This window comes from Papaver somniferum, chromosome 5, assembly GCF_003573695.1.
Source record: "Papaver somniferum cultivar HN1 chromosome 5, ASM357369v1, whole genome shotgun sequence".
NCBI lineage: Eukaryota > Viridiplantae > Streptophyta > Magnoliopsida > Ranunculales > Papaveraceae > Papaver > Papaver somniferum.
This window is the reverse complement of record NC_039362.1, coordinates 78,253,216-78,325,304: the sequence shown is the minus strand read 5'-3', so window position 1 is coordinate 78,325,304 and position 72,089 is coordinate 78,253,216. Positions and strand designations below refer to the sequence as shown.

The following is a 72,089-nucleotide window of genomic DNA, read 5'->3' as shown; positions in this document are numbered from 1 at the left end:
TCTTAGCCTGAGAAACTATCTCTTGGTGATTAGTAGTCATAACATCCGATCTTTCTTTACACATGTGTAGATACACTTTACACTCTTATCACATGTCTTTATTTGTTATCAGTGCTAGGATTGTGCCTTCGATAGCTAGATTGACATCTCCATTTTGCTGTGAGCTTAACTGACTTGCACATGTCACATTTGATGGAATATGAGCTTATATTTTGACCTAGAACTTTGTAGGTACGTTCTAAGCAAACCTTCACGAGACTTCAACTCGTCCACTAGGGACACTTAGTGGTTTAAAAGGCTTAGTGCATACGCTAAATGCATTCGAGAGACCAGCGACAGTGGTATAGGTAGGATTTCCTTATTTTTGTTTTACTTGAGGACAAGTAAAATTCAGGTTTGGGGGTATTTGATGAGTGCTAAAAAGTGCATATTTCTATATATTTTTCTTGGCATTTAACTCATCTTTTGTGCATTAATTCTACATTTTATCCCATATTCTGTATTTTCATTGTTTTCAAGAATAAATATTTTTCTTACTTAATTTTGCATTTTTAGGTAATAAATAAAGTTTGGATGAATAGCAGAGCGGAAAAGAGCAGAAAAGTAGTGAAAAGCCGGGAGGAATTACACAAGGAAGCCGCGAAGAATGTTGTGCACAAGACCAAAAGGCTAGAAGTGGGCTTGAAGAAGAAGAATTGTCCTTAAAGAAGATATGGGCTTGGCATACCCAAGGCCCAAAACCCTTACTCAAACACATTTCCACTATCCAACCCCGTCTCGGATTTCAGCCGTCAGATCTAAGCATTTCAGCATCCTACGGTCGCTCCATCATCGGACATCAAACTCCGAATCCCCCGCTTTACATCGCAACGCCCATCTCCATCTTGGGTCGTCCGTTTTGCTACATCCCTTCATCCGACGGTCGCTCCACGCTTACCTCCGTATCGCCGTTGGATCCACCTACCATCTTCCCATCCATCGCTCCTTGTCGCAGATCATCAAACTCCTCTGCACCTGTTTCACACCCTAGCAACCGAACACCTACACCCCAAACAAACAGACCCTAATCCCATTTCCATCGAGTTCTTCCCCTTCTTCCCAAAAATTTGCAGAGCTCTGCAAATCCATCACCACCATCTCTTCCATCTCCACCTCGAACACCACCACTACCACCTTCCCCCGACAAACTCAGGAGTCAATCACCACCCTTGTCTCTCCCTTTCTCGTCTGTAGCATCGAGTCCTGATGCTGCAAACTCGACAGTGAGAGAAGCTAGGGTTCACAGAAGTCTAGGGCTAGGCCAACAGCGCAACAAGAGCTAGAGGAGGAGCAGTAGAACATCAACAGGGCATGGGTCGAGCAGAATTCACACATGGGTATGTCGAATTTGATTTTTCCCCAAAAGTTAGGGTTTACAAATTTAGGGTTTTGTGAAATTAGGGATTTTGTTGTAAGCTATAAAAGGGAAGCTGTAGAGAATGCAAAAAGTTGTGCTTGGGTTAGCCGAGTCTCCCCCAATTTGGGATAATTTTTAGTTTAACTTTAGTTTTCAATTTTAATTTCAATTTCAATTTATGCTTGTTACTGTTTTAATTTAATGTTAATTTCTTGTTTGCATGTTGTTTTAATCCCACTGATAATTCCATGTTAATGTCTAATTTCAATTTCTTTTGATTTTCAACTTCAATTTCTTTATCAATTTCACTGTCTTATATACACTGTCCATGTTTAGTCTAATTTCTAGTTTCATGTTTAATTTGATGTTAATGCACTGTCCATGCTAGGTTGTTTTGTATCTGTTAATCCTCATTGTTTTGTCATTGTTAGTGTTAATATAATCCCCTGTTTTGTCACTGTTTTGAATCTCTTGTTTTGTCAACTGTTAGCTTCTCAAATGTTAGGATTAGTTTACTGTTGTGTGTCAATGCTAGGTTAGAGCCTTAGATCATTGAGTTGATTGAGCAGTGGGGAGAAACTAGTGCTCATTAGTGACTGTGAGCAAGATGGTTCTCTTCCCACTCTAGATGAATGCCTAAAGCCATTGCCTTGGCTTTGCTTTTTTTCCTTTTTTTTTTACTTAATTGTCAGCTTATCTCCACACTCCTGCCCTTGGCTTGTAGCCTTGGTTTGCAACTATCTCTGTTTTGTTATTACTTGGCTTGCACTGTCACCATTGCTGCTTTCTTTCCTTTCCCTTGCTGTGCACCTGCTCCTGCTGTGCCAGCCACCACTGCTGCTGCTGCAACTGAGCTTGGCTCAGCTAAGATCACAGTTCAGGTTAAGGCCTAAGGCCCAGTTCACTGTTACCAAGCACAGATCCTCATACAAGCCAACTGATCCCAAAGCTCAGTTCACTACATTGAGCCCAAGCCTAAGTTTAAGGCCAAAGCCTAGTTCACAGTTCAGTCCAAAATCATTCAAAGGCCCAAGGCCTAAAGCACTTCATCATTACAACAAACCCATTAAGCCCAATTTACTCAAAGGGTATTCAAAGCCCAACAGTTCCAAAGGGTATTCATAACCCATTGGTACCACAACCCTTTGATACCTAAAGCCCAATAGCCAACTAGAACCCAAAATAGCTAAACACTACAAAACACTCCCAGTCTCTGTGGATCGACCCGTACTTGCACGAGCTACAACTGACGACCGTGCACTTGCGGTATTACTGTAGGCCCGTTTCATTTCGCTTCAATTTTATACGCTTTCCCGGGTCCACCATCTGTGTTATTTCATTTTCCGCATTATATTGTTTATCTTTATAATTGAAATAATATAGGTTGTGCGTTAAAGGTTAATAAATTGGAGATCCGACCTTGTGGTTGTCGATTTCATTGATTAACACTTGGACATTGGTCTTTCGTACCGTCCAAGTTATTCCTTGTATTTGATAAAGACTCGCTGTTGTTTTTAGCTTGAGTAAAAATCTAATTAAGAGAGAGATATTAACTCCTTGAGATACTTTTATCTAGATTGAGTCTGACTGGCTAATTGATTCTCTAGCAAAGTATTTCGGAGTTAGTCCATACAGATTGCTAAGCGAAATATTGGACCCCCGCTTTTTCAATTGGTATCAGAGCAGGCAAACACGTTAAAGACCTTATAAGTCTGTGTTTGTGGCAATCTGAGTCTGTGGACGGAATCTCATAAGCATACCAAAATGCCTCCTAAAGCTGTCAACTTTGTCAAGTGTCTCGAAAATACCTCACTCCTTAGCTGATTCTTCCGAATCCCGAGGTAGGAAGACTGTCTCATCTTGTGTCAGCCACTCTTCGTCCAATGAGACATTGGACATAATGGCTAAAGCTGAAATGGAGCTCACCAGAATTTCAAAATTTTCTACAGAGTTTGTTGATCTCAAGGATCATGTACAACTCTTTGATGAATTCGAGAAGTCTATTGATCGTGAACATGTACTCTACAACATTATAGGGTCATTCTCTAAGGAAATTGAGAAACTTCTTCAAGAAAACAATCAACAGTGTGAAAAGATTTGTGATCTTGAAAAGCTGGTTAAAGAAGGCTCAATTAGAGAAAAATGTTTGATCAAGACGCATTCATCTGATCTAGACAAACTTCGTGTTGAGAAAGAGAAACTTGAAGCATCACTTGCTCTATCCCATGGACGGTGTAAATCCCTGGAAAAGGAAAACTCTGTCTTAAGAAGAAATTCTTCTGCACAAACTAATTCTCACGAGTTACCGTACAGAATGAAATCTTCTCCAGATGAAGATTGTGTTAAAAAGGGTTTTAGTAACTTACAAACTTCTCTGACTGCTATGAAGTCTAAACAAGTGTCTGATGTTGCTTCTCCTCCACGAACCTGTACCTTCTGTGGAAAAGAAAATCACTATGCTATTCATTGTTTTGCCAGAAAGAAATAAGTCTTTAAACTTCACAAATTGCTTCTTTCTACTATCAATGGAGTAAATAGTCAGATGACTGTTGCAGTGAACCTCGCTTCCACACGGAACCAAGCATCTTAAAAAAGTGATCTCTCTCCTAGAAATCATTACAGGACAATGGTAAATCCTAGTGGTATAAATCGTACTACCTACGAAAGCATGTCATGTGCTTATAAGAACAACTCTGGTAAATTTAAGTCTAGTGTATGGAGACCATTTTCGGAAAATCCCTTAGAACCCATTTCTAGAGGTCCTAGACTTTGTTATTAGAAAGATTCCTCACATGTGATTCCCAGAGGGACTGTGAGACGTTCTCCCGTATCTGAAAACTGCCAAGGAAGGACAAGAAATGCTAAGTTCAGATATCCTGGAGGAAATAAATGTTATTCTCTCAGAACCTATGGTGAGACTGTGTCTCCCTCTGCTACCTAGTAGCCGAAAATCTATTCTTGTATCTAACTTGAGAGATACAAGAATGAGGATTTGTGAGATGCTCAAGTATTGTGCTGTTTTTCTCCAGTTTGTATATCTTATGATGTTATGTTTAGTACTTCTTTCCTTTGTCACTATGATCTTTTGGACATAGAGAATATTTGAAAGCATGGTATGCAGTTTTCCTAATTTGGGACATTTGTACTTTGGTTGGTCCACGAACGTCCGTGTCTCCTCAAGAAACTTTAGGGTTTCCAGCTAGGGTACTCACGAACATATATATAAGTCTTATATGTGTTTCTTTATTCTTCAGAAAGGAACTCTATGGAATCTGTTCCCAAAGAAGAAGTTAACCCTATGGTTGAGGATGATCTCAAAGGATATGTTTCTGGTCAAGATTTTATTTTGAAGAAGATGGTTGAAAGAAAAGAGTATAACTCTTGGATTGGAGAATCTGTCAAGGATATGATTCGTGTTCAAAATGAAATCAAGAACGAACTTGCTAACCTTCAACTGCAAATGAATCAACTTTTTGATGGACATGCAAAAATCTTCAGGAATCAAAAAATTTTTATCCTTGATTGCGCAAAGGATCGCCATTATGCTCGCACTATTGATCGAAAAGTCAACATTCTAACTTTTGAACATGGTGTTTCTACAGTCAACAGAATCAAGGATATTAGTGACTCCTATTTTGATGGACCATTTAAGAGGTATGAAATCATCAAGGAAAACTGAGGTTACCTAGTAAGTCTTCTTTTTGGATTAGTTGGAAGAATAACTAGTGTTTTCAATAGCGAAGATTGTGACTACACATAGCTATTTTGTTTTCATCTTCTTATGTTTATTTTTTAGGTTTATTGGTTTTAAATTCTAAAAATATTTGGAGGATGATGTTATTGCAGTATTAATCTTTATGATTTTGTGATATTGCAATATTTTTATGGAATATGTATTATTTGCGTCCGTGAACTTGAAGGTCCCATATGTTGTCAAAAGTAAAGTCGTTCATGAATTGGTTTTCGTATTGATGAAAGGACGAATGAACTTTTGACAAATACAAAAGTTATGCCTATGCAGTCATTTATTTGATGGAAAATAGGATAAAACCTTTTGTGTGACAAGGATAAAGTCTATTATGTCATTATGCATATAGTGATGGAAAGATAGAATAGATCCTTGTATGTATTCCACGATATTGATCTTCATTGATCCATTCTTTTTGTATTACCGTGAAGGCTCCATTGTGTGTCTTATGTTGAGCACGATTATTCTTATTGGTTATTCTTATTGGCTTTGTTGGTTGTTCCATAAGATGCTATATGTTGAGCATTATGAACTAAATTAATCATCTTGCTTGGTTATTTAGTTATTTGCTCCGAAAGTCTTCTTTTGTCGAGCAAAACTTTTGACAATTAAATTGATTACCTTCGTGATTAGTTTGGTTGTTTGTATTCCAACTAGATTAATTATGGGTTCTCTTGTAATTAGTCTAGTTTAGTTTTCATATATTCCACAAGTTCTTGTGTTGAGTATATGAACGGCTATGCTAACTATGTTCTATTGGTTGATGTAGTCGTATATTCCGTAAGGTTTTCCTTATGTTGAGTATGTGAACGATTGAGTTAGTCATCTCCGTATGATTACCTTAGTCGTAGCTCCGTAAGTTTACTTATGTTGAGCACAATCAATTAAATTGATCATTTTTGTAGTTTGATTTAGTTGCGTATTCCGATTAAATTAATCATGGGTTTACTTGTGATTAATTTGATTGAGTTTTGGATATAGAAAATAATTTTCCTATGGTTTTTGGTGTCCAATTAAAAATCCTTCTTTTCTTTCGAAATTAAGGTCGCTCTTGTTGTTCTCTCGGGAATGACATCAAATGGGGGAGAGATCTTTTGAACTTGTGCTTAATGGTAATATCTTGCGGGGTGTGCGGCTGTGGAATTTTACAGGGGTTATCTTGTATCTTAAAACTCCTTGATGAATGCATTTAGCTTCTGCTTTATGATTGCATCTAAATTAAGTTGATATGTATTTTTTCTTTTAGTCTATGAAACGTCTCTTCTCGGAAATTTCATTAGGAACCCGTTCTTGTACCTTTGCCAATTTTATTGAAAAAAAGGGGGAGAATTAATGTGTAGTTCTACTACATATACATATGGTTTTCGGATCATTGTGTAAGGGGGAGTGGTTTCCATGTGAGATGGAGTATTTACTAAGGGGGAGTGATACATATCACCGTAGTATTATTGTTAAAGTCGTGATGCAATTGGACTTTGATGTTACATAATAATACTATGTCACTGTATAATAATGATCGAGAATCTCGATTTCTCTCATTGTTATAGCTACGGATCTTCAACAACGGTGATGCTAAACTTACAACCTTTGGGATCATTAGAGTACTTGGAAGGACGAAGATTTCAGGGAACGTTGAAGATTAGACTATGGAATAGGAGCCACTAAAGTTTAACTTTTTTGTATTCCATATGTATTAATAGTTTTGTCACTAAAATTGACAAAGGGGGAGATCACATGCGTTGCTATCTCAAGCATGTTTGTCAATGTTAGTGATCAAAACTATGAGTCTTGTTTTCTAGTCTACATAGCTAAGTCTCAGACTATGATAAAAAAGTGTAGTTGAGCTCAAGGACTTCATGGCGATTCATCATACAACGACGAATATCTACTCAAGGAACCGTGGAACTTCATCAATAAAAAGGTATGTGGAAACTTGAACTTATCTATCACTCAAAAGTCTATCTCTTCTATCTCCTACTTCTTATGAGACAAAAGTCGTATGCTATATAGACTGGATCATACACATTTGATATTTTGATCCGAGTATATCTCGCCTATCTATATATCGAAATCATGTGTTGGTAAAGCGTTTCGCTTTGATCGGGTTTATCTTCACCTAATGACGAAATTCATAATGTTTCAATCACTTTGAAAATCGCTTTGACGAGAAATAGTGTAACAACTGTATAACGTCCTCTAAGAATGTTTCAATGGTTGGAATGAGAGTTTAGGTATATATAACCAATGATGGATATAAGCATTGTGTGGAAACACATATGTGCATAAGTCCTATTCCTTAATCCGAAGTTTGCGAACTTTGTTGATTGAGAGAAACCGGAGGAATTGGCTTTGCCAAGTCCGCGAACACAGTTTGCGAACTCAGTCCGCAAACTGACGGAAGTTCTCTTGCCGAGAATTTCTGTTGGGATTTTCCAAAAACTCGTTTGCGTGTTTAGTCCGCGAACTCAGACCGCGAACCTAGTCCGCGAACTGGCGGAAGTCTCCTTGCCGAGATTTTTTGCAGAGTTTGGAAAACTCTGCCGGTTGTCTTAAGTCCACGAACTTGTTTGCGTACTTGAGTGGGTTATGATCTAAAGATGTGCTCTAAACATGAAACTTAAATTACTAAGGAATGCAGTATGCAAACCGTGGCTATAAATTTCATGAGCCGATTCAATCGAATCAAATCATCTTTGTTTCAATTGTGTCTTGTGTAGTTACATAAGATCTCATAGCAATTGAACAACTCTATAACTAGTTCATTTGAGTCAATTGAACTATTTATGGTGAAGAAGAACAAGGTTAATATGAAATGCTCATATGGTTGACCTTTTGGGTTACTATGCTGAACCAACATACACGTACACGTTTGGGCACGGTTTTCACAAACCCAGTAAACGTATATCTCAAGTGTGTGTGACAAGCTAAGTTTTCGATCTAACGGTTGAGAAATATTAGCTTGAATCTAAATCAGGTTTTCATCTAAAGGTGAATATTGATTGCTTTGTAACTAAGGAAAAACCCTGATTTGAAGACTATATATAGGAGACATCTAGCATTGGGAAAAACTAATCCCCACACGTCTGTGTGATACTAATGCGCTCGCTAGAGTCGATTCTCCTCTAACCTTTGGTTATCTTCTCTAAAACCAGGTTAACGACTTAAAGACTTCATTGGGATTGTGAAGCCAGACCGATACTACTTTTATCGTAGTTGTGTGATCTGATCTTGCATCTTCTATCGTACGAGTACAATCTTTGATTGGCTTGAGATCGTGAGAGTTCTCTGATAGGCAAGATAAAGAAGTCACAAACATCTTCGTCTCACTGTTTGTGATTCCTCGACGTCCTCTTGTGTATTCAAGTAAGACTGTTGATAGGTGATTGATTAATCTAGGCTGTTCTTCGGGAATATAAGACCAGATTATCAATTGGTTCATGTTCACCTTGATTTCATATCTTAAGACGGAACAAAAACCTAGGGTTTTTCTGTGGGAGACAGATTTATCCTTTGATAGACTTTTCTGTGTGAGACAGATTTTTTTATTATCATGTCTGCGATTTTGGGTTGCAGCAACTCTTGGTTGTGGGTGAGATCAGCTAAGGGAATCAAGTGCGTAGTATCCTGCTGGGATCAGAGGCGTAGGAGTACAACTGTACCTTGAATTAGTGGTAGACTGATTGGGGTTCAACTATAGTCCAGTCCGAATTTAGCTTGGAGTAGGCTAGTGTCTGTAGCGTCTTAATACAGTGTGTATTCAATCTGGACTAGGTCCCGGGGTTTTTCTGCATTTGCTGTTTCCTCGTTAACAAAACTTCTGGTGTCTGTGTTATTTCTTTTCCGCATTATATTTTTTATATAATTGAAATAATACAGGTTGTGCGTTAAAGATCATCAATTGGAAATCCAACCTTTGGTTGTTGATTGATATTGATTGATCCTTGGACATTGGTCTTTGGTACCGTCCAAGTTATCTCTCTTTGATAAAGACTCGCAGATTTCCATTTTCTTGAATAAATATCAAATCGAGAGATTAAGATATAAACTCTTTGATATATGTTTTTATTGATTGAGTCTAACTGTCTAGTTGATTCTCATAAAAAGTATATTGGAGTTAGTCCATACAGATTGCTAAGCGAAATATTGGATGGTGTTGTTAGACCCCTGCTTTTTCAATATGTATCATGTTGTAATCGGTCACAAGCTATTTTGTGGAGCAAAATGTATCCGGTCACTAGCTACATTAGTAAGTTAGTTGTAATCGGTCATAAGCTACTTTTGGAAGCAATGTGTAACCGATCCCAAGCTATCTTCGGGAAGCATGGTGTAACCGATCATAACCTACTCTTGGAATCATGGTATAACCGGTCACAACCTAGTTTTGGAAGCATGGTATAACCGGTCACAACTTACATTGTGAGTCATGGTACAACCGATCCCAAGGAGCAAAACCGAGTTCCCAGTATCCACATATCTCTTTATGTTTTGTGTGGTATTGGAATTAGGGTTTTCTAAAAGAAACTCCTAGATGTCGACATCATTTGAACATGTACATAACTCTTATCATTAATTGTTCAAAGATATTCCTTGATGCTCAAGGTGATCCCACACCGAAATATTGAAAAGCATGTAATTGTGATTTTCATAATATATGTTTTAATTACCAGTAATTAAAACATATCCTCTGGAAAATATTTTTAGTTAATGTGCTACACTAATAATAAAAGTTTTCTATGAGAGATTTCGGAAATATGGTTTGGCATTTACGTGGAAATAGGAAAAACGAAATTAGGTACATTAATGTTAATATCTTAAGAATATTTTCGGTTTTGGAATTTCCTTGTTGTCCAAACAACCTTGGTCTATGAATACTTGGGTTTTCATTTCTTGCAGACTATCCTAAGAGCCATGCAAACTTCATCCTTTTTATTTCTGGTGGAACCATCTATCCATATAGGAAAGTACCTCAATTAGGCGAAGTCTCTTACGACCGCTCGTTTAAAGACTTCTGTGGGATCAATAAGATCTACGAGTACCGTTGGAGGGAAACTAGATATTTGCATTGTTATTTTAGTTTTCGATTATTTATTTGATTGGTAAACAATTGTTGAAACTTTGATTGCACCTAATTTGTTTATTCTTGAGAACTTTGTCTTCTGATATAAGGCTCGCTTATACTAGATCAAAGTATTGACGGGATCTTTAGAACCATTTTCGGATCTAAAGACATCTTGTGATAATCCATTGTTAACAGACTCCATTTTATGTGTGATTGATCACAAGAGGATTCAAGTTTTGTTGTGAAGGTTATTGAAGGCAATAGAAGATTTGTAGACGAATAAGAGTTTCTTATTAGTTTTCGTATCTTGTGGATTCAGTGTACAAACCTTGATTGTATGGGATCCAACTAAAACCGTTTTTTTCTTTGATAGACTTGATTGGCTAGTTATGTAAGATCAGAATCACTTTATAGTTACTCTTTGAGTTCTATATTGATTGATTGCAAATCTAAATATTGGTTATTTCGGTAATCAAAGTTTAGATTGATCTAATCAGACAAAGGAGTTTATTAGCTGAAACGGAAGAGCCTTTGTCAACAATTCACATATCTTTTAGCAAAGATTGATTAGAGTGGTTGCCAAACAGATTCTTCCTTTGATGTTTGTAATACGATCCAAAGGACTTGCTATTCACGTGCGTGACTCTAGAAGTCGAAGGCGCAGGGATACTGAGGAAACTAAGTATCTAGGGGTAGTTTACTTGGTCTCAACTATACAAAGTTGGTGTTAGATTTTTTTATAACGACTTAATTCTGAGAGTACTCAAAACTGGACTTGGTCCCGGGGTTTTTCTTCATTTGTGGTTTCCTCGTTAACAAAATATTGCTGTGTCATTTACTTTATTTCTGCATTATAATTGTTATTATAATTAAGTAAATTACATACGTACGCTAATCCTAGTCACTTGATATTGATCCTATAGTGTTTCGGTTTAACATCGTACCTATTATCAAGTGAGCACTTTGTCGTCGTATTGTCTCGATTTCATATCCATAAACGATCACACAAAGTGTATACCATAGTTGTCGTATTGTCTCGAATTTGTCCATAGACGATCACACTTGGTATCGGACTTATAAGTTGATATTTAAAATATTGTGGTGTATTTGGGTACCATCGTCTTTTCATTTATGCTACAACTTGTATAAACTAACTCATACAGTTCAACAAACACTTGTGATACAAAATACAAGAACATCTCTACTAATCTTATGGAATCAAACAAAGGACTAAAACACTCTCTCTAATCATCTATCCTCCCTGAAGCTTTACTAACACCTCTCTCTACCCTAACTATGATACCATGTTAAAAAAACAAGGTATATAAAGATAGCAACGAGGTAGAAAATGCATAAATACTTGGGTGATCTACATTATTAACAAATTTTCAATATCTCAAAATGATAATCGAACACCATTATATAGGTGAAGATCAGAGTAGTTCTACCTACTGACTACCAGATGAAATCACAATGTCATGTTTAAAACAATCTAAGATACTGACTATTATTTAGTTCCACTAACAGGTTTAATGATCAACTTCCCTAACAGGAATAATACTAATAACACTACTGCTAACAACTTACTAGTAATAAGGAAGTAAATGAAATACATGCAAGGAATTCAAACATGAATTCCTACTGAACAGGACTTGTACAGTTTGATTTTAATTAAAACTCTAATTAGTTTTTGTATTTCCTTCTTGCTCACTATGTAATTAACACATTCCGAAAAGGAATGTCATCTATTTTAATTCCGCTCTTTCTCATGGGCAATTTTATTTGTGTTTTTTTTATTCCGCTCATTCTCGTGGACAATTTAATTCACGTTCTCGTTGTCTCCTTTTATTTTACGGTTATCTTTTTTTTTTCGTTGTGATTAAATAATAAGTGGATTTCTTCACATACATTCTCTAATCATATCCCTCTCATAGCAACCATTCTGGTTACTTTGGAAATAGCGTTACTCAATCCATTTCGACGATACCAAACGATGTCCCACCTAATTAATTAATCATATCCGCTCATTTGTAAATTCCTCACCTTCGCATCCAGCTTCTTTCTCTAAACCAACTCTTCACTAGTCCCCCCTCCCCAATATATTTCAGGTTCTCATTGTCTACCAGATATTCAACATTGATGGCTCATTTAAACAGACTAACTATTCCATAAACTTTTCCATATTCCTCTTTTCGGTCGATGCAAAATCCTTTGTTGACTTTGATGGTTGATCGAGTTTTTATCGATTAACGCTTAATGGGGAAGCATATGCGCTACTCCATCTAACATTATCATCTACATTTTTTACAAACAATTATCAGTTTTCTCTAACATCCAAATCAGAAATACTCTATGACATGTAAAATAGACAATTGATTCATATAACTTGCTCTCGAAAGACCTCGCACAAGAGAAATACACCCACATTTCAATAAAGACATCTAACACAACCGCATACAAGGCGTAACCAGATCTATACAACATCACCCTGCATACTCGTTCTCTAAATAATAACAATTCTACGTAACCTCTAGATCATCTACTTTATGTTCCAGAGCAGCCGATCTCCCGACTTTCCCTATGTATACTTCTACATATACGTTTTTTCACAAGAAAAAAACTTGGTATATTTTATATTCACTACTCTTATTTTAACATAAAAAAGGATCATTTACGAATGTAGGTCCTTTATTATTTCACTTTTCAAATATAAACATGTTTTATGTAAAGTTAATAAGTGCTAGTGGAAGTTATCTCACCTATCAAAAGTTTTATTAATTCATAAACCACACCCCTTTTGTGGGGAGGGTAAATGATTCGACAATTCTGAAAGCGGTGTAACGACCTTGAACCGGGATCGACGAATCTGGAAGCTGTGTAATAATCCCGAACCAGTCTCGAGGAACCTAAAAATGTTGTAAAAGGTTGATTCCCTACCAACCAAAAGCTCAAAGACACCTGAGAATGATGAATCCTTTAAGAAAATTATGTAACAAACTTGAATCGAGATCCACAAACCTAAAAAATCATATAAAAGATCAGCGGCGCAACGAGAGTAAAGGGTAAATAAGTAAACTCTTGACTGACTTAATCAAGATGGACGAAGACATGGACTATTGGCCTATATAAGCAAAATGAAAAAAGACGTGCCTTTATTTGTCTATCAAGTTGGCAGGCAAAAATAAATAAGCATGAATCAGGCGCGAATCATGCTCCCAACCAAATCCCAGTTTTAGGCTCTAGAGGAGGCCAAATAGGATATTAGTTGTGCTTAAAGATTGCTGGTTTGACATTCCAAATGATGATTACAGTTGTTGGCCTTAAAAATATTAGTGGTACTTAAGGTATAAATAATCCCATAAGAGCAACTGAAATGGTGCGATCAAAACCAAAGGTCAAAGACCAAAAAAAAACGATCAAATTTTAGTTTAGTCCGTAGTGTCACGCTACAATAGCCGAATATATTTAGTGGAGCGGTTGTATAGGCTTCGTTTGTTGTGGAGCGGTTGTATAATCTTTATCCCACTGAGGCCTACGTATAGATTACACGGGTTGCGGAACGTTGATTAAAGATACGTCTGATGTGGAGCGTACATATAGTTTACGACGGGATAAGGGACAGAGATTTTACCCACGCCCGATGGGGAGAATGACTATATAAACGCCTGAAATCCGGCCTACATTATATCTCCGCTCACCACACACGTAACTCAGCTTGGCTAAAAAAAGTTCTCACTGTGGTGGGTTCACAAGGATTCTACTCCCTCTTTCACCCCTTTCTCTTGTTGTCACTCTCTTGAACTTCCACCTTTAAATTATATTCTCAAGGCTTGTCCAGTTTACCAGTAAAATACGCCAAATGTTAGCTAACACCTAAATTCCGAACCCGTTCAGTTTTTATGACACCTCAAAATGTGGAAACAATATTGGCGGCGAGTTAATTAATAAGCGAATAGGCCCAGTCAATTTAAGTCATTAGATACTACCACTACTGGTACTAACTGAGAGTTTATCATCAGGCGTGAACTTTATGCACGCCGGGTGTGGGACGGTAACTTTACGAACGCCTGATTGGGGCGTACGTATAGTCCACGCCATGAGGCGTACATTTCAGCAACGCCTAATCGGGCGTACATTTCACAACCGCTTCATTGAAGCGTATTTTATATACACGTCTCATCATGGAATGAGCACTATACATCCGCTTCATGTGAATCGCACTTTATAACTACGCCTAATGACAAACGTACATTATAGACTATATTTGGTTTTGGTCTTGGTCCCAGACCAAATATAGTATGGAATTTGGTTTTGGTCCAACTTTTCCTCTTTAGTCCGTCCCACTGTGTCTCGTTTTTGGATCATATTTATGGTCTTGATCTTCCACTGTGGTTGCTCTAACCTAATGTTATTGGAACCTAGATAACTTTGTACACCAGTAGTCAAACGTCAGTTGTATACTCTAGAGACTTCATTCTCCAATTACTCAAAACTTACAGTAATGGGATTGCAAAAATTTAACTTAAGCTGATTTTATTTCTTTTATGTAAATTTTAATTTGATTTAGTTTCTTTTATCTACTTACTAGTGCTAGATAGTTAATAAATTTCCAGGAAATCACCATCACACTAGTCCAATTGATTATTGGGGACGCTCGGAAGGCGCACCTTTTTATTTTAAGTTTCGTACAACATGTTGTTATCTTGTACACTCATGGACAAGATAACCCCCAATCATTGTATTGGGAAAGTGCAAAACCAATTAAAACAATAAGAGAGATTCTGTTACTTGCATTGAAGAATGCAAAACTTCACTCTCAATAAATGCATGTTTGGTAAATCTATGTTAATTTTGTATTCTTCAATGTAAGTTACACCATCTCTCTTATTTTTTTAATTGGTTTTGCATTTTTCCAATGTAACGATTGGTTGTTATCTTGTGCATGAGTGCACAAAATAACAAAACCCATTCAATATTTATTTTCTTTTATTTACATAGTCAAAGTGCAACCTAGTCCAACATTGAAAAATTCAAGAGGCTAATGAGCAATCTTGAGCATTCAGTTTTGCTGTCAACCATCCCAATTGCATGCTATTATAAAGTTAGTCATTACCTGATCTTTAGCTTGCAAGTAGTAGCAGATGATGGTGTGTCTAATTTCGTCAACGATGGTGAGATTTGACATCTTTGATCATGCTCGTTTTTGGTAGGAATGCTGAGTCTTATAAGATAAACGTATCATCAAAATATTAGATTTAAATTCATTGTCGTTTGAGTTTTGTGGAGAAAATGACACAAATCATGTATGATAGTGTGCATATGCGAGTGTCCACGGATCCCCTCCAACCATTATAAATTAGATTATGTTTATGTTCTCCTGTTTTAGTGGGAAAATCTATCGACATGATTATTCTCACACTATTTCACATTTTTTTTTATTAATTTTATTATAAATTATAAAATGACAATGGATTACAAGCGAAGTTTTTTGATAATATATTTTTTTTCTTTGTTTAATACGAAAATGAAATTTCGAATTATATTAAATATTAGATATGTCTAATTGGATATGCTCCTCTGAGGCTCTAACCATTATGGGAATTGAAAATTCCAAATTGCGCTACTAAATAAATCGGTAGAATGTTTGGCTAAAGACATGAGTTTGTATTATTAGTAATTCTTGGAGAGTGTAAGAAAATTTCCAAGACTCAAAACTACAAAGTAAGTAAATGATATTCCCAATAAGGTTGTTGTTTGTCCAATGCATGTGTAACACTTCTGCGATCTCCTTCCAAGTGTATACTCTTAATCCCCGACTCTTGAAATGATGAGGGTACCAAGTACACCACAATCTTTTCGAACTTAATGGCCTTCAAGCATACAAATAGAGAAATGCTTTTATAATTAAATAAATTTTAATGCGAAAAAAGTAAAAGCATACAAATACAACAATTTTGTTAACAAGGAAACCGCAAACGCAGAAAAAACCCGGGATCTAGTCCAATTTTGAATACTTCCAGAATTAAGCCGCTATACAAAGATCACTACCAACTTATGATAGTTGAGTCTAAGTAAACTAACCCTAGTTACCTAGTTTCCCCGGTACTCTCGCCTACACTCAATCTGGCCAAAGAACGTGAATCCTAATATACAATCCACCATCTTAAGTTGTTTCAGCCGTTGTGAAGACTTCAAGCACTCAACCCTTATGATCGTCTTCCAAACAGTAGATGACTAATCTGTTTGATAACCACTCTTCTTATCTCAAGAAGTTAATTAGAGATATTCTAGTTGAGTTCACAAAGGCTCTTCCGTTTAAAACAATTAAACTCCTTTGTCAGATAAGATCTACCAAGATCTAGATTAACAAGTTAACCAGATCAAGGTATACAGACAGATTCAGAAACTGAAGAATACCGCCAAATGATAGATTGCCAATCTAATACGACTACCAATAACAAGTCTATCAAAGATAAATAAGATCTAGTCGGATGCCAAGCAATCAAGTTTGTGCACAAAGCAGATCACAAAGATACAAAACCAATAAGAAATCTTCTTGTCTTCAAATCTTCAATCTTCTTCAGTACTTGTACAATAACAAGCTTGATTCCAACTCATGATCGATCACACACAGAACGAAGTTTGTGAAAAATGGATGATCACAAGTCAACGTCATACCTAAATCAGATATGAACTATCGCTAATCCCTTCCCCTGCAAGACAAAAAAAATAAAAAGCTAGACAACCTTTACTAGAGAAAGGTCTATAAGGACATTGCTGCACCCAACTACTGTGGATGAAACAGATGTTGCGTAATGACCTGAAAGCGGGCTCGACAATTCTGAAAGCGGTGTAACGACCTTGAACCGGGCTCGACGAATCTGGAAGCTGCGTAATAATCCCGAACCAGTCTCGAGGAACCTAAAAATGTTGTAAAAGGTTGATTCCCTACCAACCAAAAGCTCAAAGACACCTGAGAATGATGAATCCTTTAAGAAAATTATGTAACAAACCTGAATCGAGATCCACAAACCTAAAAAATGATATAAAACATCAGCGGCGCAATGAGAGTAAAGGGTAAATAAGTAAACTCTTGACTAACTTAATCAGATGGACGAAGACATGGACGATTGACCTATATAAGCAAAATGCAAAAAGACATGCCTTTATTTGTCTATCAAGTTGGCAGGCAAAAATAAATAAGCATGAATCAGGCGCGAATCATGCTCCCAACCAAAGCCCAATTCTAGGCTCTAGAGGAGGCCAGATAGGATATTAGTTGTGCTTAAAGATTGCTGGTTTGACATTCCAAATGATGATTACAGTTGGTTGGCCTTAAAAAAATTAGTGGTACTTAAGGTATAAATAATCCCATAAACCTAATGTTATTGGAACCTAGACAACTTTGTACACCAGTAGTCAAACGTCGGTTGTAGACTCCAGAGACTTCATTCTCCAATTACTCAAAACTTACAGTAATGGGATTGCAAAAATTTAACTTAATTTGATTTTATTTCTTTTATGTAAATTTTAACTTGATTTAATTTCTTTTATGTACTTACTAGTGCTATTAGCTAGGTAATACATTTCCATGAAATCACCATCACACTAGTCCAATTGATGCTTGGGGACGCTCGGAAGGCGCACCTTTTTATTTTAAGTTTCGTACAACATGTTGTTATCTTGTACACTCATGGACAAGATAACGCCCAATCATTATATTGGGAAAGTGCAAAACCAATTAAAACAATAAGAGAGATGCTGTTACTTGCATTGAAGAATGCAAAACTTCACTCTCAATATGGTTTGGCATTTACTTGGAAATAGGAAAACCGAAATTAGGTACATTAATGTTAATATCTTAAGAATATTTTCGGTTTTGCAATTTCCTTGTTGTCCAAACAACCCTGGTCTATGAATACTTGGGTTTTCATTTCTTGCAGACTATCCTAAGAGCCATGCAAACTTCATCCTTGTTATTTCTGGTGGAACCGTCTATCCATATAGGAAAGTACCTCAATTAGGCGAAGTCTCTTACGACCGCTCGTTTAAAGACTTTTGTGGGATCAAGAAGATCTACGAGTACCGTTGGAGGAAAACTAGATATTTGCATTGTTATATTAGTTTTCGATTATTGATTTGATTGGTAAACAATTGTTGAAACTCTGATTGCACCTAATTTGTTTATTCTTGAGAACTTTGTCTTCTGATATAAGGCTCGCTTATACTAGATCAAAGTATTGACGGGATCTTTAGAACCATTTTCGGATCTAAAGACATCTTGTGATAATCCATTGTTAACAGACTCCATTTTGTGTGTGATTGATCACAAGAGGATTCAAGTTTTGTTGTGAAGGTTATTGAAGACAATAGAAGATTTGTAGACGAATAAGAGCTTCTTATTAGTTTTCGTATCTTGTGGATTCAGTGTACAAACCTTGATTGTATGGGATCCAACTAAAACCGTTTTTTTCTTTGATAGACTTGATTGGCTAGTTATGTAAGATCAGAATTACTTTACAGTTACTCTTTGAGTTCTATATTGATTGATTGCAAATCTAAATATTGGTTATTTCGGTAATCAAAGTTTAGATTGATCTAACCAGACAAAGGAGTTTATTAGCTGAAACGGAAGAGCCTTTGTCAACAACTCACATATATTTTAGCAAAGATTGATTAGAGTGGTTGCCAAACAGATTCTTCCTTTGATGTTTGTAATACGATCCAAAGGACTTGCTATTCACGTGCGTGACTCTAGAAGTCGAAGGCGCAGGGATACTGAGGAAACTAAGTATCTAGGGGTAGTCTACTTGGTCTCAACTATACAAAGTTGGTGTTAGATTTTTTTATAGCGACTTAATTCTGAGAGTACTCAAAACTGGACTTGGTCCCGGGGTTTTTCTGCATTTGTGGTTTCCTCGTTAACAAAATATTGCTGTGTCATTTACTTTATTTCTGCATTATAATTGTTATTATAATTAATTAAATTACATACGTACGCTAATCCTAGTCACTTGATATTGATCCTATAGTGTTTCGGTTTAACACCGTACCTATTATCAAGTGAGCACTTTGTCGTCGTATTGTCTCGATTTCATATCCATAGACGATCACACAAAGTGTATACCATAGTTTTCGTATTGTCTCGAATTTTTCCATAGACGATCACACTTGGTATCGGACTTATAAGTTGATATTTAAAATATTGTGGTGTATTTGGGTACCATCGTCTTTTCATTTATGCTACAACTTGTATAAACTAACTCATACAGTTCAACAAACACTTGTGATACAAAATACAAGAACATCTCTACTAATCTTATGGAATCAAACAAAGGACTAAAACACTCTCTCTAATCATCTATCCTCCCTGAAGCTTTACTAACACCTCTCTCTACCCTAACTATGATACCATGTTAAAAAAAACAAGGTATATAGAGATAGCAACGAGGTAGAAAATGCATAAATACTTGGGTGAGCTACATTATTAACAAATTTTCAATATCTCAAAATGATAATCGAACACCATTATATAGGTGAAGATCAGAGTAGTTCTACCTACTGACTACCAGATGAAATCACAATGTCATGTTTAAAACAATCTAAGATACTGACTATTATTTAGTTCCACTAACAGGTTTAATGATCGACTTCCCTAACAGGAACAATACTAATAACACTACTGCTAACAACTTACTAGTAATAAGGAAGTAAATGAATGCAAGGAATTCAAACATGAATTCCTACTAAACAGGACTTGTACAGTTTGATTTTAATTAAAACTCTAATTAGCTTTTATATTTCCTTCTTGCTCACTATATAATTAACACATTCCGAAAAAGGAATGTCATCTATTTTAATTCCGATCTTTCTCATGAGCAATTTTATTTGTGTTTTTTTTTATTCCGCTCTTTCTCGTGGACAATTTAACTCACGTTCTCGTTGTCTACTTTTATTTTAGGATTATCTTTTCTTTTTCGTTGTGATTAAATAATAAGTGGATTTCTTCACATACATTCTCTAATCATATCCCTCTCATAGCAACCATTCTGGTTACTTTTGAATTAGCGTTACTCTATCCATTTCGACGATACCAACCGATGTCCCACCTAATTAATTAATCATATTCGCTCATTTGTAAATTCCTCACCTTCGCATCCAGCTTCATTCTCTAAACCAACTCTTCACTAGTCCCCCCTCCCCAATATATTTCAGGTTCTCATTGTTTACCAGATATTCAACATTGATGACTCATTTAAACAGACTAACTATTCCATAAACTTTTCCATATTCCTCTTTTCGGTCGATGCAAAATCCTTTGTTGACTTTGATGGTTGATCGAGTTTTTCTCGATTAACGCTTAATGGGGAAGCATATGCGCTACTCCATCTAACATCATCATCCACATTTGTTACAAACAATTATCAGTTTTCTCTAACATCCAAATCAGAAATACTCTATGACATGTAAAATAGACAATTGATTCATATAACTTGCTCTCGAAAGACCTCGCACAAGAGAAATACACCCACATTTCAATAAGGACATCTAACACAACCGCATACAAGGCGTAACCAGATCTATACAACATCACCCTGCAGACTCGTTCTCTAAATAATAACAATTCTACGTAACCTCTAGATCATCTAATTTATGTTCCACAGCAGCCGATCTCCCGACTTTCCCTATGTATACTTCTACATATACGTTTTTTCACAAGAAAAAAACTTGGTATATTTTATATTCACTACTCTTATTTTAACATAAAAAAGGATCATTTACGAATGTAGGTCCTTTATTATTTCACCTTTCAAATATAAACACGTTTTATGTAAAGTTAATAAGTGCTAGTGGAAGTTATCTCACCTATAAAAAGTTTTATTAATTCATAAACCACACCCCTTTTGTGGGGAGGGGGGTAAATGATCGACATTCTTGAAAGCGGTTGTGTTGTTTGTTATTTGTTTTTTGGGTTTGTGTGTTGTTGTTTGTGTTTTTTTGTTTGAACGACCTTGAACCGGGACGACGAATCTGGAAGCTGTGTAGGAAGCTGTGTAATAATCCCGAACCAGTCTTGAGGAACCTAAAATTTTTGTAAAAGGTTGATTCCCTACCAACCAAAAGCTCAAAGACACCTGAGAATGATGAATCCTTTAAGAAAATTATGTAACAAACCTGAATCGAGATCCACAAACCTAAAAAATGATATAAAAGATCAGCGGCGCAACGAGAGTAAAGGGTAAATAAGTAAACTCTTGACTGACTTAATCAAGATGGACGAAGACATGGACTATTGGCCTATATAAGCAAAATGCAAAAAGACGTGCCTTTATTTGTCAATCAAGTTGGCAGGCAAAAATAAATAAGTATGAATCAGGCGCGAATCATGCTCCCAACCAAAGCCCAGTTTTAGGCTCTAGAGGAGGCCAAATAGGATATTAGTTGTGCTTAAAGATTGCTGGTTTGACATTCCAAATGATGATTACAGTTGGTTGGCCTTAAAAATATTAGTGGTACTTAAGGTATAAATAATCCCATAAGAGCAACTGCAATGGTGCGATCAAAACCAAAGATCAAAGACCAAAAAAAACGATCAAATTTTAGTTTAGTCCGTAGTGTCACGCTACAGTAGCCGAATATATTTAGTGGAGCGGTTGTATAGGCTTCGTTTGTTGTGGAGCGGTTGTATAATCTTTATCCCACTGAGGTGTACGTATAGATTACACGGGTTGCGGGACGTTGATTAAAGATACGTCTGATGTGGGGCGTACATATAGTTTACGACGGGATAAGGGACAGAGGTATTACCCACGCCCGATGGGGTGAATGACTATATAAACGCCTGAAACCCGGCGTACATTATATCTCCGCTCACCACACACGTAACTCAGCTTGGCTAAAAAAAGTTCTCACTGTGGTGGGTTCACAAGGATTCTACTCCCTCTTTCGCCCCTTTCTCTTGTTGTCACTCTCTTGAACTTCCACCTTTAAATTATATTCTCAAGGCTTGTCCAGTTTACCAGTAAAATACGCAAAATGTTAGCTAACACCTAAATTCCGAACCCGTTCAGTTTTTATGACACCTCAAAATGTGGAAACAATATTGGCGGCGAGTTAATTAATAAGCGAATAGGCCCAGTCAATTTAAGTCATTAGATACTACCACTACTGGTACTAACTGAGAGTTTATCATCAGGCGTGAACTTTATGCACGCCGGGTGTGAGACGATAACTTTACGAACGCCTGATTGGGGCGTACGTATAGTCCACGCCATGAGGCGTACATTTCAGCAACGCCTAATCGGGCGTACATTTCACAACCGCTTCATTGAAGCGTAGTTTATATACACGTCTCATCATGGAACGAGGACTATACATCCGCTTCATGTGAGTCGCACTTTATAATTACGCCTAATAACAAACGTACATTATAGACTATATTTGGTTTTGGTCTTGGTCCCAGACCAAATATAGTATGGAATTTGGTTTTGGTCCAGCTTTTCCTCTTTAGTCCGTCCCACTGTATCTCGTTTTTGGATCATATTTATGGTCTTGATCGTCCACTGTGGTTGCTCTAACCTAATGTTATTGGAACCTAGACAACTTTGTACACCAGTAGTCAAACGTCAGTTGTATACTCTAGAGACTTCATTCTCCAATTACTCAAAACTTACAGTAATGGGATTGCAAAAATTTAGCTTAAGCTGATTTTATTTCTTTTATGTAAATTTTAAGGTTGATTCCCTACCAACCAAAAGCTCAAAGACACCTGAGAATGATGAATCCTTTAAGAAAATTATGTAACAAACCTAAATCGAGATCCACAAACCTAAAAAATGATATAAAACATCAGCGGCGCAACGAGAGTAAAGGGTATATAAGTAAACTCTTGACTAACTTAATCAGATGGACGAAGACATTGACGATTGACCTATATAAGCAAAATGCAAAAAGACATGCCTTTATTTGTCTATCAAGTTGGCAGGCAAAAATAAATAAGCATGAATCAGGCGCGAATCATGCTCCCAACCAAAGCCCAATTCTAGGCTCTAGAGGAGGCCAGATAGGATATTAGTTGTGCTTAAAGATTGCTGGTTTGACATTCCAAATGATGATTACAGTTGGTTGGCCTTAAAAATATTAGTGGTATTTAAGGTATAAATAATCCCATAAACCTAATGTTATTGGAACCTAGACAACTTTGTACACCAGTAGTCAAACGTCGGTTGTAGACTCCAGAGACTTCATTCTCTAATTACTCAAAACTTACAGTAATGGGATTGCAAAAATTTAACTTAATTTGATTTTATTTATTTTATGTAAATTTTAACTTGATTTAATTTCTTTTATGTACTTACTAGTGCTATTAGCTAGGTAATAAATTTCCATGAAATCACCACAACACTACTCCAATTGATGCTTGGGGACGCTCGGAAGGCGCACCTTTTTATTTTAAGTTTCGTACAACATGTTGTTATCTTGTACACTCATGGACAAGATAACGCCCAATCATTGTATTGGGAAAGTGCAAAACCAATTAAAACAATAAGAGAGATGTTGTTACTTGCATTGAAGAATGCAAAACTTCACTCTCAATAAATGCATGTTTGGTAAATCTACGTTAATTTTGTATTCTTCAATGTAAGTTACACCATCTTTCTTATTTTTTTAATTGGTTTTGCATTTTTCCAATGTAACGATTGGTTGTTATCTTGTGCATGAGTGCACAAAATAACAAAACCCATTCAATATTTATTTTCTTTTATTTACATAGTCACAGTGCAACCTAGTCCAACATTGAAAAATTCAAGAGGCTAATGAGCAATCTTGAGCGTTCAGTTTTGCTGTCAACCATCCCAATTGCATGCTATTATAAAGTTAGTCATTACCCGGTCTTTAGCTTGCAAGTAGTAGCAGATGATGGTGTGTCTAATTTCGTCAACGATTGAGGTTATCTTTACCCACGTCAGCGGTGCTGTCTGTTTAACTGATTATTCCACCACAGCACAGTGTAATGCACATTCAACACTTGACCAAAGTCACAGTTTTCTAAAACCACTTGTAAGTATACTTGCATTTACTAAACTAAACAAAACATTAGTTAATCACCTGTACCTATCCACTTGTATTTGTTTTCTTAAATCTGAGCCGTTTGATCGATTACTTACTCTTAAATTGACTATATCAGCGGCTACAGTTCAAGTGTAGACTAGCGCTCATCAAGTCAAGTTCAACTACCGGACACTACAGCTAGTTAAGTTAATTGTTCTAATCAACTTGCTAATTATGGCATAAAATAAAATGCGAAGGGTTGTCATTACTCACTATCTGGCCTTCCTTAATTTGGTATAAAGATATCAACTTGACAATGCTATCTAAGAGAGATCAATAAGGGAAGTTGCGGTTGTAGTAGCTAGCAGAAATTTTGTGTGAGAAGGAAAAATGGGAAATCCAGCAGATTTCGCAAATTCTTCTGACGACCTAAAGAAACCTGGTCATGTTGATGAGCAATCTGAGATGCCCGAAACTGATTATCCCACTGGCGATGAGACTTCTCATCCGCAGGCGGAGAACTATCCACCTTCTGCTCCTTCAGGCGCCGGTGGTTCTGTGTATTCGAGTACTCAAGGTGTACCAATTCATCAACAGCAAAATGCACAACCATATCCGCCAAAACAAGCATATGCACCACCACAGAACCAACAAATGAATAATCCTTTGTATCAGCCACACCCCCAGCAACAACAACAACCCTATCCTTCTCCTGTTCATAATTATAACCAAGGAGGAAAATCACCCATTCCTCAGCAACCAGCATATTCTCAACAGGCATATCCTCAAATGCACACACCTCCTCCCACTGGTCCTTATCAACAAGGACAGCCTAGTTATCCCGTGGCAGCAGGGGTTCCCATACAAAGCCAGCCGATGTATCCGAATAAACCAGCACCAGTACCTACTCCTAATTATGCTCCTAATCCTGCCCTTAGGCCTGGTACGAATGCTTGGACTACCGGCCTATTTGATTGCATGGAGGACCCTAATAACGGTATGCACATATAGATATACCTATCGTCCAAATCTCCTAGCTCACATGATATGGTTACTGATTTTTTTTTTTTTTTTTTTGATATGAATATTGATTGCAACAGTCATGTAATTCACTCACGTTTGCCGTTGTTTTTCTTTGTGGTGGTGGTGCAGCTCTTGTAACATTTGCCGCTCCATGCGTCACGTTTGGTCAGATTGCTGAAATCGTTGATGAGGGCCAAACCAGTGAGTACTGAGCTTCTCGATCTCCCTAATATAATGAAACTGCACATATATTGTACACAAAAGTAGCGTTAATAAATAATTATGTATTAACCTTACACCGTGTGATCGTGTATGCAGCCTGTTCAACCAGTGGGATAATATACTCTGCCATACTATTCTTTACGGCGGCACCTTGTTTAATATCGTGCGGGTATCGTTCAAAGTTGAGGAGCAAATATGATCTAGTAGAAGTTCCAGCAGCAGATTGGATGACTCATGTTTTTTTTGAATGGTGTGCTCTTTGCCAAGAATATAGAGAACTCAAAAACAGAGGCTATGATCCTGCAATTGGTAAGCTTCTTTTTTTTCTTACCCCAAATAAGTTATTTTGCTAAGTTTTAACTGCATCATGGTTTTTAATTCTGATTTCATCCTGGATATAAAAAGATCGTGCCTCTTTGAGTTAACCAGGATCAACTTGGTTAAACTTGAATTTTAGTAACAAAGTAAAAATTATCTTTTTCTGCTGCTATCATAAAATTTAGTTTTCCGGAAACATATACGTCAAAAATGCCATAACTTTCTCTATACGAATTTTCAGGAATGTTTTATGTATGCCCAATCATTTTTTTCCAGTAATTTTTTTTATTGGTCAAGAAAAAAAAAAGATTGCAATTTACAATAGGATGGGATAGGGATGAATTTTTGATGGGGGCGTTTTTATCTTACAAACCGTTGATCAAAAATCAAAAAAGAAGTTGGAAAATTAGATAGCACATAGATATTCAAGTCCATCTAAATAATTCATATGCTTCAAAACAAAAAATCTAAGTAATTCATCAACATTTATATTAAAAGTCCTTGTACTGTATCATTGACATCAAAAGTCTTGTGTCTGCAAACTGATCCGACGATTAAAACCGTTAGCGAGACTAAAGCGGTTTACCTTTCGTTGAGTAAAATATGCATGATGTAGTAAAAAGAAGGCTTCTGGTTGTGTAGTTTGCTATACTAATAACATGTGTGACTCATAATTGTTGGAGTATGTGCTCATATGATCAACCACAACTTTGGTGATCATATATACATAGAATTATGAATTCCTTTTCCTAATCCTATTACCTTATTACATGTTTTTCCTTTTCTTAGAATTAGATGACTTCTAATTTCCTTAGGATTACATCAATTTCCTAATCTTGTCCTAACCAGCTTGTTAGTGACTTCTATGTTGAAGTTAATCCAACATTCTCCCCCTTAAGCTTCAACTGTGCTTGTGAAAAATCTTGTACGTATGATGGTGCTCTCGTCTCCCATGGCTCGGTGTAGACAAGCTCTGATACCAATTAATGGCAACTGCAAGATGAAACTTAGCTTATATAAAGACAACTCTCTTTATTGATGTTTAGAAAATCTCTCAAAACTAAACACAAGCTCTAATCTTGCTCATATGATCAACCACAACTTTGGTGATCATATATATATAGAACTATGAATTCCTTATTAATGGCAACTGCAAGATGAAACTTAGCTTATATAAAGATAACTCTCTTTATTGATGTTTAGAAAACCTCTCAAAACTAAACACAAGCTCTAATGTTGCTCATATGATCAACCACAACTTTGGTAATCATATATATATAGAACTATGAATTCCTTTTCCTAGTCCTATTACCTTATTACATGTCTTTCCTTTTCTTAGAACTAGATGACTTCTAATTCCCTTAGGATTACATCAATTTCCTAATCTTGTCCTAACCAGCTTGTTAGTGACTTCTATGTTGAAGTTAATCCAACAATAATGTGGTTGAGAATTTTATCCTGCGTTGCCTTGTGCCCGGATACCAAACTACCAATTGCACACTTATGGAAATGTCAGTCTTATTGATTTCAACTTTATTTCCTAAAGGATGGCACGCAAATCAAATGAGGCTCCAGGCTATGCAGCAGCAGCAACTACAGCAAGTACAGATGGCCCCTCCAATGTATCAAACTATGAACGGATAAAGATGGCGGTTCAGGAAGCAATAAAAAGAAAAGATGATGACTGAGAATTATTCCAGCTGTTTAAGTTTGATTCACTGCAATTATTGTGATAAAATTATAAGTTTTTTCTTTTCGGCATCTTTTTTTGTTTGTAGTTTCAAACTTGATTTCGGTATTGATGTATCATTTGTATGATTTTTTTTATTTTTTTTTTGGTTTCCCTATCTTTTTATAGTAAAACTACACTAGTTTCTGCATGGTGTATAATGTATATGGATGGTGTTACGCTACAGTCAAGATTGATTACATGGAGAATAACATTTAGATGGCTGGTTATGCATCCATGCCAGGCTCGATCACAAATCTAGCCCACCAGTAAAACTTTTTACGATAAGAAACCTGAAAGATACTCCTTGTAACAAGGGACCAATGGCCAAACTTAACGTTGCTCTTCCCCGAAGGGAAGGCGATAAAAATCCCCTGTACTGCTAAGTGGTTCCTAGAAGAAGCCACAAATTACATGGTTAAGATCAGATACTTTTAACACAAATCTCATGGTTAAGGTTGTCTTTACCAACGTCAGCGGTGTAATACATTTTCAACTCATGACTAAAAGTCAGACTTTGCTGAAACCACTTGTAAGTATATTTAACTAAACAAAAACATTTTAATACTCATTTTTAATCACCAGTACATATTCACGTCTGATCAAGTCAAAGTTCTATCTATCATATGATTGATCAAAATTCTTAAATCTAATCCGTTTAATGAGATTACTTATTCTCAAGTTGACTTTATCAGCGGCTATACAGTTCATGCGTAGTGCTCATCATGCCAAGTTCAACTATCAAACAGTACAGCTACTTAAGTTAATTGTTCTAATGATCAACTTGTTAATTATGGCATAAAATAAATTCGATGGGTTGTCATTTACTCGTTAAACGGCCTTTAACTCAACGTGACGATCATCTCTTAGTTTCTGACTCAAAAAAGAGAGAATAAAAGAAGTTGTTGTAGTGGGAAGGAGTAACAGAAGTTTTATGTGAGAAAAAAGATGGGAAACCCAACAGATTCCGCGAAATCATCTGTAGACCGAAAGCAACCTGGTCATGATGAATCTGGAATGCCTCAAACTGAGCATCCCACTGGCAACGAGACGTCTCGTCCTCAAGCGGAAAACTACCCACCTTCTGCTCCTTCAGGCGCTGGTGGTTCTGCGGGTACTCAAGGTGTCCCACTTGGTCATCAGCAAAATGCACAGCCATATCCGCCACAACAGACATATCCACCAGCACAGAACCCACAAATGAATAATCCTGCATACCAGCAACACCCTCAGCAACATCCGCAACAACCAGGATATGCTCCAGCACAACCAGCATATCCTCAACAGACATATCCTCAAATGCAACCCCCCACTAGTCCTTATCTACAACAACAGCCTGGTTATCCCACGGCAGGGGTTCCAATGCAGCAAGCCCCGCCGATGTATAGACCACCACCTTATCAAGCTCCTAGGCCTCCTGGTTCCAATGCTTGGACTACCGGCCTATTTGATTGTATGGACGACCCTAATAACGGTATGCACATATATATACCTCACGTAATGGTTACTGATTATTTTTTTATTTTCTTTTGATAAGAATTATTATTGAGTGTACGATCATGTAATTCATATTGTGTTTGTCGTTGTTGTTGTTTGTGGTGGTGGTGCAGCTCTTATCACATTTTGTGTCCCATGCTTTACGTTTGGTCAGATTGCCGAAATCATCGATGAGGGGCAGACCAGTGAGTACCCAGCTTCTCGTTCAGCTCATCGCATCTCCCTAATTTAATGAAAGTAGCATAAATGAAGTATATGTATTAACCGCATGTCGTGTAATCGTGTATGCAGCCTGTTCTACCAGTGGGATAATGTACGCTGCCGTCAGTTTCTTTACAGCGTTACCTTGTTTAATATCGTGCGGGTATCGCTCAAAGTTGCGAAACAAATATGATCTGATAGAAGCTCCTGCAGCTGATTGGGTGACTCATGTCTTCTGTGAAGTGTGTGCTCTTTGTCAAGTGTACAGAGAACTCAAGAACAGAGGTTACGATCCTGCAATTGGTAAGATCCTTTTTCTAGACTTCAAACAAATTTTATGCTAAGTTCCAAATTTTTATTTTCTACAAAGATCGTGCCTCTTTGATGACTATGTACTCCGTCTGCGTAGGCCCACATTTATACATACTTCCTCAACTAAGGCTTCATATATTATGGGCTTTGATTAAATCACAAATATGGAGCCAGAAATTCTATATTTAAAAAAAAAAAAACAGTTAATTTGATCAAAATTGGTTAAACTTGAACTTCCGGTAATTGTGCAGTTTGATATAATAGCATCATTGTTGGGCACATTTATGGAAATGTTTGTCTTATTATTTTTTTTTAACTTTTTTTCCCTGAAGGATGGCATGGAAATCAAATGAGGCACCAAATGCAGCAACAACAAGTACAGATGGCCCCTCCAATGAATCAAAATATGAACGGATGAAGATGGTGTTCGAGGAGACTATGAAAATGGAAAGATGATGATCAAGAATTATTCCAGCTTTTTTAGTTTGATGATTGTGATTTGTGTTGATTCGTTGCAATTATTTTATCAAAATTATAAGTTTTTCTCTTTTTGGTGTTTTTTTCGTTTGTTTGTAATTTCAAACTTAATTTCGGTATTGATGCATCATTTCATTTGTATGATTTTTTTATTGTTTTGCCTTTCTTTTTCTTTTTCTGATAGTAATACTACACCAATTCCTCGTACAGAGAACCATGGTGCCCATGGGCATGATACTGAAGTGCTGCCTAGATTTTGAAATCCTCTATTTTGAAGGAATCCTACTTTTATTCCTCATGTATTCCTATTTATGCAAGATACCGTGATTCTATTCCTCCAAACAAACATGACCTCATGGTGATGAGACTGAGAATATATCCAATTCAAAGTCGGATTGAACATTTAGACGGCCGGTTATGCACCCCAATGAACCTTTTCTTCGAGGAAAAGAAAGGAAGAATAGCATACAATACCACCACACATGTATCAGCAGATACTAACCAAATAAGATAGAACCTTCGGGCTTCAGTTATAAGAGAAAGGAAATGAATAACTCATCAATTACATGTATTCTCTCTGAATTTCAGTCTATGTGGATCATCAAGGACAAGGGAGATACAATCTCTCCCTCTCTCTATCTAAGTTAGCTTTTCGATCAGGTTTTGTTGAGATTATTAGTCCCACATGGTTGGGTTATTTAAGATCCCGCGGTTTATAATCTATTAGGGCCTTTCCACTCATTGCCAATTGGTTTTGAATAGAATGTCTCAGACTTTAATATGGTATCAGAGCAGGCTATTTGTGTCGAGTCAGTTGACCGCACCTTTACTCCGCGTCATCCGATTTAATTGTCCACGTGTTTGTAAGACCCGCCGATACTACACGTGAAGGGGCGTGTTGAGATTATTAGTTCCACATGGTTGGATTGTTTAAGATCATGCGGTTAGACTTTAATAGGTTTGAATGGTTAAAAGTTCATGGTCAAATAAATAAAAGTAATATATATTCGAGAGCATGAGGTACTGATGTAGCACCGATGTGTATAGTTGAAAGGATATACAAATAAAATGCCTTGCATGCATGCATGGAAAGATAATATAGCTAGAGATTCCCCGATTCTAATAAGCGTAGCGTTTTTAGTGGCCAATAATAAAATAAAAAAGGTCACCCAATCCTAAATTGTGTTCATCCCTTATCTCCCATATTTCGTAATGACAAAATTACCCTTCAATATTCGGTAGTTTGAGCAGGATTCGGGTGATAAAAAAATTTGAGGGATTTTTTTTTTTTTTTGCTTTTTCGAACTTTGGTACAACCATAATCGGTAGTAAAGTGTGTTACTTTAACTTCCGAATGTATATTGGTCCCAAAATGAGATTTTTCCAAAATCCTTTAATTTTCGACTTTGGTACAACCATAATCGATAGTAAAGTGTGTTACTTTAACTTCCGAATGTATATTGCCCCAAAATGATATTTGCCAAAATCCTTAAATTTTCGAACTTTGGTACAACCATAATCGGTAGTAAATTGTGTTACTTTAGCCTCCGAATATATTCATTTTTTGAATCTTAGTACTACCATAATCGGTAGTAAATTTAACTTCTGAATGTATATTGTCCCCAAAATGAGATTTTGCCAAAATCCTAAAATTTTCGAACTTTGGTACTACCATAATCGGTAGTAAAGTGTGTTACTTTAACCTCCGAATATACTCAATTTTCGAATATTAGTACTACCATAATCGGTAGTAAATTTGATTTCCGAATGTATATTGGCCCCAAAATGTGATTTTGCCAAATCTTAAAATTTTCGAATTTTGGTACTACCATAATCGGTAGTATTAACCTCCGAATATATTCAATATTCGAATATTATTACTACCATAATCGGTAGTAAATTTGACTTCCGAATGTATATTGGCCCCAAAATATGATTTTGCCAAAATCCTAAAATTTTCGAACTTTGGTACTACCATAATCGGTAGTAAAGTGTGTTACTTTAACCTCCGAATATACTAAATTTTCGAATTTTAGTACTACCATAATCGGAAGTGAATTGTGTTAATAAGTGATGCTTATTATCTGCCGATTGTGTTCATGGCCTCAAATTCAAATTTTCAAAACTTAACAAAAGTTTCAAAATTTTCTACTTTCACAATCGGTAGTTAATGGTGTTCATTATCTATCGATTGTGCGTAACTTTTTGTACAGAGAAATTTAATTTTTAGAATCAAGAATAATCGGTAGATATCGATCGATTTACCTACCGATTATGGTTGATGTTCTTAAGAAACGAAGAACATCAACCATAATTGGTAGGTAAAGTAGATTATTATCTACCGATTATGTTTATGCTAGTGTAAATCCAAGAACATCAACCATAATCGGTAGGTAAAATAGATAGTTATCTACCGATTATGTTTCTGCTACTGTAAATCCAAGAAAATTTTCGGATCAAATTTTTGATTTCAAGTAATCAAATCCTAATTTTGAATCACAACTACTATCATCTATTCGTTTTGTTTGTTGAACTCCTTTTTTTTGATGTTCTAAGTTTCAACTTTGAGGTTAATGAATTTTGGGTTTTAATTTTAAACAATCAATCATAACATTTGTTTGATCGATGATCTTTGTTTTCAATCAAAATTAAAATGATGGAAAAAAATTTCAATGGGTGGAAAAGAGAAGAAGAAGTGGAATGATATGATTATGAAAATAAAGGATATAGGTTTAGATTTAGTATAAAGGTGAAGGACAATATAGATAATTTTTTATTTTTAAGACATCCCTTAACCTCCTTCAATAGATGGGAATAAAAAGATGGCCCCTAATTCCTTTTGAGTGGCCCCTAAAAACGCTAGGCTAATAAGATGACAGTTAAGTTACGAAAGATTCAAGTCCCTCCAGGAGAAAGAAAGAAAGGATAAGAAAAACCATGGGGACTACTGCTTCACTTAAAAAGTTTTCGAACTTTACAGTCCAGTCGTCTGATTCTCTGTCTCTTTCATCAAAGTACTGTAATGTTATGGGCCTATATATGGCGATGGTCAAGAAAAATAAAAAGGAAATCAAGGAAGATTTCTCTCGATCCTTTTCTGTGAAGAATAAGCATATAGATTATATGTATCATAACAAAAAACAGTGTTCTTACACTTGTGCCTAGCCTTCCATGTCATTCTTGAGATGAATGTGCCTAGCCTTACAAATGAAATGCACGTTTATTTAGGTTTGTGTAACCGTACCAGTACGGTTATATAAACCTAAATGAGGGTACATTTCATTTGTGTGTAACAAGCTAAGTTCGATCTAACGGTTGAAAGATATTAGCTTGGTTGAATCAGGTTTTTCATCTAACGGTGAATATTGAATGCTTTGTTACCAAGGTAACTTGGATTGCAAACCCTGATTTGAAAGTCTATACAAAGGAGAACTCTAGCAATAGGGAAATCTAATCCCCACACCTCCTGTGTGTTACTAGTTGCATAACTAGATTTGATTCTCCTTTAACCTTGGGTTTCTTCTCGAGACCCTGTAGGTTAACGACTTGAAGACTTCATTGGGATTGTAGAGCCAGACCCCACTATTATCTTTGTAGTTGCGTGATCCGATCTTGCTGTTTCTATCGCCTTGAGTGCAATTGAAATAATTGGCTCGAAATTTTATATCTCCGATAGGCAATATAGAAAAGTAATCACAAACATTTCGTCTCATCGTTTGTGATTCCACAATAACTTGTTTCGCTAGTCGATTGAGTTTATTGTGAGGTGATTGATAATTCTAGGTGTTCTTCGGGAATATAAGTCTGGGTTTTCAATTGGTTCCTGTTCACCTTGATTTATCAAAAGACGAAACAAAAACTCTTGGGTATTTCTGTGGGAGACAGATTTATTCAATCCTATAGGCTTTTTTGTGTGAGACAGATTCGTCTATCAAGTCTTCGACTTTGGGTCGTAGCAATTCTTAGTTGTGGGTGAGATCAGCTAAGGGAATCAAGTGCGTAATATCCTGCTGGGATCAGAGACGTAAGGAGCGCAACTGTACCTTGAATCAGTGTGAGATTGATTAGGGTTCAACTACAGTCCAGTCCGAAGTTAATTTTGTGGTAGGATAGTGTCTGCAGCGGCTTAATACAACGTAGTGTTCAATCTGGACTAGGTCCCGGGTTTTTTCTGCATTTGTGCTTTCCTCGTTAACAAAATTCTGGTGTCTGTGTTATTTCTTTCCCGCATTATATTTTGTTATATAATTGAAATATCACAGGTTGTGCGTTAATATCAATCAATTAGAATATCCAACCTTGGATTGTTGATTTACATTGATTGACACATTGAACATTGATCTTTGGTACCGTTCAAGTTACTCCTCTTATTCAATCGGGCTCGCAGATTTCTATTTGTTGATTGCGGATTGAATTAAGAGTTAGAGATATTAAACTCTTTGATATACTTTATTCTAGATTGAGTCTGACTGTCTAGTTGATTCTTTAGAAAGTGTATTGGATTAAGTCCTCTCACATTGCCAAATGAATTGTTGGGTGTGGTTGTTAGACCCCCGCATTTTCAGATTTGATATAGCACAGTATGTGTACTTGTACACTAACTGTTGCAAGTTACTCCAAGTCTGGGAACCATATTATGCATACCGTATGCGTACTGGTTTAACAGTTGAAGTCCGGGAAATTAGTGTGCATACCCGTATGTGTACTGGCTTAACAGTTCGAGTCCGGGAATTTAGTATGCGTACCCATTTGCGTACTAATTCAACTGAGTTCGGTCTTGAATGACAGTATGCGTACCTGTTCGCATACTGGCGGACACACCAAGTCCGGAACTCTAAGTATGTGTACCCGTTTTCATACTTGAGTGGGTTAAGTTCTAAAATCGTTTTGTTCATGAACTAATACATTTATATAATAAGGAATGCAATCTTTTGCAAACCGTGGCTATAATGTTCATGAATTGATTCGAGGGAACCAAAATCGATTTTGCTTCAATTGTGTCTTGTATACTTCTATGAGAATATAAACAATTGAACAACTCTATAACTAGTTTCATTTGAGTCAATTGTGTAGGTTGCTCAAGTCTTGTATAGTTGTTAATTTCTTATCCCTGACATCTTAAGATTATTTAAGTTAAGATTTGCAAACTGAATATTTTTTTATCAAAAATGAATAATGGATCGTGAACCATGAAGACTTTTTCAAAGTTTTGTTTATGGTTTACTTCCGGTATGCTATTTATATTCATTTGTGATCAAAATGCCCTTCACTCCCTTCTCTTTGAAAGATACAGTTTCATGGCTCCTGTAACTAGAGGAACCACAAAAGGGGATGCAGTAGAAGCAGTTAATGTGTGTCTGTGTGAAGGAATCCTACCCTCAAAGAAGAAAAAGGAGAAATCTACAAATGATGAAAAATGTTCTTCCTCTAATTGTTTTTGTCAATTTGTCTAGATGATAATAACTTTAGGGCTATTGTGAAGGATTTCATCAACAAAAGAAATGATTTAAAATCTCAAATCATGTTCTCTTTGGAAAGGATAGCTCACTATGAACAAATGTTATCTCTGAAAAAGAACACCTTGTGTGAACTGAAAAGAGAACTTAGTGAGTTAACTGATATTTATGAAGATCTGGAAGAATTAAATGATCCAATAATCAATGAGTTCTTCAATAATGAGAAGGAATTCTCAGTACATGCCATGAAAAAGCTCTACAATGTCTAGGAAACTTCTTATGAGAATTTATTCTTGTGTTTTAAGAAGGACAACTAGGGTTTGGAATAACCTATATTGTGATTACACATTGCTATTGCCAACGATTTTCATCTTGCAATGTTTTTAGATTTATTCATTTAAATTATAAAGTTTATTTGGAAGATGATTTTGCAGTATTAATCTTTATTGGTTTTATATATTGCAAATAATATTACGGGATATGTGTGTTTGCGTCCGTGAACTATGATTGTCCCATATATGTCAAAAGTTAAAGTCTATTATGTCATTATGCAAATATTGATGGAAAATAGAATGAACTTTTGATTTCAAACATTAAGTCTATTGTGTCATTATGCAAATATTAATGAAAAATAGAATGAATCTTTGTATATTCTGCAGTATTGATCTTTCCCTAATCCATTTCTATGTGAAAGTACTGTATGGCTCCATAAGTTTTCTTATGTTGAGCTTTCCGATTAAATTAATCATGGGATCTCTTGTGGTTAATTTAATTGATTTTTCTGGATACAAATTCATGTTTCATGTAATTTGTTAATGTCCAAAAAAATCCTTATTTTCTTGTAAAAGTAAGATCGCTTTTGTTGTTCTTTCGGGAATGACATTTTATGGGGGAGAGTTCTTAATTGAACTTGTGCTTAATTGCCAAATCTTTGTGGGGAGTGTGGCTGTGGAATATTGTAGAAGTTTTCTTGTATTTTTATAAACTCCTTGATGAATACACCAAGTTTCGACTATGTGAAATCATCGAAACAAGGTTGATATGTTCTCTTTTAGTCATGAAGTATCTCTATGAGAATTTCATTATGATCCCGCTAGTTTTCGTACTTTTGCCAATTTATATTGACAAAAAGGGGGAGAATTATCATGTAGTTCACACTACAAATACATATAGTTTACGGATCATTATGTAAGGGAGAGTGGGTTTCATTGTGAGATGAAGTATTGACTAAGGGGGAGTGATACATATGGTCGTAGTATTATTTTCAAAGTTGTGATACAATTGAACTTTGATGTCGTGTAATAATACTATGACGCTGTATAACAATAATTGAGAACAATGGTTTTCTTATTGTTATCGCTACGGATCTCCAATAACTATGATGTTGAGTTGAATACGTTCAGAATCACTGGAGTACTTGGAAGTGACGAAGATTTCGAGTAATGTTGAAGAACCAAGGAAATCAAGTATTTGGATGAGAAGTTACAAAGTTTATTTATTTTGTAATCCATATGTATTCATAGTTTTGTCACTAAAATTGACAAAAGGGGAGATTGTTAGAGCACTGCTAGGTTGAACTCGCAAGCGTTGCTATCTCAAGCTTGTTTGTCAAGTTTAGTTGCCATAACTATAAGTCTTGATTTGTAATATACTTATAGCTATGTCTCGGATTAGGATAGAATGTGTAGTTGAGCTTTAGACTTCACGGCGTTCATCGATTAAAGACGAAGAACTACTTAGGGGAGCTTGTGGAACTTCATCAACAAAAGGTGTATGGAGACTTGAACTCGTCTATCACTCAGAAGTCTATTTCTATTCTATCTCCTATTGAGACAAAAGTTGTATAGCTATATAGACTTTACTTTATACACATTTGATATTTCGAGCTGAGTTTAACACGCATACATATTTCTCGAAATATGTGTTGGTAAGCTTTCGCTTTAGCCAAGTTCATGTTTTATTCTTGACGAAAGTCAAAAGATGATCATGTGAAAATTACCTAGTAACATCTTACATGATTTTTGTGAGACAGTCATTTGATGTAGACTCGGAATGTTTCAGATTGAGCTATTAATCACTTGAAAATTGCTTTGAAGCTAATAGTTTGTGTGAGACAACTATTCCCGTCTTCTAAAAATGTTTAAAATGGAAATTGGAACAATTAAACCATTGATTGGGTATAACACAATATGCGTACTTGTATGCTAACTGTTCCAAGTTACTCCAAGTCCGTGAACCATAGTATGCTTACCCGTACGCATACTGGTTTAACAGTTGAAGTCCGGGAACTTAGTATGCATACCCGTATGCATACTGGCGTAACAGTTCAAGTTCGGGAATTTAGTATGCGTACCCGTTTGCATACTAATTCAACTGAGTTCGGTCGTGAACGACAGTATGCGTACCCGTTCGCATACTGGTGTACATACCAAGCCCGGAACTCTAAGTATGCGTACCCGTTTGCATACTTGAGTGGGTTAAGTTCTATAATCGGTTTGTTCATGAACTAATACATTTATATAATAAGGAATGCAATCTTTTGCAAACCATGGCTATAATGTTCATGAATTGATTCGAGTGAATCAAAATCGATTTTGCTTCAATTGTGTCTTGTATACTTCTATGAGAATATAAACAACTGAACAACTCTATAACTAGTTTTATTTGAGTCATTTGAACTAGTTGTGATAAATATGAACAAAAAGGTTGATATGAAAGTGTTCATAAGGCTAACTTCGGTTAACTATTATTGAGCCAACCAAGTGTACACGTTTAGGTACGGTTACCCATATCTAAATGAAGGCACATTTCATTTGTGTATAACAATCTAAGTTCAATCTATCGGTTGAAAGATGTTAGCTTGAATCTAATCAGTTTTTCATCTAACGGTGAATATTGAATGCTTTGTTACCAAGGTAGCATTGATTGCAAACCCTGATTTGAAGACTATATAAGGGAGAACTCTAGCAACTGGGAAACTGTGATACTAGTTGCGACTATAGTCGATTCTCCTTTAACCTTAGGTTTTCACGAAACCCTGTAGGTTAACGACTTCAAGACTTCATTGTGATTGTGAAGCAAGACCAAACTATTTCTCTGTAGTTGCGTGTTCTGATCTTGTTGTTTTCTATTGTGATTGAGTACTATCTTCTTTAAGATTTGCTCGAGATTTTATCTCTGATAGGCAAGATTGAAAAGTAGTCACAAACATCTTCGTCTCATCGTTTGTGATTCCATAATATCTTGTTTCATTAATTGATTAAGATTATTGTGAGGTAACAGGTAATACTAGGCTGATCTTCGGGAATATAATTCCGGTTTATCAATTGGTTCCTGTTCACCTTGACTTATCAAAAGACGAAACAAAAAAACTCGTAGGTATTTCTGTGGGAGACAGATTTATCTATTCAATAGACTTTTTTGTGTGATACAGATTTGTTTATCAAGTCTTCGACTTTGGGTCGTAGCAACTCTTAGTTGTGGGTAAGATCAGCTAAGGGAATCAAGTGCGCAGAATTCGGCGTGGTTATTGAGGCGTAAGGAACACAATTGTAACTTGATACATGTTAGATTGATTATGGCTCAACTACATTCCAATCTGAAGTTAACTTGGAGTAGGCTAGTGCCTTTAGCGGCTTAATACAGTGTGGTGTTCAAATCTGGACTAGGTCCGGGGGTTTTTCTGCATTTGCGGTTTCCTCGTTAACAAAACTTCTGGTGTCTGTGTTATTTCTTTTCTGCATTATATTTTGTTATATAATTGAAATATCACAGGTTGTGCATTGAATATATCAATTGGTAAATCCAACCTTTGTTTGTTGATTGAAATTGATTGATACTTGAACATTGGTCTTTGGTACCGTTCATGTTATTTCTCTTGTATTCAATCAGGCTCGCAAATTCCTATTTGTTTGATTGCGGATTGAATTGAGAAATTGAGATATAACTCTTTGATATACTTTTTCTTAAGATTGAGTCCGACTGTCTAGTTGATTCTCTTGAAAGTATATTGGAGTTAGTCCATACAGATTGCTAAGCGAAATATTGGGTGAGGTTGTTAGACTCCCGCTTTTTCAATTGGTATTAGAGCAGGCAAACACATTGTGTTTGTAGCGATCTGAATATGGACAGAAGTACTATCTCTAATAACGTACCAGTTCATAAATTACCAGATGATTTTCAAAGATTGGATTCACCTGAGAGAACTGTCACATCTTGGTCAGTATCTAAACATTCTCTTAATGTAGAACCTGTTGAAGTCTGGGAAACACGCCTAGAAGAACAATTGGATGAACTTTCTGATGAAAGTTATTCAGATATTGATAGAGATGTTGATGAGGAAATATCATAGTATGTCAAGCTTTTGAATTCGTTGGGAAAGAAGAAGATGACAACTTCTCATGTCACACCTCTTCTGACTCCTCTCTGTCGAGAAAACAAGAAATTGAAAAGGATTTACAAAGGTTTATGGTTGGAATCGCTCTTGCGAATCGATCCTCAAAGATTCCGAGAAAAACCTGAGTAGAACGTCACTTGAATGTGATAATGTTTATCAAAAATACTTCTTGTTGGAAGAGAAACTTGCAGAATATGAAGCAAGGATGAACTCCCAGCAAGCAAGTTTTGATGACAGAGAAAGTGCTTATCTCGTTCGAGAAAAATGTCTTGAGGCTGATTTAGCTGTTGCTCTTGATAAAATCAATATATTGGAAGATGACTTGAAAAAGTTCAATATTAGTTCAAGCAAATTGACCACTATGCTGGGAGCAAGTAAAAATCATCATGATACATGAGGATTGGGCTATAAGGGAATAGATGCTCCAAGTATTAGCAAAGAGATAAAATTTGTCAAGGATAGTGATTCTTCTCAATAAAAGGTTTCCACTGATGGCAAAAGTGAAATACCTTGACCGACAGTTAAAGTTCGAAAGAGAAATGTACATCAACCTCCAAAGTCAGCACATACAGATCGAGGTAAGAACATTCCTTATGTTTGCCACTATTGGGAAATAAGGGTCACCTGCAAAGGAGATGTCGTTTTCGTATAAGGAATGGGAAACTTCATGATGTTCTTGTTTGGGCATCACAAGAAGTTGCGAAACCAAGATCATATACTAAGGCTAATCCCCTTAACATTACAGGTTGTAACTTTCCAACCTTTAGGCAAAGGAATCATTGTTGTGAGAAACCTGGATTTGCCTATAAACGTCATATGAATCCTTTTCACAATTGTAATGGTTATCAAAAGGATAACATCGTAAAGACGAAGACAAGATCCGATGCTTCCAATTGGAGAAAGACTAACTTACAAAAGAATAGTCAATCCAATTCTCTTTCGAGAAATCTTGAAGAGAGTAGTGGGAAGAAGGTTCCGGTTGTTTCTAAACGCACTCATAAGTGGGTTCCAAAGAAAGTCAATGATGCTTTGAGTGTGAAAAGCAATGATCTCCCAGAAAATTCCATGACTATGGATAAGTAAGTATCCATGATGCTAGAAATTAAACAGTTCCTTGGAAAGATGGATATGAAAGGTTCTAAAAGCGATCTCATTCACGATAATCCAAAAGTGAAACGGAATAACCCAAAAACTATAGATGGTGAAAAGTCCGTAGTTGCAGAAAAGTCTGTTTAAGTCACTTGTGGTGAGCAAGACATTATTCACCTCAACACAACTTGATTGTGTTGTAAGTGCATCCTCACCAAGGAATGCCCTGCTATGTATACGGTGAGGGAAGCACGAGAATTGAAGCACACATATTGTGTCAGGTATGATTTTGAATGTTTGATAACGTCGTAGAGTTCGATTGGATTCTTCTAAAAAGGTATGTCTATAAACTTGAGCAAGATTTGTGTTTTTATTTATTTTCTTAGAGTACTTATAATGATCCATGTACCTTGCTTATCGTTCATTTCTACTTAACTTGATCTGTATTTAAGGTTCTTAAATGTTTAGGTTTGAAAATAGTAGTTCGGGATGTTTGGACCTCATAGTACACATACCAGGTATGCATACCATCATTTAAAATCAAAATCCAGGGATTTTAGTACGCAAACCCGTTTGCATACTGCTCCAGGTAACGAAAATTCGTTTGCAAACCGGTATGCATACTTTCCTGTAGACGTCGATTTTCGGTAAACATGTTTTGGCCGTAACTTCTTCGTCCGAATTCGGAATGACCTCATTCTTTTTGCATTCTCTTCCTCTTTGAATTATATTCAAAATGGTGATGAGAAGTACTGAATTTGGATGAGTTAAGATTGGTCTTTGTCCCGACTCATGTTTTTGAGTGTTTTGCTCTGTTTCATCGCACTTGTTCCACTTCTCTTGGACTTGGGAACTTGGATTATTGGAGTACTTCTCTACTAAACTCATTTGTAGTTTTTGGAAGATGATTTTTCAGTATTTAATCTTTATTGATTTTATATATTGCAAATAATATTATGGGATATGTGTGTTTACGTCCGTGAACTATGATTGTCCCATATATGTCAAAAGTTAAGTCTATTATGTCATTATGCAAATATTGATGGAAGATAGAATGAACTTTTGATAACAAAGATTTAAGTATATGGTATCATTATGCAAATATTGATGAAAAATAGAATGAATCTTTGAATATTCCGCAGTATTGATCTTTCCCTGATCCACTTTTATGTGAAGTACTATATGGCTCCGTAAGTTCTCTTATGTGAGCATTTATGATTAAATTAATCATGGGTTCTCTTGTGGTTAATTTGATTGAGTATTTTGGATACAAATTCATGTTTCATGTGTTTTGTTAATGTCCAAATAAATCCTTCTTTTCTTGTAAAAGTAAGGTCGCTCTTGTTGCTCTTTCGGGAATGACATTTATGGAGAGTTCTTAATTGAGCTTGTGCTTCATTGACAAATCTTTGTGGAGAATGCGGCTGTGGAATATTATAGGGGTTATCTTGTATCTTTATAAACTCCTTTATGAAGTGTCTCTATGCAAAATTTCATTAGGATCCCACTAATTTTCGTATCTTTGCCAATTTTTATTGACAAAAAGGGGGAGAATTAATGCGTATTTCACACTACAAATACATATGGTTTACGGATCATTATGTAAGGGGGAGCGGTTTGCATGTGAGATGAAGTATTGATTAAGGGGGAGTGATGCATATCACCATAGTATTGTTGTCGAAGTTGTGATACAATTGAACTTTGATGTTGTGTAATAATATTATGACACTGTATAACAATGATTGAGAGCTATTGTTTTCTCATTGTTATAGATACGGGTCTTCAACAACGATGATGCTGAGTTGAACACATTTTGAATCATTGGAGTACTTGGAAGTGACGAAGATTTCGAGTAATGTTGAAGAACCAAGGAGATCAAGCATTTGGATGAGAAGCTACAAAGTTTATTTATTTTTTATTCCATATGTATTGATAGTTTTGTCACTAAAATTGACAAAGGGGAGATTGTTAGAGGACTGCTCGGTCGAACTCGCAAACGTTGTTATCTCAAGCTTGTTTGTAAAGTTTAGTTGCCAAAACTATAAGTCTTGATTACTAGTCTACTTATATCTAAGTCTCGGATTAGGATAGTAAGTGTAGTTGAGTTTTAGACTCCACAGCGTTCATCGAATGAAGAAGAAGCACTACTCAAGGGAACTTGTGGAACTTTATCAACAAAAGGTATGTGGAGACTTAAACTTATCTATCACTCAAAAGTCTATTTATTCTACCTCCTATTTGAGACAAAAGTCGTATTGCTATATAGACTTCAATTATACACATTTGTTATTTCGAGCTGAGTTTAACTCAGTTATCTATTTTCTCGAAATATGTGTTGGTAAGCTTTTGCTTTAACCAAGTTCATGTTTACTCTTGACGAAAGTCATGTTGATTATTTCAATAACTTGAAAATCGTTTTGATGCTAATAGTTTGTGGATAACAATTGTTGTTATCCTCTAAGAAAGTTTCAATGATTGAAATGAGAGTTTAGAACAAGTAACTATGTTTGGATAAACATAGTGTGCATTCACATTTGTGTAACATCCAAAACCGGGAACCTAAGTATGCGTACCCGTACGCGTACTGGTTGGTTGTTGGAAGTCCGGAACCTATATATGCGTACCCGTACGTGTACTGGCGGTAGTTTGGGTTACGTGAATTTCTGCTGGAGTTTGGAAGTGTGAATTGGTATGCGTACGCATACGCGTAGTGGCGTAACCAAACTCTGTCCGGCTACTTAGGTATGCGTACCTGTTTGCATACTTAAGTAGGTTACTTTCTAAAATCGGTTTGTTCATGAACTAAAACATTTATATAATAAGGAAGCAATCTTTTGCAAACCATGGATATGATGTTCATGAATTGATTCGAGTGAATCAAAATCGATTTTGCTTTAATTGTGTCTTGTATACTTCTATAAGCAATTGAACAACTCTCTAACTAGTTTCATTTGAGTCGTTTGAACTAGTTATGATAAAGATGAATAAGGTTGATATGAAAGTGCTCACCATTGGTTAACTATTTTTGAACCGACTAAGTGTACACGTTTAGGTACGGTTACTCAAACCTAAATGAAGACACATTTCATTTGTGTATAACAAGCTAAGTTCGATCTAACAGTTGAAAGATATTAGCTTGAATCTAATCAGGTTTTCATCTAACGGTGAATATTGAATGCATTGTTACCAAGGTAACTTAGATTGCAAACCCTGATTTGAAATCTATATAAAGGAGAACTCTAGCAAATGGGAAACCTAATCCCCACACCTCATGTGTGATGCTAGTTGCGACTAGAGTCGATTCTCCTTTAACCTTAGGTTTTTTACGAAACCTTGTAGGTTAACGACTTAAAGACTTCATTGGGATTGTGAAGCCAGACCCAACTATTTTTTTCTGTAGTTGCGTGTTCTGATCTTGTTGTTTTCTATTGTGATTGAGTAATATCTTCTTTAAGATTTGCTCGATATTTTATCTCCGATAGGCAAGATTGAAAAGTAGTCACAAACATCTTCGTCTCATGATAGATGCATTTATGTGTCGAATTTGTCTTCAATGTTTCGTATTGTTAGTACTCGTTTTCGTCCTTATTATGGTGTTTTGTGTGTTTGTAGGTATTTTTTGGAAATAAATATTTTTGGAAACATCTGCGTCATGCTTTTAACTTACAAATAATATTTTACGAAATCTTTTTTTGGCAAAGAACTAGAGTCACAACTTCTTTTGTTTGAGCTATATTGTCTAGAGTTAATGACTGAACCATAACAATATGAAAAGTAGTAGAATCCCGCGTCTCAGCGTCTTTTCTTCTTGTGACAAATTGTGTATATATATATTTTTACTTATTTTCTTTATTAAGTCTTAAAACAAATTCTCAACAAATCTGAGTGAACGAATCATCTTACTATAACTTAATTGAAAAACACATCATCTCATCGTTTTTGATTCCACAATATCTTGTTTCGTTAATAGATTAAGATTATTGTGAGGTGATTGATAATACTAGGTTGTTCTTCAGGATATAAGTCTGGTTTATCAATTGGTTCCTGTTCACCTTGATTTATCAAAAGACTGAACAAAAAACTCGTAGGTATTTCTGTGGGAGACAGATTTATTTATTCAATAGACTTTTCTGTGTGATACAGATTTTTTTATCAAGTCTTCGACTTTGGATCATAGCAACTCTTAGTTGTAGGTGAGATCAGCTAAGGGAATCAAGTGCGGAGAATCCGGCGTGGTTCTTGAGGCGTAAGGAACGCAACTGTACCTTGATCAGTGTGAGATTGATTAGGGCTCAAGTACATTCCAGTCTGAAGTTAACTTGGAGTAGGATAGTGTCTGTAGCGGCTTAATACAGTGTGGTGTTCAAATCTGAACTAGGTCCCGGGGTTTTTCTGCATTTGCGATTTCCTCGTTAACAAAATTTTTGGTGTCTGTGTTATTTCTTTTCCGCATTATATTTTGTTATATAATTGAAATATCACAGGTTGTGCGTTGAATCAATCAATTGGTAAATCCAACCTTTGGTTTATGATTGAAATTGATTGATCCTTGAACATTGGTCTTTGGTACCGTTCAAGTCATTGCTCTTGTATTCAATCAGGCTCGCAAATTCCTATTTGTTTGATTGCGGATTGAATTGAGAAATTGAGATATAACTCTTTGATATACTTTTTCTTAGATTGAGTCTGACTATCTAGTTGATTCTCTTGAAAGTATATTGGAGTTAGTCCATACATATTGCTGAGCGAAATATTGGGTGAGGTTGTTAGACCCCCGCTTTTTCAATGGGGTATAGGATGCAGAGTATTTTTAGGATTAGGTGAAGACAAAGACTCGTTGGTTGTGAATATTTTTTGACTAATCCTGATAATCTGCAAAGATATGGAATCTGTTTTTAAAAAGGTAAGTATAGCTTGCTATGAACCAGCCAAGCGAAATTAGAAAACAGATTTTCTGGATGAAACTGATTTATTGGTGTTTGATTTTTCTGAATTAAGCAAAAGGCGGGTTGAATTAATAAACGGATTCTTGGAACCGGACTCGCTAAACTTTCTTTTCACCCATATACCATTGATATCAACACAAAACTTCAAACGATGTATAAACAACTCTGCAAACGCACTGATCACAACATATTATATGGCAAACACCATTAGAGGAAGCACAATCTGTAGACACATTTTTAGGAGAGCATAAAGAGATCAGTTAAACATTATAATGAAAACTATGAAACGAGAAAATAAAACGGAAACAAGTTGAATGATGTAAAGATAACCAATAAAGCATAAGAGCTAGATTTTAAATTAAATATGCATTTAAAAGACTGTTTAATCATGAGATTGCAGAGAACGAATCAGAAAAATAATGAAAAAATCTATGAAAAAAATTACTGAGTTGATTTAGCATAGCCCGATCCTCATAGCCTTAAATATTTTCGTGAAGAGAGTTTATCATATAACCCACATTGTTTATTTGCATATACGATGTACATGTTACGTGTCATAAACTCATCCAGACTCCTCTTTATTACATCATTTGAACTAAATCATGTTAAAATTAATATAATCTATCGAAAATATGTATATGTATATACGTGTCACCGTCCTACGGTTTCGGGAAAGTGAAAAATATTAGAACCCCCTACTATATGGGTTCAGTATTTTGAAGCCCCGCCAAATGGATCATACATTGTCAATTCCATACTTTCGTAAAATGATATTACTAGGCCCAAAATATCAAGTTTTCTTCAGATCTGGCCCATAATTAATTATTATGAATTTTGATAACGACAATACTACCCTTCACTATATATACAAGAGGAATCTCAGTAGATATTTTCATTTCCCATTTCTCTTTCTCTCTCTGCTCTTGCGATTTTAGATCTGTGAAGAAGAAGACGAGACGATTTGATAGATTTTGCAGGTAATCATCAGTTAATCTACTAATACGAATCAGTCTTTGTATCGATTTAATAGATTTTGAATTGAATCTAACTTTCAGTCGATTCGAAGCAGCAGAAATCATTTCCGATTAGGTTTTATTTAATAGTTGATCTGCAGCTTCAATACAAATTCATCAACAAGCTAAGTATACAGGTAAGTATCCTCCTATCTTCTGATGATGCTTCGATTGAGAGTTTTTAGTTGATTTAACTCAGATTTTTTCCTTCAGAAAAGTATATTAGGATTTTATAAACCTAAATCTTTAGATGCTTCACAATTATCTTATATAAATCGAAATCAGAGATTAGATTTACAATCATCTTCTTACTTTGGTTGTTTTAATGTAAATTTTTTCAAAAAATTTGAACAAAATTCTTGGATCTGTTCTTCGTTAAAATCGTTGTATGTATCTATATCTAGTTTCGATCTGTCTGTTGTTGTGAGTAGGTTTTTGATTATTCATCTACTGGTGATGCTTGGATAGGTGGTAATTCAGTTTGAATTTGTTTGGAGTGGATGTTGACAGGCAAGATTGAGATGCTTGTGGTTGACTATGCTGAATTTCAGGCATTAAAATTAAAGGTGGTTGCAATTGAAGCTGTAGAATGGACTTAGTTTCAACTGAAACTAGGAATTTTCAAGGCTTGCTCAAGTCAAAGGCAAGTTCTTTCTTGCTTTTATCATGTACTACTGTTAGTGTGGAAGCTTCAATTGTTCTTTCTTTAAAAAAATTTAGGTCAGGAAGTGGAGATTTTAGGTTAAATTCGTATTAAGTATTATTTCCTGGCACCTGAAAAGTTAGTTACTGATTGATTCTTAAACTGAGATCCAACCATCGGATCTTTGTGAGTTTTGAATATGTTACACGTTACTGTGTTTTCACAACTCGACCAAAAGTTCAGAAGGATCAGACCAGGAGACGCCACTTAAACGCCTGTGTTTCAGAGACTGTTTCTGTAGGTTTTTTGTAATTCAACAGTTCTGAAAACCTGAAATTATTTATTTATACTACATAGAATTCTTTGAAATTTTAATGGAAGTAACCCATTTAGGTGAAGAGCTTTATGTAAAAATTTCACTTGAATTGGAGTTTCAGAAGTACTCCAGCCAACTGACTTTGTCAGATGTGTCCGTAGGAATCCAGACTGAGAAGAACATAGAGAATCAGTTATAATTAAAGTTCTAACCGTTACGTTTCTGTGAAATTTTGGAAAAATGTATGTGTTATATCCATGTATATGTGGTAGAAATTTCTTTGGGATCAGGTTAGTGTTCATAAGGAATGTGATATGTCCAGTTATGGTGTAAAAAACTGATGGGATTGTTCTAAACTGTTGTGTGCTATAGCATGTATTTTGCAAATTTTGTTTTACTTGTGAAAATGAATGTTGCATCGAAGTGCAGGTGTAACTTTTGGTTGTTGGGAAACAACGTTCAGATGAGGTTTGTGCTGCTTAAAAACTGTTTGCTTATGCAAAGTTTTTCAGTATTTTGGTTGAATAGGAGGATTTGTATCGCATAGGAGATAAGAACGGTTTAACATACTATGATTGCCTGTCTGTTTTGGTTATAATAATGTTACAGTAACATAGGATGTAACTAGTTGCAACATATGCAAATTTTTTTACATTTAAAGCTTTTGGTGACTGCATATTGAACACGGCCTTGAACGCTTGTGTCTGTGTAGCTGTTGAAGTAATTCATGGTGATGTTATGTTAATTTCAGAGAGGATGTTTTTATTTGGACCTAGTGGTGGTATTCACATGGTAATACAAGATAGGGAGAGAACTAGTGTTAATGTTTATGGTGTAAGTTATGTCTCATTAAGCTTATAGAGCTTCCCAAGGTTAATAATTCTGCGATAACTAAGCCTGGTCATGCATGTATTTCTTATTCTTCATTGGGATTAGCTCTGTAACCCTTAATATGCGGATGTTTAACTCCTAGTACATAAGTCATATGAATGTGTAACTTCTAGTTACACATGCATATAGCATGTGTAACTCTTAGTTACACATATGAAACTTGTTTTACAGTGTGGTAATTAAGAGTCAAGATATTACATGCGTGGATTCATAGTTTGTTGTTGACTATGATGAATTTCAGACAGTGAAACAGATGGTGGTTGCAATTGAAGCTGCAGAACGGACTTGGTGGTGAGCTTAGAGCTTGCTGTTTATGGACGGGAAACTATGCAGAGACTTTTTGCTTCTAACATCCTTGTCTCTGGGATGCAAGGTCTCGGTGCAAAAATTGGTGAGTTTTACTACTCTCTTGTCGAGTTTGATTCAGAATTTTGTAGTTAGGGTTTCAGTATGTAGCTATTGAATTCTTCCGATAGATCTTGTTATTGTTGTACCCGAGCTGGTTCTGAGATAATTATGTGTAAATTTATACTTGGATCCTTGATTATGCTGTGTAAATTGCCCTAGGGATCTGATCTAGCTGTTTACATTTCTGATTGGTTGAGTGTTATGACTCTTATGGAGGTTTTCGATCATTGAATACAGTGATACATCAATTTTATGCATTTTTTGTCGATAAATAGAAATAATACTTGTATTTTGTTCGTGAGTTGGTTCTAAGCTATTAGTAACATATTTGTTAACCGTGTATAGAGAAATGATTTGTTACTTCTGCATGCATTTTTATGTGTACTAGCTGATTATACATGCTTGTTTTATGAGTGTTTAGCTGATTATGCATTTTTCTTGAAGATGTCTACTCTATTATAAGTATGTTGGACTATTTTGTTACTCATTTCGTGGCACATCGAATGGCTTTCTTTATATTATTATGACAAAATAATTGGATGTATAACTTCTAGTTACACATGGTGGGATATAAAGTCCATGTTCTATATAAATGCATGGTATTTACCTGCCTGCTGCAGTTGTTTTTCCATGAGTTCTGGTAGCCGTTCAGTGAAGAATTGGTGGAGTACCATGCTAAGATATGTTCATTTGAAGTATTAATTAGAAGTATCATTTACCATGCAAATCCAATACTGTTTGTTCCAGCTGTGATTGTTCGTAAAATTGATTCAAGTAATAATATGACATAGAAATTTAGGTATGGCAGTACATAAGAGGGGATATTAAAGTTAAAATGTTTGAATTACTACGGAAACTCAATGGAAATTGGTTTTTTTCCAGGTGAGATAAGTACATGTGTAACTTCTGATTACACACGTTAAATAACATGTGCAACTCCTACATACACAACCTAATTGCATGTGTAATTTCTGAGAAATTTTTGTGGTGAATTATGTTTTTATCTGTTTTTGTATGAGTCTTTTTTTATGGTCGATGTGAATGTTGTTGCTGCCAGTGTAATTCTCAGTTATAACTCCCAGTTACACTAGAAGGATGCATGTGTAATTTCGAATTACGCATGGATTTTGTATGCATCTCAGATGATTACACATGCTTGTTTAAGGGTGTTTTGACTGTGGTATTTCAATGTTTCTATGAAAGTAATTTCTGAATAATTGTAACCTTTTATATATCAATTGATGTTTATGCAGGTCTCGATGTTGTTTGCGCACACTGGCAAGACACTAGCTTACCACGAGAACCAAGAACATTTATCAAAGCTCTGGGATATTCTTGCAGTTTATGGCTGGATAGATAAGGATGTTGGCCACTGCCCAGGTGAGAAGTGATGATTTTTAGGTCTTTTATAGTTGAAAATGTGTGCTTTATATGGATGTGTAAATCTCAGTTACACAAGTCAGGTGCATTTGTAACTCTCAATTACACATGCTATATGCATATGTAACTCCTAGTTACACATACTATATGCATGTAACTCCTCTTTACACTAGACAGATGCACATGTAACTCCTAGTTACACATGCTAAAATGAACAAACTTGCAACCAAAAAATTCCACATGCTAGGTATCCAAGTCATATGCATGTACAACTGTCAATTACACATGACAGATGCATGTGTAGCTCCCAGTTACACATGCTAAGATAGGTTATCATGTGTCTTTTCTGTCGTCTTTGTTCTATAATCTTGCCTTACAATTGTTGTATAATATTGTTATTTTTGTTTTTTGTTCATCCAACCTGATCTATGGATGTTTATTTCGTTGCAGATATGCAAGCATTTTGGAGGGAGGAAGACAAGAAGGAAAGACAAATATTTAAACTTCATAAAAGCACAAATCAGACGTCAGACGCATGTGTAACTCTCAGTTACACTAGATAGATGCATATGTAACTCTCAATTATACTAGACAGATGCGTGTGTAACTTCTAGTTATACATGCTAAGAAATTATTGTAAATGAATATTAAGTAATACATGTATTTTTTTGTATGTGTTCTTTTTGATGTCTATTTTTTTGATGTGTAACTTTGCATTACACATGTCATAAGGATGTGTAACTTCAGGATACACATGCCATATGTATGTGTAACTTCTGTTTACACATTCACACTGTATTTTAACAACTTTGGGCCTAGATTTAAAAATTTTGGGCTTAAATTTAAATTTTATTTAATTTGGGGCTTGACAATATATAAAAGGGCATGGATGTCTTTTAATAACTCGGGGCCTAGACTTAAACTTCTTTTAATTAAGGGCCTCATATTATGGGTTATCCATGGGTTGAGCCTTAGCCTAATTTCCCCTTCGGGAAATTGTTATACCTCTCTGGCCGCATCGGATTGTGTCCGCATAGTACTCCGTGGCCTTCTAGATTATAGATTTTGACGAGCAGTGTTTTCCTCGAAATTAATCAGTATACCCACTAACTTTTCCACTGCGCTACTGCTAGCCTTCTAGGCACTCCTCTCCTTCTGTTCAGTTGACTAATTAATTACTTTATTATTTGCCTAGCCACTTAAATGACCAATATGAAGGGTCTGTAATACTAGGTACAGATGCCTCTCAGACTTGACTAAATAGATGCTAATTAGGCTCAATCAATTGGTCACATCATGGCACAGTATCAAATCAGTATAGCAGATCTAGGTGTGATGAGTTCTTTAATTCCCGTGGTTATTGCAAGAAAATTTAAAACCTTGACCATAATTTTAGTACTAATTAATGAAATCAGTATATTACAGTCGGTCTCAAGCTGGATTTGTTGTCAATCAACAAGTAGATCAGAAACTCTCGAGAAGGCGATAAATTTATTTTGGAAAAAAAAGATACTAAATACGGGAAATGGTTGATGTCCCGGGGTCATCCCGATTTTGTTTGTGTGAGAAAGAGGTGTGGGATCCACACTTAACCCACCCCGGTTTTCCGGATGAGTGTATCATTTCCGGGTAAATACTAGGTAAATACTCCACGTCCCCACACGTGTAGTCTTGTTGGTTTAACACGTGGTCAATAAATCGGGTGAGGTAATGCGGAATAAGAGTGCGGCCAAATAACCTGCTCTGATACCATGTTAGAAGACGGACATCCAACTCAAAAACCAATTAGTTATGAGTGGAGTGACTCTAAGAATTATTAACCGCAGGATCTTAAATAACCCGGATAATATGGGACTAATAATCTCAACAATAACCCGTGCGCAAACATACCCATGTGGCAGTCTTGCGGTTAATTATGAGCAAATGTGAAGTCAATGGTGTAACTTCTGGTTTCCAAATTTCCAATCAGGATCAAATGGATCAACCCTACAATGTCTACTTCAGAATCAGTAGCAAGAAGACAGCCCGGTTCCTTGCACCTTCCGGAAAACAGACATTTAGACTTTTAAACATCATCATTAGTTAAATACTCCATTACTTTTGTTTGTTGCATATGAATTCAGATCAGCAGTTAATTTAGACTTTCTAGCACACACTGCTGCTTTAGGTGTTAATCTAGCATTAGCACTCTTAACCACCCACCACCTAAATTAGAGACGACTAATATTCACTTTTGGAGTGTATCTTCGCAAGTACATAGACACAATCATACATCAGCATCAATTGAACTCCAATCCAATCCCACTTAACATTTTACAAGTAGCCAAAGAAAAAGAAAAAAAAACACTCAAGATAACAAGTAGCTATCAGACACTTGTCATAAACAGGTAGGCTAAAATCTTCTATCATATATTCTCTCTACTTCCATGTACTAGCCATCCACTTGGACCAATCCTGCTACATGACCAGCTGAATAACAGCTAGTTGACAGCTATACTGATGTGGACATGGCACGTATGTGAGAGTGAAAAATGACTCATTCTCCATGTCATCGATCTCAAACGCACCGTGGAGCATTGACTTTTAAAATGAATCTCTAACTTCAAAAATGACTCATCAGATCAATCTAATGATCAAATTCAGAAGGAAGAATGGGTTTTGATGCTTTTTGCATTAGTATGATCAGATCTAACTAATTTCATTGTTTTTGTTTCTTTTATTATGCCTTTGAGTTTGAGTTTTCCTTCTGAAAACAAAAAAACAAAAAAACTGTCTGATTGACAAAATGGTTTGAGTTTTCCTTCAGAGGTCTAATCTGAATTCAATATATTCTTAACAAAGAACTCAAACCATCTGTGGAAGAACATCTATGGTTTTGCTGACCCAAGTCATACGAAGGGAAAAACATCGATAAAAAAATATATTGAAATAATTGAATTTAGATTAGTACTGTTCGTACAAAATCTGAAATGGTAAGAATAACCAAAAGATACCATGAGCTTCACATTCTTATTACTCTTTCTCGCTATCAAATTTTTAGCTTGATGCAATATCTCTTCCTTTCGTAATTTTTCTCTCTAACATGTACTTAATTTCTTTTTAATGAAAATTTGTAGTTTGAACTGCGAAAACAAATCCTGTTTTGCTAAAACATTAATCAATCTTTCAGAATCACAAAGAAAATTAACCCAAGTTTAGTTTCAGTAGCAAAATCGATCAAAAATTAGGAATTTCCCATCAATCTAATGATCGAATTCAGAAGGAAGAAGGGGTTTTGATGCTTTTTGCATTAGTATGATCGGATCTAACTAATCTCATTATTTTTGTTTCTTTTTTTTTTTATGTCTTTTGATTTGTGTCAATCAGATCAATATACATATATGATGTCCACTTCCCGGGAAGGCAAAACATTTGTTGATTGCTTTTTTTTAACACAAACCATAAAAAGAAGATGACAACAAGTGTGACAGACGAATGGAAGAAAAAAAAAGATTAATGTTATCCATGACGTGTATAATAGATAAACAGTTCTTTCCTCCACATGTGATGCCACGTCAAAATCAGCTGTTAACTAGCTGTTATTGAGGGTGTCAAATAGCATTTTCGCACTTGGACTGACATCTTCTTCTTCCTTTTTTTTCCCTATATAAACAAGACCTACCAAGTCTTATGTACTAAATCTTCATAAGAGAACCTAAGAAGAAGAAGAAAAAACAATATTGTTTCATTTTGTTAAACTTTTTATGAGAATCAAAAGAACAAAAATGGCCAACATATCCATGGAATCAAGAATGAGCACTACACATTCAAATATCAGCAACAGCAAGAAAGATCACAACCAACATGGGGCTGTGATTGAAGAGATTGAAGGATTAATCGAAGTTTACAAAGATGGTTACGTCGAACGTCCTCCGATCGTGCCGAATGTTGTGGCGGCCGTAGGCCAAGAGCTAAACTTGTTATGCAAAGATGTTATCATGGATAAATTCAGTAACCTTTGGGATAGATTTTATGTCCCAAAATGCCAAGGAAAACAACTTCCTTTGCTTATTTACTTTCATGGTGGTGGGTTTTGTGTGGGTTCACCTTCTTGGATCTGCTATCATGAATTCATATCAAAATTAGCTTCTGCTTCTGGTTGTGTTGTTATGTCAGTGAATTATCGTCTAGCACCGGAACATCGTCTACCGAAGGCTTTCGATGATGGTTTCAACTCTGTCATGTGGGTTAAACAGCAAGCCACAATGAGATCTAATAATGATCAGAGATGGTGGTTAAACAGTTGCAATTTATCAAAGGTGTTCATAGGTGGTGATAGCGCTGGTGCCAATATAGCCCATAATGTAGCTAAACGGATCGGTGCATCGGGACTAATTAACCCGTTGACACTCAGAGGGATCATCTTAGTTCAACCCTTTTTTGGAGGGGAACAAAGAACTTACTCTGAGAAATATTTAGCACAGCCTCCGAATTCAGCTTTGAGTTTAACCGTGTCTGAACTCTGACGTATTTTGGCGATTATCTTTGCCGGCGGGTTCAAACCGTGATCATCAATTTTGCAACCCTTTAGCCAAAGGTGCGACCCGATTAGAAGACTTGAGAATTCCTCCAGTTATGGTTTGCATCTCAGAGATGGATATATTGAAAGATAGGAGCTTGGAGTTTTGTAATGCTATGAGAAGAGCAGGGAAAAATGTGGAGCAGGTTATGTTTATGGGTGTTGGACATGCTTTTCAGATTCTACATAACTATCAACTCTCTCAAACTAGAACCCGTGAAATGATTTCTCAAATCAAAGCTTTCATCAGCAAATGACACGGCTCGTCAGTCGTTAGTAGTATTAGCTTTGATCACTCCCAAATTACAAACGGTGACCGATGATCATGCTGTAATATCAACTTTCTTTTTGTGTTTTTTTTGATGTACTCAAGGAAATGTATTGCAGAATAGTTTTATCTATCCAATTTAAAAGTTTTAAGTATAGTGTGTGCCCTTCTGATTAATACCCTGACTCTAAGTTTCCCTGTTAACTACTGGCCTTGTGTGGATCCGAAAACTGTATATTACTATGTATTCTGATTGACTAGTTTTCTGCTTCAAAAATGTTGGACTAGTTCTATCACGCGCATGAATGCACAAGGAGCACATATTTGTTAGCCGTCAGATTTGCTACTATGGAGATGCCTAAACATGGAAGTGAAATTTGACACCTAGTAGTGCATATCGTGGTGTTATGCATTCGTGTGTGTGATAGGGCGATTCAAAATGTTAAACATACCGAGTTTTAAACATGGTAAAACTGCTTTTACTTTCAAGATTTATGGAATTCAATCTGGTAATTCTTTTTCCTGATAATGTTAGTGTACTGTTTAAAAGTCGATCCATTTAGAGTATTATTCCTGCTCAACTATATTCCTTGCATGCGTGGGAGTGTGAAACGAAGTGTCTCAAGTACTTATCTTCAGCAGTTAAATCAAATGCAAGTTGGTAATGACACATGATATGATATGATATGATATTCACTTAATATGGATCCATATTATGGCGAATATGGCTAGCCAGTCGAGTCATCTGACAAAACATCTGAAAATGTAACAACTTACAAATATGTATACCACCATCTCTTTCAGAATACATGCCAAAATCTGATCATACCATACCTTAAGGAATATATGGAAATGATCTTAAAATGATCTTAAAGGACAAGTTCCGGATGTATTTTACCCACCAAACCAAATCAGTCGATATCAGCAAGATCACCCTCAATATGGCACTCCACCTAGTGTATCTTTGTAGATCTGATTCTCTTACATATGAAACATATTCAAAAAATAAACTAAAACCAATGATTTTGATTCCGCTCGTCTTAGATATTTCATTTGCGCACGCAAGAAACCTGTTTTTAGTGATGCAGCAGTTTATACAGTGTTGGAATGAATTGTGTAGAAACTTAGTTGGAGTGGTATATTCTTTGGAGCATGAGAAAAAAAGAAGATTGGCTTTGAGGTTGAAAGTAGTGGACCTTTCTTTCTTCATTTGCCCTTAACTTTTTTGACCAGATTTTATCCATTATAAGACCACCTTCCATAAATGGAACAAAGTTGTTAGCCAGCAGAGAAAAAGGAATAAAATCAATTATGTCCAAGATCAGTCCATGACTCCATGTGGATTGAAGAATCTGATCTTATCTACCGACCTGTAATTTACATTATACAACTATTTGAAACTAATCTTCAGTAGCACTTGCCAGAAACGAAGTTCTATTTCAACACAGTTGGTATTTGATTGCCAGAAAATCTAAAAATTAATGTACATTTTACAAATCACATTCACCAACACAATATATGAACTGTGGAATCCCGTTATGAAGGGATAGCTTCTATATTACAACACACATCACTACACAAAACCTCGCACTAGATAGAACTGGACTAATATTTGAACTAAAAGCTTGTGGATATATATATAATTTGCATTTCTTTTCCCTTGTCTACTTGGAAGCATTATAATCAACTCCGGAGGGAAAAACTGCAGCAAACTTGCTGTCGTCAGAGTTGCTTATTGATGCAGTAATCAATTGCAGGCCAAATTTCTCCAATATATTTGTCGATTGCCCTAGTGATAACATTAAAGGCTCCCGGAAAAATCATTAGTGAACTAAATGTTGATAGTGGCTTCCCACAATCTAAGAAGTCCGTTGCGTCCACCACTGCATATCCTTTTCCTTTCCAAGTCTGTAGAAACACATCGTACCTACAAGGTAAACAAGCAAGGAAATCAACTTTCCGTAATCCCTGCATTTATAGTTACTGAAGTTTGAAAATGAATTCAGAGCAAATTTGGTAGTTAGTTGACAAAGGTCATTCAGGTAGTATTTGGTGATAAAATATATTTTTTTTATAATGCAAGTATATAAAAGGATATTGATAAAATACCACAGCAACTGTTTTTGGTGGAGTTCTGTACAGTTGCCACCCAGCCATTTTAGATCCAGTTCCGGAGAATCCACCAAGCCTTTCTTGAGGCCGATGAAAGAGGGACATGGAATTATCTGCCGCTCCAATTCCTAACCAATGTTCCCCAGCACTGATAGATAAAACAGAAGAAGAATGTATAGTTACATTCTTCACACATCTTATCCCTCCTGTACAGACACAAAGATAAACAAAGTACATTTAAATGCCTGAAGTGCTAAGCTCAAGATTAACTGCAATTGTTTTTCATCAAGGTAAGAAAGAAACTTATCAGTTTCGTCTTTACAAAAGATATTAGTTGCCATTTGTTAAGTTATTGTCTCGGAGAAAAATCCAGATTTTGTTAACTGGTCTCCACCACATCATAGATCTAAGAGAAGAATCTGAAATCCAGGTAAAGCAAAATCTATACGGAGAAAATACTATTGCTCTTACCCTCCTCATTTTCCCAAAACCTGATCAGTCCATCAGTTGAACCTGAAAAAGAAAATCATAACATAACACAACAATTCAATGGGTTGTTGACTACGTACTAAATTCTTTTAATTAGTGCAATAACAACACTTGCAACACGTTGAATAAACATAAAATCATTAATGTAGAAAGGGGTAACCAACCCGTAATTATCCCATTATTGGACGGTGATAACTCAACACATTGAATTGGACCAGCATGGCATGATAGTACAGCATCACATGATCCACGAGAAACAGACCATAATCTAGCAGTCCAGTCATCACTTCCGGTAATTACAGTGTCTCCAACCATCCTTATTGACCTGTATGATTGCCACAATTGAAACACCAACTTATAATCCTGATATAAAGAATAATGACAAGAAGGTAATCAAGTCCTTTTAATCCAGTTTTGCTTACCGGATCCATTTTGAGTGCCCTCTTAGCTTGTGCATCTGTCTACCAGCACGGATGTCCCAAACATTTGCAACCCTAAAAAAGAACAACTAATTATAGGAATTATGCTAATTATATAACATCAGCAATTTAAGCATTGAACTGCAGAGCACATACGCATCTCTCCCGGCAGCTGCTAAGATTCCTGTAGAGTCATCATACTCCATGCAAAGAACTGCACTTGAGCAACGACCTACAGTAGCCACACAAGTATCCGTTCTCACGTCCCACATCTTTATGCTTCCATCGTGGGAAGAAGTGAGGACACGCTCTCCTGATAACATCCGTACCGAGCTGACCTGAAAACAAAATAACAAGAGTAAGAAGGTCAAGCATCAATCTAGTTATATGTTTTTTCAACTCTGGAAGTAGAGATGGTTGTATGTTAGTAAGTTAGACACAGAAAATAAAATCTTTATAGGGCAGCAAAGTTAGCAACTAAACCTGTGCATCATGGCCCTTTAGCTCTTCTAGAAGTTGAGTCGTCTGCTTATCCCAAACTATGACAGTCTGGTCATCTGATCCCGATACCACCTTCCCTCGGTCGGAGCTGATTGCACGGATAGCTCTGAAGTGAGAGAAAAAAAGAAGATATAACGACAATTAGTTTGACCAAGAAGTTCAAACAACCGTTCACTCTACAATGAAGCACAAGTAAAACAAATCAACGGACCAAAAAGATATAGTTTAAGAAATGTAAAGGTATTGGAAAAATATCGAACAGTTCGTAATCAATACAAACTAAATTACGATTTACGCACCTTGTATGACCTTTCAAAGTCGCACGAAGCTCAGAACCACGGATACTAGGATCCCAAAGCTTAACCTGAAAAATTATATAGCCCATTACACATTCATGTGCAGATTAATAGGAAATCCTAAGTTACGCAGAGAACCAGCTATTTTGAAAAAGGAATACCAATATTAAATCTCAGGGGACAAAGAACCAAAGGTCTATCAGGGAACAGCCAGCACCAAAATACTCTTATCAAAATAAATAAGTAAGTTCGGAACTACCGTGCAATCGGTGCTTCCACTTATGAAAAAGCCTGCATCTTCACGATCACCAACCAAATCCCACACCTCTCTTCTCGTTACACAATGTAAAGCAGTGATGGCACCAGTGTGGCCTCTGAGAACACGCATACTTGACTGGATTTTCTTCTGCCCGGCATTTGATAATTCTGGCCTACGGGGAGAAGCTGTACCTTTGATGTTCTCATTTGCAGCTGAAACCAAAAATAATGCAGCAATGACTTATCAGATGGAATCCAGGTTTCTGAAGAGAGTCTGGAACATAAGCTCCTATAAACATTAAGAAATATACCTGGGTTGCTATTGTCAGAAGTCCACCTGCGGACACCACGACTGAAGGAATTGTTTCTTGTCGACGTATCTCTGCTAAACATACTCTGGACCCAGCTCCGGCCAACACCAGAAGCCTCAGTAGGCTGCTGGCTCTCATCTACGGCATCTGGAGATGGGGATGCTAATCCATACGGTGACGAAGAATGGACTTTCACAGAGGAGATTCCCCAGTAACCAACCCGTAAATGTTGGATATGTGACAATAAACCACGAAGATTTATCTGCAATACCATAGATTATTAGTTTCTAATGTCACTCACAAAGACAGGAATTGCAGCGACCCGGCAAAAAGATGAGATTAAGAGACAGATATAAAACTGCCACATAGAAGAACCAGAAAAAAAACAGCATCACTTACAGAATTTTTGTAACCGATATTGTTTTTATCAGCAATTGTCTCAATCATGTACCACGCATCAGTGTCAGGAAGTCCTAATCCAGCCTCCATTATACAACATGAAACAGAGATCAATAATGAAATGCTTGTCTCTGTAGCAGGCTATCATATATAAGAGGACGGGCCTAAGAGAGTTTACCATGTGAGAAGCCAGTATAATGAGCTGTGCTGTCACAAGAGTCACGTAATTGGACAACCTAAATAAGGATTAGAAAAAGAACTGGTTATGAGTATACTATCATCTCAAACCACATACAGTAAACACTTTAAGTATGTAGATAGAGTCAACTATAAGCTTCTACATGAAATTATAAGACAGTTCGCTTGCAAGTTTCAATGTTCAAGCTATCAGGGACAAAAAGTAAATGTGCAAGGCACTTACTTGTTTGAATTCTGGTCCACTAAATAGTCAAAGTATCCTTCCCAAAATCTGTAACAGGAATACCGAGAACTATTAGCATATGTCCAACTCTTATGTGATTTGAAGAAAATAGGCATGACTGCAAACTCAGTAAAAAGCAGTTGCAATCTCGGTTGGCTGAAGTTTAAGATACAAGAGTAACAGCTAACCTAACGATATGGACTATCTATACACATTATATTTTTTCTTAACTTGGGTGCACTGAAGTTTGAAATACCAACCAACAAATAAGTGTGAATGTGTGATACAGTTTACGGATAACACGAGATCAAACACAGAATCACTTCAACTCCTACAAAGTGGATGCGAAATGCATACCTTAGTTCCTCCCAGATTGGAAGAGAAAGGAGATGGCGTTGCACATAGTCCTTGACGTTATTAGAGTCTTTTTTGTACATTTCAGCAGATATTTCGAGGGCGTCTCTCACAGTTGACGTGTCATTGCGGGAGGTGGCACGACTAATTGCTGTTTTGAGCTAAAGTTTCACAAAACCTAAGACAAGTTACTAATGTGATAAGGCAGGTGTAAAATATTATAAAACGGACCTCGCCTACCAGAAGCTAGATCATAAACATACTAGGAATTGCCAATCAAAAGGAAAAACTACGACTTGCCTCAAAGCTTACTGACAATGAAATTAAGGGAAGAGGCCAGAGTATGCAACCATTACTAGCCTAAAACTGCCCAGGAGTGTTTGCAGAAAGGTTTTTCTGAAATATCAGGAAAAGGAAGAAAATAACACAAAAAAGCAAAAACGACTTGCATCATTCCGCATTCGCAAGCTTTTCCAAACAGGATCACAGGTGATGGTCTTTCTACTGGCCAATAAGTCGATTGACTTTTATGACTGATCTTCAACAACACTAATCCTCCCCATCTATACTCTTGCTATTAATGAAAGGATACATACCAATTCCTTCACTGCAATGAACTGCTCCTCTGTCAATTGGCAAATCCATCCCTGGTAAGAATAAATTTATCACAGAAATTAAGTCAGCAGACAATCCCAACATACAACCACTAAACAAGGTTTGCCACTGGGATTTACATACAGTATGAATGTGTTCCCTTATACATTCAACAAACCCACTGCCTCCAATTCCCTCTGCGTCCGACTCAATTAATGCTGCAAATGATATAGAGCTTATAATATGCGGCAGTTTAAAGACACTTGCTCAGGAAACACTGTACCAGATGGCCAGGTGGAAAAACTTAACAGCGCGAAAACAGTACCTAGGATTGTGCCATATTCAAATGAAGAAAGAGGATCATCAGTAGCACCCAACTTCAAAAGACGCAACCACAAACCCTGCGAACAAAGCACACCTTGATACTTAGAAGTCGGAAGTAAACAATAGGAGTAAATGAAAATTAAGAACAGTATTAGTAAGTCCATCAAGACATACATAATGTAGTATAAGCAAGATACAACAAAACTGAAAATTGCATTTACATCCATGTGTCAATAGGAAAAAAGAAGCACGTCCCATTAGCAAGAAGAGGTATCAACTGAAATTGGTAAGTTGTAACTGAATCAGCTAAATTAAACCAAACTCCCCTAATATGGTTATTCTTAGCTACTCGGAAACAAAACTAAGTGTTACGACTCATATTGAGTAAAGGTAGCTTCCTAACCTGCAACTTCACTTGTATATCCAGTACCATCCGTTCTCTTTCAGCCTGGCCAAAGAAAACACAAAAGAGGTTCAAGTTATTTTCTCGTTCTAATTCATAATATAGATGATGCATCAGCCACTGTGGCACAGTTCGATAGAACTTACTGCTCTTTCCCTCGGACTGAGGCTTTCCGCTTTCGAGTCGAGTCTCACAGAAGGGGAGCTGGTATGAAAGAACCACGAAGGTCAGAGATAATTTGAAAGAAGCAGTAAGTCAACATAGATACAAGCACAACTTCTATCGCATTGAGGATGATAGATAACATGAATCTCCAATCTACAGGAATTAAATTCTAAGTGCCAGTGACTCTTTTCATCTTACAAAACTCATAGTTGAGAGGACACCATAGTTTTAGGTACCTAGGACCATGCTTTGCTGAATATTCCAGAGCTCCAACAGCTGCTGCAAGAATAGCCTTCCTCTTTTCTTCTTGTTCCTCCGTTCTAAAGTTTGCAGGAAATCTGTCATAACAGTGTTTTCCACCCGATCCTGATCAACCGAGATGTATGATGTTTAGAAGATAAACAATAAATACTGAGAATGAGCCAAACTTGTTTGCTTTTTGCACACCCCTCTCAAACAGTTAAATTGTCACAAGATTAATTAATCACCTGAAATTCCAACACCAGCATCGGATATGGTTATGATCTCAGGTTCTGACGAGAGAACTGGAAAAATAGACATGGGATTTTGACCTCTTCCCATCGCATCTTGTAGCTTATCAAGAAGATTATTAGCTTTAGCGTCAGAACCAATGCCTCTCTCCAGGTAATCAATGAACCCCTGAGATTCCAGAAACTGTGCAATCTGTTGGAAAGCAATTGTCATGGTACTGTCAGCACGTAAATGTTCGGGTTTAAATAAAATGCCATATAAAAAGAGCAAATCGGATAGCAATAATCAAAACAGAGTAAAGAAAACAAAGTATTAAGACTGACTTTTCCTAGTGTTTAGCCCCAATTAAACCTGAAAGTGAAAAAAGATGATAATTAAGAGAAAGCAACATCACCATGGAGTCTGGTGGTTGGCTAGTTGACCGAGAGCGTTTCTTCATAAATGCTTGAGTGTTGAAGACTTGATTAGCAGAGGGTTCCTGACAAAGAATGATTGGATCAGAAGAGGAACTGGGAAAGGAAAACAAAACTACAGCAAAGGAAGATAATATTCTTACCATGAAATTACGATAGCCACTCAAAATGGATGCGAAGAATTTTAAGAATATTAATCTGCAGACATGAATTGAAACATATAATAAGAAAAAGTGTTCTTATTGAGCAATGCAATGGATATCCAAACCCTCATATCTTGATTACAAGGAAGGCATGTATAGCAAAACTGATCTACATCATAAAAACAATGAAAAGTTTGGAACCTCAAATCAATCTATCAGCAGATATTGCAACTGCTTCACAAAAATTTAGGTTGAAGATATAGTACCACCGTCCAATTCATATACACTACAGAACTTGCATCAAAGCACTCCTACCCCATGGTACCAGGTAATATTATCATATTTATGTAACGTTAAAGGCTCGTAAAGTTTAGAAGAGAAACAAGTGTTAATTTTTCAGACATCATAGACCTTCTTAACCTCCAATAAAATCAACACAATACAGTAATCAAGCGTGTGAGGATCACTCCATTCCATAGAGTTCACCCATAATTTATGAACGAGCTCTTAACAAGCATGCACCACCCAAACATCTTACAGGTATGCTTCCATAGAAGTTTCAGAGGAACCTAGGCATCACCTAAATTGAAGATCTTGCTCCTCTCCCCAAGGTCTGCTGCCACCTTTTGGATAATACTCGGATGAAGTACAAAGGCTAGTCTTCATCTCATCTATACCAACAACATTTGGATACAGAAGTTTCATTATGTCACCCCGCAGAGTACTCAGTTCTGGCTCTGGCACGGGAGGTATATCTTCTGTAGTGGTGATGCGATTGTATTCAAGGTCAACGACAACTACCTAGATAAAACATAGGTAAATAAGCACAGTCAAGGTTTTGAATTTAAAATGTATAAAGGGGCAACAAAATGGACAGAACAGAACCCCGGATTAAATAAATTTCATCTGACGAAAACATTAACTAAGATTTTCATACCAGTAAACTTTCGCAGTATATGTACCAAACTTACTATTGGTTAAAGCAGCCTATGACATATAATATGAAAATACACAAGATATTATAGGATGGAGAGTTCAAATCATCAAAAGGTTGTGTAAAAATCAACAAGGTAACTCGCTTCCAAGCTAACACCTTGAGCACCAATTTTTCTTTAGATAAGGTAGGAATAACCCAGTACTTATAAATCATGTTTAAACCATCATTCACGTATACAAGTACAAATGAAGGATACCATTAATGGTCTAATCATGTTCTTAGATGTTGCTCAATTACATATTAGTTGAGGAATTGTGCCTGAAATTGAAGTCTTTTTTGGTAAATTCAGCATAAGGCAAATATGAAGATATAGCCTTCTTTGATCCCCATTGTGAGGCTACAGATCCAAGTCTGCATAAAGTTTGTATTCAGGGTTTCAGACAACCAAAGCTCCTTTCCACCATTTCCTAGCTAGTATTTCAAGCACGTTTTCATTCTCCAAGATTTGTAAACTGCAACAAATCTTGAATGGATGGAAATCTGGCCAAAAACTCAAAAAATTTAAATGACATGCGTGTTTCTATCTTTATCTTCAATTTAGAGACCTTTTCTTTTTCATGAATCTCATGCAGACATGATGTTTGAAGCAACGCCTAGAAAGGAACAGAATAAATAGAAAGAGAATTTGTCGTCACAACATCATGCAAACAAAAAACAAAACCTAAGAAATCACTAAAAGATTATGCACAAGATACAAAGCTTACACCATCCATACTGAGACCAGTTGTATCAACACCTGAGTGCAAACCCATCATGTATGGTGTGGGAGCATCAATATAGTCTACCCCACTGAAAAATAGTAATGGAATGTAGACATGCTTCAGAACAACAACAAAGAGCCAAAAGTTAGAGATTCAGTATAAAATCGAATTAACAGATCACAATGCTGAAGTACAAGACGAATGAAAGTGACAAACATAGTCTCATCACAGAAATGGTGCAGTTAGCACGCATGTCTTACGACAAAATAGCGAGAGCAGGATCAATGCAGGCCAACTTACCTGCCACCTGAAAGGATATATCAAATGACAAATGGCCTCCGACACCAGAGTTAGAAGTGTATACCTGCCATATGAGAAAAGATGGTGCACACTTAAATAAAGACAATCCTGGTACTAAATGATTAATGCTAACCACTGATTAATGTCATTTTGTGGCTTGGTAATCTAAACAGATCAAGAAATGAAACCCATAACAAGTAGACAAGAGTATAAGTCTGTTGCTACTTAGAAACTGAACCATATCATATGTCTTGAAGAAAACTTTTTGGTAGTGAATCTCAAGTCTCTCAATGTGGCCTTGAGTAACTGTTTCTGGACCAGACTTAAATAATTGGTTGCAGTAAGAGTTATTCGTCAGTAAAATGCCAAATTTGAACCTAAAAGCAGTAGCATTAAGAACTGAAGATCTTTCTAGTGCCCCAAGTCAAAAGCTTACTTATTTGATCGAATCAAAACACGCCTTTCCAGCAACACGGCAGTGAAAAGCTTAATTAAGTTGTCCACATCCAAGCACTGCACCAGTGGTTGAAAGGATATCTGTATCACAGAAACAGATGAATGTCAACGTCAACTGGTAACCTGCTTACCACATGACCAAAATATCAGAAGATTCAAAGCAACAGTCGAGTTTAAAAGTGTTGAAGCAAAGTGTCCATACATCAGCATGAGGCAGTCCATCATTCGATGGAGCCTCCACAGAAAGTAGGCAGTGTTCAACAGCAAAAAGCACCCTGTCCCTTCCCGGTGTAGGCAAAGGAACGTTTGACACAAGATAGGCAATAACATCCCACAATGGCTTGCTGAAAATGTTACAAAGCTGAGAGTTACTAACAATATAAGTAATAAGATGAAATGATGCTAGTCATAGAAGTAAGTCATTCTGCTACACTTTTCTTTTGGCTGTACTTGTTTGCTATCTAGTTTCTGCTAAAATGAATTATCTTAATTTTATACCAACTGCTCACACTGACTCGGGGTCTAAATCCTTTACTACATAGTAGACAGGTAATGTCCAAGACTGAAGTTCTCCTGATTCATATGAACAAATGGACATAATAACAGGAATAGTAAAACTAAGCGAAAAAGAAAAAAAGTCGTGATAACAATCATGGATAAGACAATTCAGCAAACACAGAACAAAGAGTCGTCAAATAAACCATACCTGCTGCCAGTAGGAGAAAAGCAAAGAGTAAATAATTCCTCCAGTGTATCCCTAAGGACACGAAAACTGGGTGAGTGTGAAACGAGACAGATACATTTGTCCGCAAATGAATTCGCTGGGATTCGATAAGCTTCAGCAATATCCTCACTCACTGGATCTCGAAAAGCAATGCAGCTAACATAAATTTTAGACCCATCTCCCTCTGTTGAAAATTCTCAGGTCAAACTACTGAAACAATGCGAACGAGAAGGGATGAGCCCCTTCAAAAGTAGTATAAAATAAAAAGAAGGCACAATCAATAGTAGAAAATTCTCAGTTCAAACTACTGAAAGTCTGAAACAATGCGAACGAGAAGGGATGAACCCCTTCAAAAGTAGTGTTAAAAAAAAGGCACAACCAATAGCATATCAACTTGGTATTGCTGAAAATACTAGCAATACAGCGGATGTAGAAGCATTCAAAGGTTGGAAAAATTAGAAAATGAATAAAATAGTTTTTACTTAGGGCAGCAAGTTCAGAGTCCACTATCAGCCTAGGAAGATTTCATACTTTCTGCTTTTACATTACCGAAAAAACACCAGTTGATAGGCTTCCATCCAAACAAAAGTTTTGAGTTACCTGCACTAACAATACTTGGCAAGGAAAACTGCATAAAACCAATGTTTTTCAGGTAGGGCTAAGCTCAATTTGGATCATCATCACAGATGTGAAAATTTGGTTAGGCAAATGTTTAACTTAAGATTTATTTCTTTTCTATCTTTCTAGGTTCAGCAAGAAAAAGAAAGGAAAAAGTTTAGCTTAAGACTAATATGCAAGGGGCAGAGGTAACGGAAAAGAACAAATCATTTGATACCTATACTAATCATTTTCTAAATGATTCTTTAGTTTATCTTGGATGTTAATTTAATGTTGGTTACTTAAATCAAAAGGACTTCTCTCTCCGCCATCACATTTTTGGTTGTTCTCTGTTTTCAAGTCCAAAGCACCTCGGTTTGGTATTGAATATCAAGCTTTATTACTTCAAAGGAATACATAACAGTAAGTAACCAATAATGGAACCCAACGATAGCATCCTTTCTTAATACATAAACACGTAAATTTTCCTCAAAAAAGTCGAGCATTTCTTGTGAGAGAGAAGTGTCCGTCCATCTCTAATATAGGCTGAGAAGGTGAGGTCGCTGAGGTGTTTTCACTAAACTTTTGCGGCGTAACCGCATACAAAAATGTTTATCAAACAGGGATTACATACAGAAATGTACAGAGAATTATCAGAGCCGTTAAGTCCAAAATAACGATTTTATAGCAGAACAGCAGAGTTGTACACACAAGCCTGACCAGATTTAACTTCAGGCTATGAATAAATCAAACTGCTTATCTTGTGATTTCTTACCGTGATTCAACAATTCCATATCAAAGGCATATTTGATATTCGGAAACAAAGAGTATCTAAAGGGAAAGGCAATAACCTGAACATATGAAGGAGGAAAGCGAGTATGTGTGATTAGAGGAAACACGGGTGCAGGCATGGTGATGAGACGAGTTCATTGTACTCTTAATGCTTCTTAATTTTAAATGTGAATAGCTAGGATTTCAGCTCAAACTCAACTAACAGCTATTTCTGAGGAAACGCATGGTGTGAAGAGTACCCGAACGGTATCAATCATGGATACCACGTTGATTGATCGAGTAAGATCACCCACATGTTAACATGCAGTAGAAGAACAAGTTTTAAGTGATAATTGACAAGGTTTTTAAAATCACTTTTAAATTTGGAAAGTAATGCTGGCTACCTTTCTTATGCAGATCTGACAACTACACCTAAATGGCACATTTTTACATGATGGAAACATTCAACAAAGAGTTCCATCAGAGGCAAGGTTTGCCTCGGCTATTTAAAGGTTCCGTGTCTTGGATCTGGACTGCAATCGTTATAATCAAAATGCTAGTTACTGATTATCACTTCTATAGTGTTATACAAGACCAAATGCTATCAAGGGCTTCTCCATTAAAAGCCAATACTTTTCGCTGAGTCATGTCACTTGCTAATAACCACACTATGGATTCATATTTAAAGCAAATAACAGGTGCAATGACGAAAAGGATGAGCAGGTACCAGTTAAAACTATTGGATAGCTTCTTGGGAGTGTGGCAGCATCATTAGAATCGAACCCTGATGGATAGATTTCCACACCAGCTGGCAGAACACACTGCAGTTGTCAGACAGTGTCAAATGATCATAAGCTTCCTAAAGATTATTTCATTCACTAACATTGAACATACTCTTACTTAACACAAAATCACCAATTGTACACGTGCAACATCGGTACCAAACTAACAATAATGTGTTGGCCTGAACCCCTAAGTGATTTAGTAATATAAAATCATAGACCCACCAGTGAATCATCACCCAAGACCCTCTTGTGGTGACCAAAATTGATTCCAGTCAGTCCAATACGTGTTCGCTAAGCAAGAACTATAATTTTAATACAGTTTCTTCCATTGCCACTACAATATCACTACAAATGCTACCAATTTCACTACAATCTCTTTCAATTCACTGCATTATGGCAACTTTAGGTCTACCATCTACATCAAAGCTGATTTTACTCTAACTACTTCCTCCCATTGAGAACCCTACAAATTTCTAAAGCGGACTAATAAGAAAAACAACAAAATGAACAATATGGCATCACAGTTAATACCAAACAGCTAATCATGAATGGAAATTTAGAACAATTTCATAATGTGAGATTAAAAACAACAAACTTAAGTTTGATGTGAGATTAAAAAACGATAACTTACAGTTGAGAGTTGAGGGGGAGGAGGAGGATAAAGAGAGTGATTAATAGGAGGGAATTGATCAAGAAGAGATGGCAAGTACATATGACTTGTGCCATGAAATCCTTTGTTCCCATCTAATGTTCTGATTTCTGGACCGATTCCACATACAACGAAGTATTCAAAGATCCGAGCCATATTGATTGATAGATTTAGTTTCGTCGATCCTTTCAGATCTGCAATAACTTACGAGTCTTTCTGTTTCATTATTTCCCAACAAAACTTCTTTTCTCTTTTTTTTTTCTTTTTTGATTTTTCCTCTACAGAAATTTAAATTTGTTTTTCTTTTCCTTCTGTATGTGATTATTGGATGTAGTTTTTTGTTAGGGAGTGTTTGGTAAGCGTTGTAGATGTGACGCGAAGCGCTTCCAAATTTAGCGGTGTTAACAGGGTGTCAACAGATCCGGTTCCACTAGGAGTTGGATCGGAATCGGAAGGTCGGAACCGGTAAAAGACTATAGTTTTAAATACTAGTTGATTGTTTAGAGCATCCACAGTGGGCGAGGAAGATTAAAAATTTGGGTTGATTTTCTAACGCAGCGGGACGGAGTAAAGATCAAAACCCAGCCCACGATCAAAACCCAGACCATATTTAGTCGCGACCAAATCCCAAATCCTAATATAGTCGGGCGTAAATTTAAAATCCGTTTGTTGTCAGGCGTAAACTTAAATTGCGTTTGTTAACGGACGTAAACCAAATTTACGTATGTTGGTGGGGCGGAATTTAAATTTACGTTTATTGCGGGCGTAACATAAATTTACGCCTGATGAGACGGACAGCAGAATTCCGCGCGTTGCCAGGCGGACACCAAAATTCCGCCTCTCTGGGGAGGACACCAAAATTCCGTCTCTCTGGGGCGGACACCAAAATTCCGCCCCTCTCAAACGGACTTTTTTTTTACGCCCAGTAACTGTTATCAGAAAGATTATGAAACATGAAATGAAAATTTTCGAACGTTAGAATGATAAATTTTTCGAACGTTGGCGTTGGAGATTGCGTAGCAGATTTTTGACCGTTGGTAAGATATTTATCTTTTTCGAACGTTTGAAATTGAATGTTAATAACGGGTTTATTTTATACCTATATATACCAGATGATTTCCTTTAACATTTTCATATCATTCGTTGTATTCGGCAAGAAAAAAATAGTATCAGGAAGAAAAAATAGTTTTCCATATTTCAAATCATTTTGAAAATTTTCATCGAATCGTTTTTAATGGCACCACCACGAATAGCAAGAGGTCCAAATTTTACGACAATCGAAGATGTCACGATGTGTAAAATTCATTTATCAATATCTCAAGATCCCGGTGTTGGAGCCGATCAATCAGAGATTGCGTTGTGGACTCGTATCAAGGATGATATTGAAGCTCATTTACCGGATAAACCAGAGCGGTCTTGGAGTTCCTGGCAAAAACGATTTCAGGGAATAAGTAAAGAAGTTGCGTTGTTTTCGGCAAAACAGGCGGAAGTGGAAGGTGAATATCATACGGGATGGGGTCCGGAAATGACCATGAGTATTCTCTCTGTTTTGAAACAATTATTTTCTAATATTGAGATGCCCATGAACCTAATTGTTTTTAAAAACATTAACAGCTCGAAGAAGTAAACAAACGGTTTAAGGAATGCAATCATGGAAGAAAATTTAGGCACGAAGAGTGCTACCCAATTGTCATAGAAAATATAAAATATAATCGTCGATCGACTTTTGTTTTTGATACGACGCACGATTTGGATAGTAGCGTGAATACCGAGGAAGATGGCACTCAAGTCGAGTCCGGTAACGACACAGATAAAGGAGACATAGAGAATACATACCTTCGTCAGATGGGAAAAAAAGCAGCTAAACGACTGAAGAAAACCGGGCGAGAGAAATCCAACCGCCAAGAGGAATTGATGGGAATAATTATTACACAGCAAGAAAATTTCAATTCTCAATACCGGGAACAATCAAGATTCAAGATGGAACAAAAACGGCCGAGTTTGCACAAAAACAAGCTGAGCATGCGGCTAAAATAGCCAAGGAGACAGCAGACGATGAATTTCGCATCATGATGATGGATCTTTCCAAATTGGATCATGTACAAAAGGAGTACTTCGAACTTCGAAAGGCTTTAATAGTACGGGACAAAAGGAGCCAATTATAATCGTCAAAACGAGATAGTTCGAACCTTAAGTATTAAATTCCGAAACAGTAACAAAAGTAATAACATTAACATTAACATACTATTGGATTAAGACGTGATTAACCCAATTTTAATAAGATTTGATTAACCCAATATGAATATCCAATTAGTAATAAAGTCTGATTCAATTTTCAACGTAAAAACCCTAAATAAATTCGAACAAAAAATACAATACATGATATTATTATTACACAAATTGAATAAAGAAAGTAGAAAATACATACCTTATAATGGAGTTTTTAGGGTTTTTGTGGAGTTTTTAGGGTTTTTGTGCGGTTGGTAGATGGGAATGGAGAAGAAGAATATGAAGAATATGAACTGAAGAATATGAAGAATATGAACTGAAGAATATGGAGAAGAAGAATATGAACTGAAGAGCGGCGGTGAAGAGAAGAAGAATATGAACTGTGGAA

At 36.2% G+C, this 72,089-nt stretch overlaps 3 protein-coding genes and 1 pseudogene across 3 annotated transcripts; 3 read left to right on the top strand and 1 right to left on the bottom strand.

Annotated features, from left to right (window-relative positions):
• The first annotated feature begins 24,568 nt into the window (after positions 1-24,568).
• LOC113277563 (protein PLANT CADMIUM RESISTANCE 6-like) lies at positions 24,569-27,712 on the top strand. The gene is made up of 4 exons (XM_026526627.1): positions 24,569-25,252; positions 25,408-25,479; positions 25,597-25,809; positions 27,365-27,712. The coding sequence occupies exons 1-4, from the start codon at positions 24,646-24,648 to the stop codon at positions 27,460-27,462; spliced, it is 990 nt and encodes a 329-aa protein (XP_026382412.1). The 5' UTR covers positions 24,569-24,645; the 3' UTR covers positions 27,463-27,712.
• Positions 27,713-28,325: 613 nt separating this feature from the next.
• LOC113277562 (protein PLANT CADMIUM RESISTANCE 6-like) lies at positions 28,326-30,164 on the top strand. The gene is made up of 4 exons (XM_026526626.1): positions 28,326-29,021; positions 29,158-29,229; positions 29,336-29,548; positions 29,890-30,164. The coding sequence occupies exons 1-4, from the start codon at positions 28,496-28,498 to the stop codon at positions 29,973-29,975; spliced, it is 897 nt and encodes a 298-aa protein (XP_026382411.1). The 5' UTR covers positions 28,326-28,495; the 3' UTR covers positions 29,976-30,164.
• Positions 30,165-54,245: 24,081 nt separating this feature from the next.
• Positions 54,246-55,553, top strand: LOC113277561 (annotated as a pseudogene).
• Positions 55,554-56,815: 1,262 nt separating this feature from the next.
• Positions 56,816-69,765, bottom strand: LOC113281982 (DENN domain and WD repeat-containing protein SCD1-like). Its single transcript, XM_026530896.1, has 31 exons — positions 69,455-69,765; positions 68,766-68,859; positions 66,653-66,854; positions 66,149-66,290; positions 65,927-66,027; positions 65,491-65,554; positions 65,194-65,307; positions 64,073-64,293; positions 63,493-63,547; positions 63,331-63,414; positions 62,933-63,128; positions 62,681-62,810; positions 62,426-62,483; positions 62,280-62,324; positions 61,878-61,953; positions 61,697-61,770; positions 61,555-61,605; positions 60,962-61,119; positions 60,605-60,652; positions 60,362-60,419; positions 60,184-60,267; positions 59,785-60,046; positions 59,475-59,686; positions 59,219-59,283; positions 58,902-59,025; positions 58,575-58,756; positions 58,422-58,493; positions 58,164-58,324; positions 57,982-58,023; positions 57,508-57,716; positions 56,816-57,325 (listed from the first exon to the last, which is right to left on the bottom strand). Exons 1-31 carry the CDS (start codon positions 69,626-69,628, stop codon positions 57,230-57,232), a joined length of 3,654 nt encoding a protein of 1,217 aa, XP_026386681.1. The 5' UTR covers positions 69,629-69,765; the 3' UTR covers positions 56,816-57,229.
• Between the last annotated feature and the right edge of the window lie 2,324 nt (positions 69,766-72,089).

Bases quoted from the DNA above. Each gene is read 5' to 3' on its own strand.
- LOC113277562 (XM_026526626.1), top strand. From the start codon at position 28,496: ATGGGAAACCCAACAGATTCCGCGAAATCATCTGTAGACCGAAAGCAA. The intron at 29,022-29,157 runs GTATGCACATAT...GTGGTGGTGCAG, and splicing joins TATGGACGACCCTAATAACG to CTCTTATCACATTTTGTGTC. The intron at 29,549-29,889 runs GTAAGATCCTTT...TTTTCCCTGAAG, and splicing joins AGGTTACGATCCTGCAATTG to GATGGCATGGAAATCAAATG.
- LOC113281982 (XM_026530896.1), bottom strand. From the start codon at position 69,628: ATGGCTCGGATCTTTGAATACTTCGTTGTATGTGGAATCGGTCCAGAA. The intron at 66,855-68,765 runs GTACCTGCTCAT...AATTTTCAACAG, and splicing joins CTATCCAATAGTTTTAACTG to AGGGAGATGGGTCTAAAATT. The intron at 58,325-58,421 runs GTAAGCAAAACT...GCAATCATACAG, and splicing joins GGGCACTCAAAATGGATCCG to GTCAATAAGGATGGTTGGAG.
- LOC113277563 (XM_026526627.1), top strand. From the start codon at position 24,646: ATGGGAAATCCAGCAGATTTCGCAAATTCTTCTGACGACCTAAAGAAA. The intron at 25,253-25,407 runs GTATGCACATAT...GTGGTGGTGCAG, and splicing joins CATGGAGGACCCTAATAACG to CTCTTGTAACATTTGCCGCT. The intron at 25,810-27,364 runs GTAAGCTTCTTT...TATTTCCTAAAG, and splicing joins AGGCTATGATCCTGCAATTG to GATGGCACGCAAATCAAATG.